Here is a 71,788-nt window from a genome sequence, read left to right as displayed (position 1 = left end):
CACAGAAATGGACAGGAGGAGAAAATAATGTACATCTAAAAACGTAACGGAGGAGGCTAGCAGCTGGCTGCACTTGCGCAGGACCCGGGTTCAGTTTCCAGAGTGCACAGTGGCGTACAACTGTCTGTAGCTCTAACTGAGGATCTCCAACTGTCTTCTAGCCTTCATGTGTGCCAGGAACTCACATGCAGGCAGGCAGATGCTCATCATGTAAAATAAAAATAAATAAATATAAAAACAAAGCCACTCAGAATAGGATTATCCGGATGGTAGTACACACTTGGGAAAAGTTATTCTGAGATACCTCTGGCAAGCAGCTGCATCAAACATGATGTGTATTTTACTTCCTTTATCTGGGCATTTGTTCCCTTCCAATAACTACTTTATGGTGACTATGTGAACGTTAGACATATAAAGTACCCCAACACTACTGTTTCCCCTAAAATTAAAAGAACACCATTTTTTTTTCTTTCTCTTCTTTCTCTTTCTCTCCTGCTCAGCTTTCTAACTGACCTAAAAACCTCTGGACTGAAGCCTGTCAGATGGTGCTGTGTGTTTTATCCCATCAGCATTTTTGAGTTGCATGTTAAGCCAAATCAAACAGCCTCTCGCCTGCTCAGAGCATGCATAGACAAGCCTTTTGGAGGAGCGTGGGTTAGCGCCACGAAGGGGCTTACATTTTGGCTTCATGCACGCACGACTGTCAGTCAGCCCCAGGAAGCTCAGGACTAGGGGAAGAAAACCAGCCCTATACGTGTGCATGCTAGAAACGAAGAGAAGCTGAGCAAAACCCAGGCTATCCCAAGGAAGCCACACATGAGACATCTTAGCCTAACAGTACCAAGAACCCATAGGCCTTTTCAAGACCTACAGCTGGCTTTCTGTATATGAAGATGTGCCTGAGGATTCGACTGACTGAATACATTAAAAAGGATAATTCTGCAATGGACATGTACAGACTTATTGTCATTATTCCCTAAATAATGCAACTAAACAATTACTCTACTACCTATTGTAAGAATTCTTTAGGTGATTTTATGTACTCAGGAAACTGTACGTTGGCTAAGAATAAACACTGTTTATTTACTTTTGTGTGTATACCTATTCCTGTGGGTATGGGTGCACGTGTATGTAGCTTTGCATACATGTGGAAGCCAGTGGTCAACCTTGGGTGTAATTCCTCTTAATTTTTGAGATAGGATCTCTCACAAGGACCCGAGGCTTGCTGGTTATGTTAGGGTAGCTGGCCACTGGGCCCCAGGGTTCCTTCTCTTTCTGTCTCTCCAAAGCTGGGACTACAATTGTGAATAACCTCACCTGGATTTTTGTGTGGGTTCTGGGTATCAGATTCAGGTCCTTGTGCACGCTTAAGTGTGTGCAGCAAGCGCTCTAGTGACACAGCCATTTCTCCAGGTCCACTGCTGCTGTTTGAATTCAAGTAAGAGGTTGGAGCACTAGTGCATTTGAGCATCTGTGGAGGGTTCTGGAATAAATCCCCTGCATATGCCATAGGTGCCTGATATCGACTCTATGCAGGTCCCCAAGATTATAGGAATAACTTAGCTCTAGTGAGATGCTCAGCTTAGTCCCATGGGTTGTTTTTCTTGGGGTTCATTTTTTTGTGATCACAGATTTCTAGGGTGGTAGGAAGTGTTGCTCCTTCCCTCTTCTTCATAGTTACTGAAGAAGGCTAATCACTTTTCTGCCCCTCAGAGTGGTCTTTTTGTCCTCACCCCTGCATGATCAGGCTCGCGTTGGTCCTTGACTGGGTTTTGGCTGGGGTCATGGGTTCAACTCCTGGTCCCTGTGTTGCTTTCCTAACTCTTTATTCTTTCTGGAATCATAAGCATCTTTCTGAAATGAGACTCCAAGCGTGTCACTGACTGTTAGAGGCTTGCCACCTCTTTGTGGTCTTCAGGGCAATATTTCAACCTTAGCATCACGCAGTCTTTGGCCATCTTCAGGGCAATATTTCAACCTTAGCATCACGCAGTCTTTGGCCAATTGTGGTCACTTATTCAAGCTGTACTTCCCTTGCCACTACATGTCTCCTGGTTCTTCTGAACTCATCTCTCTCTCTCTCTCTCTCTCTCTCTCTCTCTCTCCAACATCACTCTCTGTAGTCCTGGCTGTCCTTGAACTCACTTTGCAGACCAGGCCGGCCTCGAACTCACAGAGGTCTCCCTGGTCCCTGCCTCCTGAGTGCTGGGATTAAAGGTGTGTGCCACCACAGCTACCATGCTTCATTTTCTTTTAAGTGTGTCTCCTAAGAACACATCCTGTTGCCTATCCAATAGCCGTTCCACATGGTTCTGTGATAAGCTGAGGCTTACCCTCGGCATAGCAGCATTCATGCTAATTCTCCCCTGGAGCTGTCAGCTCCAAGTGCAGCACACATACTGTACACTCTGGATCTTTTCAGACCTCGCTGAGGCGTGTGCGCATCACCGTCGTACTGAGGCTCGTATGCTTGACCTCCAGATGGACTGGTCTTCTTTGGATAAACATTGGCATTTTATTTCCCCCAGTATTTGTTATGAAGGCCCACATATGATGCACCCCCAGCACAGGGGTCATTACAGACAGCATCTGTTCTCCATGCACCGCGCCCCCCCCCCCAGTAACGCCTGGTGCAAACTAGGCACCAGAATGGCTGTAAGAGGAAGCAAATGTAACTGGTTCATCGTTTCCTTTCTAAATCTCTGCCTTCAGCAAAAAAGCCTTCCCTAGCTGCCTGCCCTCCCAGGGTGATGAGCACTGTACAAACTTTGCTCCAGGACATTTCAGAAGACTTAATAAACCCACAGATGTGGTTGTGGTCATGGCCTGGAAGATGTCAGGTAACAACACAACCTACAATGATCTGGATGCAATGCAATCTTCATCAAAGCCTTACTTTTGACGAAAGTAAAGAACCTGGAGATTCACAGGCAACTTCAAGGAAGTAAAATAGTCAGGATAGTTCTGTTAAAGATGAGCAATCTCCAAGGGCTCACATGTTCTGATGGCAACTTTAAAACCACGACATAGGGGCTGGAGAGATGGCTCAGAGCTTAAGAGCACTGACTGCTCTTCCAGAGACCCTGAGCTCAATTCCCAGCAACCACATGGTAGCTCACAACCATCTATAATGTGACCTGATGCCCTCTTCTGGCCTGCAGGTGTACATGTAGGCAGAGCAATGTATACATAATAAATAAATAAATAAAGCAAGCTATAGATGCAAAACAGACTTACAGGCTAATGAAACAGACATTTCCTAAATAGACACCAAAACCGCAGTTGATGAAAGAAAAAGAACAGAAAACTTCAACCTCAAAATCAAAAGTCTCAGAGACCATAAGCTTTGATGCTTTACCTATCAAAGATATCTGGACCTGGAGGCATGACTCACCAGTGTTCACACTGGCAACATGGTGACAACAGGCAGAAACAACCCAAACAGCAGCAGCAGATGAACAGACAGGTAGAGTGTGGCAGACACATACACAGGAACCTTATTCAACCATGAGAAGAAAATCCTGGCACATGTTCCAACGCCGGTGACCGTAGAACCCACTATAAAAAGTGAAACGAGCCGGGAGCCGGTCACAAGAGAATATGTGTTATGATTTTTCTTCTGCAAAGTATGTGGCCTAATACCTAATAGTGACAGAAATACGTAGTTAGGGGTTTCTGTTGGAGTGGTGCGACAATTTTAGAAACAATGGAGGTAGTTTTAATAGTGTGAGTTTAGTCAACGCCAAGTGAAAGCACATGAAAGGGTAGTTAAAAGGCAAATTTTGTCTTGTATTCATTTTTTTTTTACTACAACTGAAAAATAGTGAAAACAAACATCTTTGACATATAAGTAAAATATTAAAATATTTGGAAAAGAAATGGTAATGAATGCTGTCTAGTCTTGGAATGGGATCACTCTGAGGATAAATCTAATAAGGGACTCATAAACAAAAGGTTATTAAATTGTCTAAGTAGAAATGAAAACATTTTTAATCTACCAAAGGACAAGTAAGCAAAATGAAAACGGTAAGAGAAAGACATTGAAAAAAAACTATAACATTTGAAAAAGTTTAGTCCTTGTATGTAGTGTTGAATAATTTCATTAGAAAAAAATCACACCACACTCTCCAGAATTCATAGGCAATGTGAAAATAGGCTAATTTACCATAGTGTAACCACCAGCATTCAATAAATAGCTTATTCTATTCAACTTCACTGGTAAACAAAATAGAATTTAAAAATGAAGTCACACTGCCTACCAATTACCATGAAATTATCCAGGACTGGCGAGAGATTCTCCACCAGATTTTTAAAGCCGTTTGAGCAGAATGTTCTGGATCTTTACAGGCTAGTTTCCAGGAATTAGCCCACACATTTCCCCTAACAGCAGAAAATGTTTTATGAACAATTATATTCATTTCAATATTATTTAAAATTATAGGCAGTTGGCAAAAGATTGAACAATAGAATAATAATTTGAAAAATTGTATTTCATCAAGTCAGGCTAAAAAGCTAAACATGACACTAGATACTGTGAAAAATCACAGTGAACTATCAAGTATGCACAAAAATATACCAAGGTGGTCATTGTCACTGGATCTGGGTTGTGTGTATGTGTGTGTGTGTGTGTGTGTGTGTGTGTGTGCGCGCGCGCGCGTGCTCACAATTCACTTGCCAAGTTGTCCTTAATGAACTGTGATTTTTGTGATAATGAATTTGACCAACATAACATACTAAGAAAATGACTTGGAATAAGATAAGTTCTGTTTACCTTGGTTCCTGGTGTAGGGTCAAATCAACATTATTTTCTTTCTAATTAAATTGAAAGGTGAAAGGTAAAGTAACACAATATAAAAATGTCTATTTAAGGGGTTTGATGTCTCATTTTTCTGTAATTACATGTAACCCCACTGTTTGAGCCTCACATCTAAGCACAGCAGCTGTCCCTGGGTAGGCACAGGGGGCCGAGAGATGTCGACATTTCCCTCCGTGCTCATACTAAACAAGGCTGCTAAGGTCCTTCCTATACAATGGCATTGTACTTATATATAATTTGCATACATTCTCCTGTATGTGTTAAGCCATCTCTAGATTGCCTATCTATGTACTATCTCATGCATTTTGGTTCTGTGTCATTTTTGGAGCAAAGACAGGAAAAACGTCTACAACTCCTCAGACACAATTTTGCTTTAAGATGCTCTCTACTCCTACCTGTAGTCACCACCAAGACTTAGAGGACACAGCTGAAGGGGAGACAGAAAGCATGTGAGAGTTGGAGTACGGGGAGGCGGCCTGTGCAGTGCTGTCCTGCCGACCCAGAATGGCTACAAAACTCATGAACTTACAGCAGGTGCGTTACCTGCACAAGGTCAAGCCAGCTAAATCCCCAAAATAGGTGAAGAAGGTTATCTCCAGGTGTCACCCCTACTGATTGCCTCAGTGGCTGGGGAGAGAAAAATACAATTTTCTTCTGTGGCACTGGCAGGTTTATTATGTTCTAATGGATGCCCCACCTGCCCCACCTGCCTCCCCCTCCCCCCCCCCCCCCCCCCGCCACACCTCCCCACCCCCTGCCAAGGCAGCATTAACAAGACTTAGTTTACTATCAAAACAAAATAAAAAAAAACCATGAAGGTAGGAGGAGGTGTGTTGGAAGAGATATAGGTAGAGTTTGAGGGGAGAGATGGGGGTATATACGATTGTGTAATTGTCAAAAGTAAACATTAACAGAAATCTTCATCCTCAAGTTGGCTGATTTTGCAGGTGTGGAACCTGTGCAGAGAGCTGAGTGTAGATAGTCCCTAAACCCTTACTACGTGCCTTGTTCTGTTCACAGAAGAGGCCAGGAAAATTTAGTTATAGCTATGTGATAGGCTGCTGTTGGAGCTGGGGAGACAGCCCAGGAGGTAAGAGTATTTACTTGGCTTGACAGATATGAAGACCTCAATTAAAATCCTAAAACCTGCATCAAAATCCAGGCCGGACCTCATGTGCCTGTGACCTCAGCTTTGGAAGGCAGAGACAGGTGGCTCCAGAGACCTCTCTGGCCCACCAACACAGCTGAAATGACAAACTTTGAGTTCAGTGAGAGACCCTACCTCAAGTCAGTAATGTGGAGAGAAATGAGGAAGACACCTGGTCTTGCGCTGTGCTCCATAGGTGTGAGCACTCACACTTTCACGTACATCCCTTGAACCACCCACCCGGCTACTGTTCTACGGTTTATTGGGTGACTACAAATAGTTGCATGGAATATTACTAGAGTCATGACCCAACAGCTCCAAGCCCCCAGGTTTTCAGCTCAGTCCGCAAGCGAATACAGAAATGCCATGGTTCAAAGACTTCATGAGACACAAAGATCCCAGGATAGGAACCATTTATCCAGAAAATGTTTTGAAAGCTTAAAACTTCCTGATGAATCCTTATGAAAAAAAGATTTTCGTCCTGATTTAACTAGCCTGGTTGCTGCTCAGCTTGGAGCTTAGTGCTTCCAGCTGCCACCCCTGATTGTATTAGGCCCCGTTCCACTGACCCACTCTTGGAAGGTTCCCTGGAAGGCACACTGTAGAGCAGCGGTTCTCAACCCATGGGTCACGGCTCCTTTGGAAGCCTAACCACCCTTTCCCAGGAGTTACCTCAGAACATTGGAAGACATATATTTCCATTATGACTCATGACAATAGTGAAATTGCAGTTATGAAGTAGCAAGAAATATAATTTTATGGCTAGGGGTCACCAGACCATGATGTATTAAGATGCGTCACAGCATGTGGAAGGGTGAGAGTCACTGCTCTGGAGACAAGGCTTGCTTGTGGTGGCTTACTCATGACACACTGTAACCAACAGAGAAGTGTTATGGTGATGAGGGGACCCACAAGAGGCGAACACAGTGAGCACACCAACTGTCCCTACAGCAGCCTACCCATCAACCCTCTGATGTCGCAAGAAGGGCGCAAACAGGAATGGCCTGGTCTCGGTTTGCTCTGTCAACCTACCACGGTTCCCCCATGATGTATCTCCTCCGCCTTGAGCTTCCTTCAAGAGGACTGTCTGGGATGCTCAGGCATGGGGCCACCATTGCAGCTGCAGCTGACCTTAGGCACTTACTTTGCAGTAAGTTCCAGAATTCCACTGCTTAGCCTTCACTGTCATGGCTTTATTACTTCTTCCAACTCAACCGGTTACACTGGAAAGGGGGTAATGCCATGTCCACCCTAAAAGGGGGAAATGTTAAGAATGTGAGTCTCAGATGAAGAAGTTAAAAAGAACCTCAGCAAGGGTAGTATCCCCTTTGTACAATGCAGCACCATGCAGCCTCCACAGATGTTGGCCTTATTTCTAAATTACATGCTTGCCGCCAACCTTCTTTGCTGTATTTATACTAGTCTGATCTTTCTTCATATATTCAGATCTAGGATTTTACTCCTTAGCCATACTTTTTTTTTATAAGAGAAGCTAAGATTTATTTATTTAATTATTACTATGTATACAGTGCTCTGCCTGCATATATATATTTGCAGGCCAGAGGAAGGCATCAGATCACATTACAGATAGTTGTGAGCCACCATGTGGTTGCTGGGAATTGAACTCAGGACCTCTGGAAGAGCAGTCCATGCTCTTAACCACTGAGCCATCTCTCTAGCCCCTTAGCCATACTTGTGACCTTGATTAACTTCCATATCTTTTTCTTTTCTTTTCGTTTCTTTTTTAAAATAAACCTATTTTATGCTATTCCTGTAGATGACACCTAGAGGATGCACCTATCTACAGAGTTCAGCTTCTAAACTGTTTACAAGACCATCAAGCTTGCTAGAGATACTCACTTCTCTAAAGCTCCTTTAAGACATCATCTCTCGGGCTGGAGAGATGGCTCAGTGGTTAAGAGCGCGGCTTGCTCTTCCAGAGGTCCTGAGTTCAAACCCCAGCAACCACACGGTAGTGCAAACCATCTATAATGCAATCTGATGCCCTCTGCTAAAGATAAAGCACTCATATGCAATAAATAAATTTAAAAAGACACCGTCTCTTGTACAGCATGGCCTAATAGGCACCCCCATAAATTACTCGCTATTGTCAGTGCTCTTGGTTACTACCCAGAATTTGATGTCACATCCCTATTGCTGAAAACACCAAATGCTTGAATTATAGAGCGTAGAGGAATCAAGCTGGTCCTTCCCTGAAAGCTTTTTCCCTACTGGCTAGCTTTCATAGGGCAGGAAGGTGCTATGCACACTACCAGAGGCAAAAAGCAATCACCAGTATTACTGAGTTGTGAATCCTGAATCCCACAATTACTGGCCTGGCAAGACATTCCCACTGGTGCAACAGCGGCATGAATGTCACAGAAGTAACCAATCACTGTTTGATTGGATTTAAGGCCCGCTTGACAAGTTGAAGACCATGCATGACACTTTTATAGGGAGCAAGAACCTTTGCTTCTAGATAGGCCATAAGCTCCAGAAAGAATCCATTGTGATTACTTCACTAAATGGTATTGAATAGTATTAAACTTATTTCTAATAACTTATTGTTATACTTATAGATTAGGTGCATCTCTCATCCCTTACAGAAAAGCTTCTTCTTCTTCTTCTTCTTCTTCTTCTTCTTCTTCTTCTTCTTCTTCTTCTTCTTCTTCTTCTTCTTCTTCTTCTAACAGTAGATGTTGATTAAAATAGAGATCCAAAACTGGTCAAAGTGCAGAGATTAAAAGACTGTAGAATGCTCAGCCCTAAATGGGATGTCTGTGCCATCGCAAGGTTCAGGGTTCACTGTAGTAGAGGAGCTGGAAAGATTATAAGAGTCAGAGGTGGCATATAGCTTCGAAGGAACAGTGTTCTCTGGGTGCACGAGAACTATTGAACATATGGATTCATGGCAGTTGTGGCTGCATACATTAAGACCTGTACAACCCCACACCAGACCAAATTCCAGCATGGAGCGGTAGAGGTGGGTACAATGTCCCACCTCTAAGTGAGGAGCTGTTGGCAGTTGAGAGCTGTGGAGAGAGAGTGTGTCAGTTTTCCTTAAAAGTGTGACTCCTTAACCATACTCTGAGTGGAAGGCCATGCAGCCAAGAGTATATGGGCAGCACCAATTGTCCCTGATGGTCATTCAAAGGAAAAAAAAAAAAAAAGAGGACACAGAGTTGAGTGAGTGAGTGAGGAAGACAGATAGACTTGGGAGGAGTTGAATATGAACAAATACATTGTGAGAAATCCTCATCTAATTAAAAATGCAAGATAAAAAGATACTGCCTGTTTTAGGAGCCTTGCCTGAAGCAGCGTCAGGCTCCGCAGATCCTTGAGTCTCTCCTGGCCACAAGGAAACCCCAACATAGGCAAGAATGGGAGAGTGCATGCGTTTTCCAGGAAAAAAATGGAACCAAGTCTCCACACAGGGTGCATCGTTTGTGTGTGGGAGAAGTAGAAGGAAAGTCTGGCAGTGATTCTGGAAATGGCCAGTCCTGGGGAAGTGAAGCACACAGACAAGCTTCATTCTGCCAGACCAGCAGCTGTAAGCTTAGGGAGATGCAGGTTCTAGGTCTATTCAGAGCAGTAGGATCAGAGAAGCCCAAATCTTGGACCTCAGGGCTCCTTACTCCCTCCAAAGGTTGGTACCTTGAGCATCCTCCGGAGGCCCCATGGGTCTGCATTGTCCATCATCCTTTTTGAGGGCTCTTAACCCACTGGCCGTAGGAGGGCTCTGCTTCAGGATCCAGGCTGTGTATTAACGAGCTCCCCTGGCTCCGGCACCTGTAAAAGGACAGGGAGGAAGCAAAGATGGCATCAAGAGGATGTAAAACTAGATTCACACCCAAGGGCACAGAGCTTCCACTAACTTCACAGGGGCAGGCCTTTCCACAGTGGAGTAGCCCTTGGATGTTGAGCATGGTTGGTCAGAGGGCTTCCCATTTCAACAACACTCACTCAGGAGACTTGGGGCCCAGCAGGGTAGATTCAGATATGGGCTGGACAGCTCTCTGGCCCAGACACTGGCCATACTGCCAAGAGAGGCCCCTGATAACATCTTGTACCCAATATGTTTGGAAGGACGGGTTGGGTGGCATCTTACGCTGTCACCCACACTTTCCCTTTCTTTCCTCTTTTCCAGGTCCTCCTCTAAGATCTCTCTAATTTCGAGAAGTCATCGCCTCACTCCTTGTTTTATTATCTTCCTCCTGCTTCTAGACGTGCCTTGAGTTTGTATCAGCCTTGTTTTCCCCCAATCTGGTTTCTCTTGCTACACTCCTCAGAAATTATTCCTCGGGTTGCTGAAAGTGTATGTTCCTAGTTTGTCTCCCACAACCGTCTCAGGCTTCAGCTTTGCCTGCGGATTCTACCTACCCCTTGCTCTTCAGAGCTTTCTGGGTTCTGGTGGAGCTGTAGCACCAACAACAGGCCATTGCTTTCCTCCTTTCCCTCCTCAAGGAAAGCAAGCTTTGTTGAGAAAGCCTCAATATACTTTGGTTTATGAGAGAAGTGTCTGTTAGCCACCATCAGGGGCTACGTGAGATGCAGATCCAGCGACTGACCTCCACCAGCAAGGCCCCACATCCCAAAGACCTCCCGGATCTTCAAAGAGTGCCATCAGCTGGGGACCAGGTATTCAAATGGATGATCCTGGGGAATGGAGTGGCATTTCACATTCCAACAACTTCTCTTACCACATTAAGAACACTCTTCCCCTCCCCCCATCTCTTGAATAACATTATAAAGTGTACTGCAAGTCAGGGTAGGTGGAACCTCAAGACACCATTTAGGGGAAGCCCACACCACACTGAAAGAAGATAAAACTCTGTGGCTTTTATATCTATGGTTTTTAAAGTTAAGATTTCACATATAAGGGAAGGTGAATCTATCTTATTTCACTTAACATGATGATATCCAGTTTCTCCTATTTTCCTGCAAATAAAATAATTGTATTCTTTCTTTATTGCTGAATTATACTTTATTTTGTGTGCCTTCTCCCCCTGCCACCCCGTGTGTTTGTGTGTGTGTGTGTGTGTGTGTGTGTGTGTGTGTGTGTGTTTTTCCTGAGTCATCTTTTCAGCTCCTTTCTTTTTGTTTAGCCTCTGCACTGTTTCATATGACCTGGGCTAATTGGCATTCAGGCGGAGTGGTTTTAAAAGCATAGCCATAGCCAACAATTCCCACCCTTATCTTAGGAAGAGATAGTGTCTACATTTTCGCCTTAAGGATTGGGTGGGATTCACTTGTAACCTGTAAGGATGTGATGTCATGGACATGCTGCCTTGAAGTCAGTTGCAAACTTACGTTGTTGTGTGCAACGTGACCAGGACGGGATCCAGCATATGTATTAGAAACAGAGTCATGGGAAGGGGGGCAGGTTAATGATGTGTAGAAGTAATGCTGATGTTAATAGTCTACTAATTACTTATCATGTGCTTAAGTCCTGACTTGATCCTTATGGAGGTGAATGCCATTATACAGGTGAGAAAATGGAGATTCAGAGAGGGGGAGCATTTTAGCCAAGGTTGCATAGCAAGCAAGTGACTGGGTACAATTAAGCAAGGAATTTGGCTTTAATATCCAAACTTTAGTTACTAAAGTAATCCTGGGGCTCCCCTGTGCCACCTGCTACAACTTCATGTCACAAAACGCTTCATTTGTTTGCCACAGACTCCCTGCCATTCCTCCCTCTATTTAGCTGCATTTCTTGTAATCTGATCTGCTTGAACTGGAGGATGCTCAGGAGACCATAATCCAGATAACTTCTTTGCAACAAAGCAACAAGACCCCTCATGTGGCCTGTATTTCTCCAGGTGTAAAATGAATTGAAAGATAATTTAAAGACAGAGTGAAGACTTCTTAGGGGAAAAGGATACATCCAGATTAGGACTGTGGTTACACGGCTATGCATTTGTCAAAACCCATAGAACTGAATTTCACTGCACATAAATTTAAAGATTTTTAAAATTAAAATGAGAAGGTGCAAGAATTTGTTTCAGTAATTCAACAGGAGAAAAGAAATCTTTAGTGTCTACCTAAGTGTCAGGCAGGAAAGCCATTCAAACAACTTCCTTAGGAATACACACACACACATACACACACACACACACACACTGACATGTATGCTGCAATTTGTTTTTTCTGCCCTATAAATGCACTAAGAAGCCAAGGCTTACTCAGCATGTGTGCTTTACTAACTCTGGCCTCACCCTTCTTTGGCGCTAAACATTCCCAGAGGAAGCAAAAACGCAAAGGCCTGGATCTGCTGCTTCGTGGGGCGTCAGAAGTCCCAGTGTGAAGGGTGCTACCACACCATTTCAAATGACTGCCTTTAAGTCACCCTTAGATAGGTCTCCAAGAAGGGAGGATTGTCAACTGGGCAACACATCTCAAGGCTTTGGGAACTCCATGAGAAATAGCCACTGTGGCCTGTGATCACCATGGCTGCTAATCTGACCTTTGTCAGCGAAAGTTTAGTATGGCCCTCACAGGACAGGCAACACAAGATCCACTCTCATGCCAGGAACATGGGTCTCTTAGTCACTTTGAGCAAAAAGAGAAATAGAAAGAAGCAACTTCTGGGCCTGAAGAGATGGATCAGTGGTTAAGAACTCTTACAGAGGACTAGAGTTCTGTTCCCAGAAGCCACATGGAGGCTTTCAACCAGTCACTTCTGTTCCTCTGGTGTACCAGGCATGTCTGTAGCACACAAACATACATGCAGGCAAATCACTCATATATGTAAACATCTTTAAAAAGAGAAAGAAGCAACTTCCAATTATAAATGCATATGCACTGTGAAAAACATGAATGTAAGCAAGACTTAGCTATTTTGATAAAAATGATATCAAGCACATCTTAATGGCATGAATACCACTGAATGTTCTGTCATCTTGTTTTCTACATTTTCTTTTTTAATTAATTAATTAATTAATTCACTTTACATCCCAGTTGTAGCCCCCTTCCTTCCTCCCATTCCCAACCTCCCTCCCCCTTCCTCCATCCCCCCTCCCCCTATTCCTCAGAAAAGGGGAGCCCCCCCCATACCCACCCACCCCAGCACATCGAGTCGCATCAGGACTGAGTGCGTTCGCTTCCCCTGTGGCCTGGTGAGGCAGCTCCACCAGGGCGTAGTGATCAGAAAGCTGGAGCAGAGTCCATGTCAGAGAAAATTCCTGCTCCCCTTACGAAAGGACCCACATGAAGCCCGAGCTATCTGTTGGCTACATCTGTGTAGGGGGCCTAAGTCCAGTCCATGCATGGCCCTCAGTTGGTGCTCCAGACTCCACAAGCCCCTCTGGGCCCTGGTCGGTTGGCTCTGTTGGTCTTGTGGAGCTGCTGTCACCTCCTGATCCTCTTCTCCTTCACCCCACTTTCCCACAAGACTCCCTATGCTTCACCCAATGTTTGGCTGTGAGTCTGGTTTGAATCACTGTTGGGTGGAGCCTCTCAGAGGACAACTCCGCTACGCTCCTGTGTGCAAGCACAGCAGAGAATCATTAACGGTGTCAGAGGTTTGCTGTCTTCCATGGGGTGGGTATTGGTTGGACATTCCCTGAATTTCTGCTCTATCTGCTCTGTCTTTATCCCTGCATGTCCTGTAGACTACAGATTGGGAAACGATATTTTCACCAATTCTACTTCTGACCAAGGGCTAATATCCAAAATATATAAAGAACTCAAAAAAAATTAAACACCAACAAACAAAAATATCCCAATTAAAAAATGGGGCACAGAGCTAAGCAGAGAATCCTCCACAGAGAGAAACACTTAAAGGACTGCTCAACGTTATTAGTCATCAGGGAAATGCAAATCAAAATGACTTTGCAATTCGATTTCCCACATTTTTCAGTGGCAGCTTTAAAGAGAAAAGTTTAATTTAGAAGCAGGAAAAGGCATGTGTGTCCACAACCTGTGTTTTGTACCCATCCTTTGAGCACATTTATTTTATTAGTGTCAATTCACTTCTCATCACTGTTACTCTTCATCGGTCCATCCTATTTACAGCAGATTCCAAAGGCTGTAGTCTATCCCTGCTTCGAGGAACCAGGCACCAATTAGTTCTTAGAGTTCAGGAGGCTGATAAGAACCAGTAGATCGGTGTCTGTGGAGCATCCACTTTCTGATGGATAGGTATTGACTTCTTGGTAGGAGGGATAACTGCTTCTCTGGGGCTTTCCTCTGCCAGGCCTCCAGTCAAATTTCTGAGGGCAGAACCCTGAGACATAACCACCTCCTAAGTGCTCTGATTTTCGGCACGATCATATTGAAGATCATATTTCAATGCAGAAACGTTGCGAGGTGGGGGATACAAACATTCAGACCAGAGCACCAGGGAAGCGGCAGAAACCCTAAACACTTCAAAACGCACATCACTAATCAGAACTCAGTACTTGATGATCTTTCGCTTAAGAGATAGCAATGAAATGGATACAACTTCAGTGAATCATCTAAAGGGGTTTGACAAATACATCTATGTAATACAAATTGCTATCAGAGTACAGGACCTCACTGTCAACAAATAGGTTCTTGTGGCCTCTTATTGATCAAATGTCTCACATTCCCAAGTAAGTGCTCCTCTGGTGTTTCCCCCACATACTAACTAGTATTCTGACAAAATTTTAAATTTGATTGTATATTAGTTGGTCTGTCGGACGGGCATGCCATGGCCTACATAGCTTCCTGGAGTTAGGTATGTATACTGCTTCTGTATTTTCTGAGGTATGCTATGTGGCCATCGCCGAGGGTGGCCTCATAGGTCTCACACGTTTGAACATGGTGGTGACAGGGGTGTATGAGTTTTCGAATGAGAGTCACTAGGGAAATGTGATGCCTATTTTCAGAGCCTTTGGGCATGCTGTCTAGTTTCTCTTTCAAAGGTTGGTCACATTTCCCTCCAGTGAGCAGCCTTTGACCATCCTCACCCTGATGGGGCAGAAAGTACAGGGGTTATGTGGTTCCCTGAGACACGGATGCCTAGAAGATGGGGTGATTCCCATGGGTTACAAGTATTTCCAAGATGCAGCATTCAACGTGGAAAAGACAAACGATTCCATCTACTCTGAGGACCTGTGTGAATAACGTCCCCTTGGGACATTTTAATGGCATAACCGAAGAACAAGTTGGCTTACGGTACAGGCATATGGGAAAGAGAAAAAAGCGAGGTATATGTATTGAAAAATGAAAGAAATGCTGACCCCTCCCATGGGAGTTTTAGCTCAGTAGAACTAAGCAGACATGTGTTCATACCGCCACCATGAGAAAGACGTTCAAGTCTTTAAATACATCCCATTTGTTTATTTTCTAGACTTTGAGCTCGGCTCTCAGAAAATCCGGTGTTCTGTCAACAGACTAGGCTTGTGATGATTTTTAAACCCAGTTAGCCATGAATTCCTCGCTGTCAGCACCTTTTGTAGATGTGTGTGTGAAGGTGCCAGGCTGTTAATGGCTTGCTCAGGGACAGCATGGAAGTGGGTGTCAGGAGTGAGACTGACACACTGACTGTACTCCTACCTCTACTGCGCTGCCTCTATCACTCAGGTTAAAATTAGACCTGTGACTGTCGATGGCCCACCAATGCCCTCCCTGCAGAGCTGCCTGCCATGCAGTTACCTTCTGCAGGAGGCCATCTTTGGGAACATCCATCTACTTTTCAGGGAAGCCAAGGTGCAGCATACAAATTTCTGCCCTCAGGTGCCTTGGGATTGGTTCAGAGGCCCTCATTCCCAAGGCTCCAGGGATGACCATCCGTTGTCATCTATCCTAACAGTGAGACACCTCGGAAGTAAAGAGAAAAAAGCCTCTTCAGAGGCTTAGGCAACTCCAGCGGCTCTAGACACCAGGTCTCTCTCCTTCCTTGGAAGCCACATAGATGCACATGCAGAAGGTTTGTTGAGAAATCCGTCTCAAGCTAGCCAGGCTGAGTTCCAGCCTTCACCGTCTTGCCTTCCTTCTGAGGCCGGGAGCTTGCTGGGGCTCCCTGGATGCAGATGTCTCGGCATCCCAGGCAGCAGCTGGCGGAATCTGCTCTCTGGTTAGTCCTCACGCCACTCAGCCCTGCCCAGGCCAGACAGGAGGCAACCCCCTTTCGCCGGTGCAGTGTCTGCCAGGCTGAGGTGGTGTGAAATCCAGCCTCCCCCAACCCACAAGGCAGTGACAGCCTCTTGGCCCGGTCCACTGGCAGAGGCTGCCTCGGGGTTCCAACCCATTCCTCCCTTCTCAAATGTGCAGCTGCCTCACGCAGCGTGATCTCTTGGCGCTTGGCTGAGCGGCTGCATTTGGAAGTGATTTGGGACTCAAAAAAGCTGCGCATCGAGGAAACTCTCGAGCGTTGTTCTCGTCTGTTTCTGGCCACCCACCTTCTGAGCAGAGACGTAGGACTGGGCCAAATCGTGATGAAATGAAACTGTCTGAAATCAAGAAAAATGGTAGCCAACATGATTGGAGTGGTGGTGAAATCTCCCCCTCGTCCTTCTCAGTTTAGTGGGCTGTCAACTCAGAGGCCTGGGAGGTGCCCTCCGGACCCTTCTGGCCTTCTCAGACCTGCCAGGCCTCCATCTTTGTATGGTGTCAGTTTAGAGGGCCTGACACAGCTGTGGCATCTGGAGGTATCAGCTAGGCTTCTCCAGCTGGACTTCAGCGTAATTCGCTCTCGAGCTAGAGACCAAGCTGGGGATTTCTCTCTTTTGAGCTTAAGTATCTTTCAGAAAATGTAGGAAAAAACTTTTTATGCTAATGAGGTCCCTTGCCATTCCGCCCCCCCCGGTGCCCCCCCCTTTGCCCTGCTAGTAAGCCACTGGCTCCTTTCTGTTCTCCAACCCAACCAGATGTTGAACTTTCCCTACATGTGTTTCAGCCTTACATCGCCAACTATGTCAGGTGGTGGTGGTAGAAGTGGCTTTTTCTGGTGATGCAGGAGTCTCATTTTTCACACCGTCTTTATTTATTTATTTAATCTCTGGGACTTTTAGTTGTGACTATTGTTCACTACAAAGAGCAAGTTTTTAGTCATTCATCCTTCCTCTCTGAAGCATGTCCTGTCCTTCCCCTACCCTCTGTCCCTCAGTCCTCCCCTGCCCCTCAGTCCTCCCCTGTCCCTCAGTCCTCCCCTGTCCCTCAGCCCTCCCCTGTCCCTCAGTCCTCCCTGTCCCTCAGTCCTCCCCTGTCCCTCAGTCCTCCCCTGTCCCTCAGTCCTCCCCTGTCCCTCAGCCCTCCCCTGTCCCTCAATCCTCCCCTGTCCCTCAGTCCTCCCCTGTCCCTCAGCCCTCCCCTGTCCCTCAGTCCTCCCTGTCCCTCAGTCCTCCCCTGTCCCTCAGTCCTCCCCTGTCCCTCAGTCCTCCCCTGTCCCTCAGTCCTCCCCTGTCCCTCAGTCCTCCCCTGTCCCTCAGTCCTCCCCTGTCCCTCAGTCCTCCCCTGTCCCTCAGTCCTCCCCTGCCCCTCAGTCCTCCCCTGTCCCTCAGTCCTCCCCTGTCCCTCAGTCCTCCCCTGTCCCTCAGCCCTCCCCTGCCCCTCAGTCCTCCCCTGTCCCTCAGTCCTCCCCTGTCCCTCAGTCCTCCCCTGTCCCTCAGTCCTCCCCTGTCCCTCAGTCCTCCCCTGTCCCTCAGTCCTCCCCTGTCCCTCAGTCCTCCCCTGTCCCTCAGTCCTCCCCTGTCCCTCAGCCCTCCCCTGTCCCGCAGTCCTCCCCTGTCCCTCAGTCCTCCCCTGTCCCTCAGTCCTCCCCTGTCCCTCAGTCCTCCCTGTCCCTCAGTCCTCCCCTGTCCCTCAGTCCTCCCCTGTCCCTCAGTCCTCTCCTGTCCCTCAGTCCTCCCCTGTCCCTCAGTCCTCCCCTGTCCCTCAGTCCTCCCCTGCCCCTCAGTCCTCCCTGTCCCTCAGTCCTCCCCTGCCCCTCAGTCCTCCCCTGTCCCTCAGCCCTCCCCTGCCCCTCAGTCCTCCCCTGTCCCTCAGCCCTCCCCTGCCCCTCAGTCCTCCCCTGTCCCTCAGTCCTCCCCTGTCCCTCAGTCCTCCCCTGTCCCTCAGTCCTCCCCTGTCCCTCAGTCCTCCCTGTCCCTCAGTCCTCCCCTGTCCCTCAGTCCTCCCCTGCCCCTCAGCCCTCCCCTGTCCCTCAGTCCTCCCCTGTCCCTCAGTCCTCCCCTGTCCCTCAGTCCTCCCTGTCCCTCAGTCCTCCCCTGTCCCTCAGCCCTCCCCTGTTATGGGCTGGGCAACAGTGCAGCAGGAAGAATTTCTGGAAGGAGGCCAATTTCGGCTTCAGATCATTTCTCTTCAACACACACTGGCCTCTGAAACCAGACTCTGTTTGTCATTTGGTTGCTCTCCCAGCACTGTGTCATTCCGATGGTAATGCTGATGGATTTCAAGCTTGCCTCGCAGAGTAACGCACAAGGTTTTCATAAGCACATTAATCTTAAAAGAAAAACTGTCAGATGCAAACAATACCCATATGACTGATGCTGTAAAGACCCAAACTAACTCTTAACATCAATTCCCCAAGAATATTATCTTACAGAGGCCTTCTGTTGCCTTTAACCCCCTTCTAACACACCCACCTGCACTGCAGGGTTTCATAGCACCTAAAAAGCTTGCTTTCCACACCAGAAAGCCATGGATTGATGGCTTGTCTGCACATTTGCCAACTTTAAATAATAGGCTTGGTCACATGGCCATGTAAATAAAACCATGATTATAAGAAATATATAATTTCATTAGTTTTTTTTTTTCAAAATGTAATATAAGCGGCCCTTATGAAAACCAAATTGAAAAGTCATTATACTCTGAGGCGAGAGACTCTGGTCTCTGCAAAACACTAAAATCTCATTAGCAGATGAGGGCGTGCTGCCCAGAGGCCTTCCTTGTGGAAGCGTCCCTCGCTCACAAGCGGATTTGTGCAAGGCATTTCTCAGTTTTATCCCGAAGTTAGCTAACTGTGTGGTATGAATTAAATATCTGATATTGCTGTCGACGACGTCATTTGGACGCATTCCAGGCCACAATCAGGAACAAGCTAGTAGCTTGTTTTAATTTAATGGTGTTGAAGTGTTCCACTGTAATTAAGCATCTGAAAATTAAACAGAAACAGTCATTAGTCTCAGAGATACAAAGCCACCGGGCCAAAGGATAGAAACAACTTCAAGTAAAGCCCTCAGAAAAACATTACAGGCTTGCTCTTCAGCAGCAGCTTGGGAATCTCTGGGGTTTAGGAACATGAGAATTTATTAAGACAGATAATTTAGGGGCCTAAGAGTATGAATATGCTTGCCATAGTCATATTTACTTAGCAAATTTCTGTACAAGATTAAGTCCAGAAGCTGCCATCCCAACCCCACTCCTAACCAAATCCTTGGGAGTCATTATCTGCAGTGGAGCTATGCCAAGCCATGCAATGGGCCAAATAATAATAATAATAATAATAATAATAATAATAATAATAATAATAACAACAACAACAACAACAACAACAACAACAACAACAACTATCAGTCTTCACTATTGTGACGTGAACCAGGATTGTGGTCTTTTCTTTTCTTTTTCTTTTTTCTCTTTTGGTTTGAAACAACGTTTCTCTCTGTAGCCTTGGCTGTCTTGGCCTCACTTTATAGACCATGCTGGTCTCGAACTCACAGCGATCCTCCTGCCTCTGCCTCCCTAGCGCTGGGATTAAAGGCATGTGCAGCCACAGCCCGGCGATTGAGGACAAGAGGGCTGGGGAATGGACAAGCGCAGGCCTTCCCTTTAACCACAATGCCCGTCTGTTGTAAAGGGGAGTGGTCTTCTGGCTGTCTGGCCAGGCAAGAGGACTGTTAGCTCGTCTCACTATGCGCTAAAGCTAAGGAAAATGTTGTGTATCGCGTTGGTCAGCTGTAGAGTGAAAGAGCGCTCTGCAGACAGTCGTGCAGTGCAGTCCCACGGGTGGAGCACTGCAGTCAGCAGCCAGGGCACATCTTGCTGTTCGAACCCCTCGAAGTTGAGCCCGGGGAGACCTTGAAGGAAGCTGGGCTTTCTTTGGAACATACGGCAGGTCAATGGCAGCTCTCCTAAGAACCAAGATCTCAACGTGCTTCCCAAAATGCTAAACTGATTAAGGATTTGTATTTATTACTAAGTTGCTTGTCACATTTAAAAATTTTTTTCATGATTTTTCTCTCTCTCTCTGTGTAATGCATGTGTGTATACAAATGTGTACACCTATTTGTTGAGAGTCCACAAGTGTCACAACACATGTATGGAGGTCAGATACCAGCCTCAGGTGTTGGCCCTCACCTTGTATGAGGCAGGGTCTCTCTTCTGTTGTTGCTCCTGTCTGGGGTGTCAGGTATGGAGGTCAAAAAGGCTTACGTTAGCCAATCTATGGTGGAAGGACTCACCTCTCCTTCTTCTGAAAATGGCCACTGCTCCCCCTGGCTCAAGAAGACCATGTGTTGCTATGGGTTGAGGAAAAGGATGAAGGAAAGCCAGGGCAAAGGATGCAGGAGGGTACCGTCATGGCATTGCTGAAGCTAGGCTCTACACCATTGGTATTTTTGAAATTTTTATTTGTGGAGTTGAGAGTTGGCTCAGCAGTTAAGAGCACCCGTTGCTCTTACAGATGACTGAGGTTCAATCCCTAGTGTTCATATGACGGCTCACAACCATCTGTAACTCCAGCCCCAGGGGATCTGGGGCACCAGGCACTGCGGTGGTGCATACACACTCATGCAGGCAAAACACTCTGTACATAAAATAAGAACAAATGAAAATGTGAAGACTCTGACATTGTCACTGTTGTGCTCAGCAGCATCTATCAGCTCCTTCACATGGTAAGCTTCCTTTAAAAGTATAAATATCTGGGACTGGAGAGATGGTTCAGAGGTTAAGAGCACTGTCTGCTCTTCCAAAGGTCCTGAGATCTACTCCCAGCAACCACATGGTGACTCACAACCTCCTGTAATGTGATCTGGTGCCCTCTTCTGGCCTGCAGGTGTACATGCAGGCAAAACATTGTATACATAATAAATACATAAATCTTTTAAAAAATGATAAATATTTTATTTTCATCACCACATAGATAAGGTTTTACATAAACAAAGCTAATAAACATAAAAGCCATGAAAGGATAACACAGTGGATACTTCAGCCATGATTTCCAATATAACTGTCATAACTGAACATTAAAGATGGGCTGACCATCATTTGGTGGTGGCCAGCCTCCATTGTCAATTTGCTGGGCTTCCAACTCATCCAGGAGACACATCTCTGGATGCATCTGTGACAGTGTTTTTCCAGAGAGGGTTAACTGTATGGGCAGCACCAAGAAAAAGGGAAAGGAGAGAGAGAGAGAGACAGAGAGAGACAGAGAGACAGAGAGACAGAGAGACAGAGAGAGAGAGACAGAGAGAGAGAGAGACAGAGAGACAGAGAGAGAGAGAGAGAGAGAGAGAGAGAGAGAGAGAGAGAGAGCCTAAAAGGCGGAGGAGCACCATCGGTCCCTCTCTGCTTCCTGACCATGAGGACACGGGACCAGCCACCTCATGTTTTTGCTGTCATGTCTTCCTCCTTACGACAGGCTGTATCCCATCAAACCACAAAGCTAAATAACTCAGCTGTAGGCTCAATTTTCTTAACGAATATGTTTTATTACTGAGAGCACTTCACTTATAACCCAACTAACCCAAACAATAGGAAAAGAAGACTAAAGAATACAATAATGAAACTGTAAAGATATCAGTTCTGAGGAACGATTCTCCTGGCATAAACAGCAGGATTTTTTTTTTCTGCTGGAACCTGGAGTAACCAGAACCTGGAACCTCAGCAGGAGCCGGAGCCCCGAAGCCTTCCCTTGTGCATTTCTCTCTAGGAGAGTCTCAAAGTGGAGCAATGAACAACCAAAACTATCCCAAGTCTCCAAAGGCCTCACCTCCTGTTTTTGGCTCATATTTATACCTCCTCTCAGAATCTGTTCAAGGATGTTTTTCAGCTGCTTAACAACCAATCTCCCCCACACGGTGGTTCGACTTCTAAGGGGATAAACATCACCTGCTCTCTCACAAGTCTTTTTCTCATCCTCAACTTGTGATCTAAATAAAAAAACATGTTTCTCTCTCCTACACTCACCTTTCCCTAGGCTGTGTTTATTGGGTATTTTGCCACAGCAATGAGAAAAATAACTAAAACAATTATGTTACACATGTCTGCATCTGAAGAGAAAACATTCGTTAGAGTAGAGAGATAATTTGGAGAAGGGAATTTTAATTCCCTGCCCCCCCCCTCAGGGCAGAGAACATTGATGAACATGTATTTTTAGTGTCCCTCAGCCACTGGGATTTAGTGAGATGTCAAGGCTAGAAAGTTGTGTGTCATGTCACATATGCAGACGCCACCTCACACTGGAGCTGTGCACTGTAGTGAACAGGGATTGTGCAGATGATGTCACCTCACACTGGAGCTGTGCACTGTAGTGAACAGGGATTGTGCAGATGATGTCACCTCACACTGGAGCTGTGCACTGTAGTGAACAGGGATTGGGGATCTACAAATTGCATGTGAGCAGGAAGTCAGCATTTTAGTAAGAAAAATAGGACAATTGACTCTAACCTGTTCTTGGAGAGTCAGCTGTGTTGGAAATGGAACAATAAAAGTCTTAGAAGCCGTAGTAAGTTCCTTACATAGTAGTTTTTCCCACATAATATATTTGATCATGTTCCCCTCGCCAACTTCCCCCAAGGTCTTTCCCATCCCTCTACTCACCTAGCTTCACACTCTTTCTCTTTCTCTCCTAAAAACAAAACAAAACAAAACAAAAAAACCAAAACCAAACCAAAACAAAACCAACCAACAACGAAAGGAAAAACCCCAAAAAACAAAAAATAAAAACAAAAAACCAAAAAACTAACGAAACAAAAAATACCCGAACAAAGCAAAATAAAATAAAAAACCCACAAAAATAAAAGCCAACCCGACAAAATGTGGAGTTTGCTTTGTGTTGGCCAATTGCTCCCGGGCATGGGAGCCTGCTGTGAGTGTGGTTTGTATGCCAGTGATAGTCTGCTGAGGAAAACGGAATTTTCCCTTTTCCCAGCAGGTATCAGTTGCAGTAGCTCCTTGGTTGGGGGTGGGACTGTGCCCTCTTCCCCTTCTTAGTGCTGGGGTTTCGTCTGGAAGATGCTGTGTCTGTGTGTGAGTCATCCACCATTTCAGGCTCTTACAGCCTTCCTGCCCCCTTTTCTGTACAGATCGCTGAGCCTTGAAGGGAGGGATTTGCTGAAGACATCCCACTTACGGCGGAGTGCTCTAGAGTCCCTCACTCTGCACGTTGGCCAACTGTGGGTCTCTGTGTTAGTTCCCGTCTATCAGAAGAAGAAGCTTCCCTGATGTGGGTTGAATAACACAGTGATCTGAGCCCCAACCTAGCATGACCGCTGGAGGACTGTGGTAGAGCGAGGTTCTGCAGGTGTGCAGGGTATCAAAAGGGAAGAACGGGAGTCCTAGGAGAAAAGGCTGGAAGGGGAGGGAAGAGCTAGGAGGCCCTGGGTCTGCCCTACCCGGCATTTTATTTTCCTGTTCCCTGCACAAGAGGGCTTGGGTGTTGCAACACTGTAGCTCTTGCTGTCTCCAGGCTTTTTCTTGGGGAAGGAAAATAGCTACTAAGATAGGAAGAAGTGCTTGACAGTATTTGAAATAAAAACTGAGAATGCCTGTGCCCTAACTAGACTACCGTAATCTTACCATATTCAGGTGTTGACCCTACTTACTGAGTGACAGACAACTACCATAATCTTACCATATTGAGGTGTTGACCCTACTTACCCTGTGGCAACCCTCAAAACAAAGTCCTCTAGAAACCAAGCTGTGCTCCCATGACCGACCGAGTTCACGTTTATCCCATCCTGGAACTTCTGCACTCAAGGTGCAAAGGAGCATGCTGACCTGGAGCAGCTTCAGATGCCACAGACCTGGGTTAAACACACTCACACACACACTCACACTCACACATACACTCACATCCACATCCACAGTCACACACACACAGTCACACACATACACAGTCACATATACTCACACACATAGTCACACACACTCACACAAACACACTCACACACACACACACACTCCCACTCACACACACATACACAGTCACACACACACTTGCGCGCGCACACACACACACACACACACACACGAACCTCATGAAGGGAAACAAGGGTAGGTGAAACCAGAGATGCCTGTCATGACATTTCACCAGATAAAGCCTAGGCTGGAGACAAATGCTTTGCATGTGTGTGAAGTACTTAGTTCAACATCACACACACAGTAGGATTTGGTCACTGTTGACACTGCCACTATTGATAGCTCGAACCACTTAGTTCTGCTCCCTGCTTAAAGCACCTTGGTAATCTAGTGGAGGTCAGCACTCCCGTGGGTAGAATGACCCAGGTGTCCGGAACTGAAGATGGGGGCTTCCTCTCCAGTGACACTGACCCCAGGCCATCTGTAGAACACTGTGGCCGTGGGTCACTGAGTAGAGATGGAGGAATACTGAGTGTTTTACCTGGAAAACATCACAGCCAGGAGGCGTTTCCCTCAAATCTGTGAGTGGTCACTGTCTGCAGGTAAGAAACCACACGGGCAGCTGGATTTATGCGATGGCGGCAGGTCGACACGGGGCCGCAGGGTTTATGCCATGGAGGCAGGTTGGTCGGGAGACTTTGGTTCCGGTTAAACTCAGAGCCGCGGTTGTACACATCGTTCTCTCCCCTGGAAACCCTTAGTGAGAGAGAGATCCACCCCTCACATCGCCTACTTGGGGATTAGATGCGAGCAGTGAAAAGCTGCGAAAATGCCTGATTGTGGGTGGGGCTGGAGAGATGGCTCAGCGGCTAAGAGTCCTGAGTTCAGTTCCCAGCAACCACATGGTGACTCACAACCACCTATAATGAGATCTGGTGCCCTCTTCTGGTGTACAGGTGTACATGCAAGCAGAAAACTGTGTATGTAATAAATAAATCTTTAAAAAAGAAAGAACAAAAGAAAGAAAATGGGTGCACGGGAGGAGTGTGCATCATGAAGGGAAGACAGTTTGCACGGGAGGAGTGTGCATCATGAAAGGGAGACAGTTTACTCAGACACAAACTCTAGAAAATGAATCAATAGTCTATTCTAACTGGTATGTTTTTGTTTCTTCCCTTTATGACAGGTGCTCATGCAGTATACTGGGCTCAAACTCACTATGTGTCAGAGGGCGACCTTGAACTTCTGATCTCTTGCTTTTAATAAAGAATGCTAGCATTGCAGGTCTATGCCACTGTACTCAGTTGATGTGGTGGTGGGGATTGAGCCCATGTGTGCCAGGCAAGCACTCTACCAACCAACCTATGTCCCAGCCTGACACTGAAATGCTTAGGAGCTTAGAAAGTGTACATGGAAAAAAAAACACATTAAGCAAAGTGAAAAAAAATTGAGAAAGTTTAAAACATGAGCTTGCGTACTTACTAGATTTTTTTTCTATCACCTTTAAGTTTCATTGCACTGTGTTCAAATGGGTTTTAGGGAGTGGTTTCAAACTTTTTTGTACTTGTAAAGATTTGTTCTTTATCCCAGGATGTGGTCTATTTTAGGAAAGCTTCCATGGGCTGTTGAGTAAAATGTGTATTCCTTCATGTTTGGGAGAATACTCTGCAAATACCTCTTAAGTTCATTTGATGTATTATGTCAATTAATGTTTTTCTATTTTTGTCCAGGTGACCTCTGTATTGGAGGAAGTGGGGTGTTGAAATCACCCACTATTAATGGATGGAAGTATGGTTTTTATGAAATTGGGTTCACCAGAGTTTCGTACAGACACATTTAGGATAGTCTTCTTGATTGGTTGGAATGAACTGTAGCTCTTTACCTCTTCTGATTAGTGTAAGTTTGAAGTTAACTTTGTTAGGTCAGTCTCCATTCTCCCAGCCCCCACCTTCACCCCTTGCACCTGCCCCTCGGACCTGCAGCATTTTAAGGGCTGTGCGTGCAGTGGAAATATAGAACCATGAGTCTCTGGGGGAGAAAAAACAATTGGTACATAAGGTTGGCAACCAGCAGGCGCATCAAAGATCACTAAAGGAGAGAACTGTGGGAAATCAGGAGATACTGGGAACAATTACACTTCTTAGTGCTGGGGCTCAAAGAAGGCTTGAAAGAAAAAGGCAGGAAACTGCAAGATTCAATGATGGGTGCTAGTGAGACGGATCAGTGAGGAGACACTGTTGACGAGCAAGCCTGACGACCTGAGCTTAACACCTAGAACCCACGGCAGGAGGAGGGGCTAGACTCCTGATGCGGCACAGGGATGTTGCCACACAAAATCATAAGCACACACTAATAAAACAAAATAGCATTTGTAGGGGAAAAAACAGGCAGAGATGCTGAAGGAGAAAGAAGAAAAGAAGGAAAAGCTGGAGGAAAGACTGAGCTGGAGGACCACAGGTTGAAGGTCTGTAGATAGCAGCATCAAAGCCTTATGGCAGGTCTGAAAACAGCACTCCACGTGTGTCAGGGCTGATGCCCTAGTCACACAGGCAGCAGTCCGGGCTCCGCCTTTCCCTCTCTGAATCGCTACATCTCAATGCTGAGATGACATTGGAAGGCATGTTGGAGAAGCTCATACCCCTGAAAGCTGAAGGTGAGCAAGGGTGTTTTCCTTACAGCCCTTGTATATTGGTACCCATGCAGTTCTAGACAGGGCGTCTTTCTGTCCCGATGTTCTCTGTGGCCCTTGGTGGTGTCCTCACCCACCCATCCTGGTTCTTAACTTAAAAGAGATGTTTTCTTAAAAAAAAAAAAAAAAAAAAAAAAAGAGGTCCAGCCATTCTCCAGGGATAAGCACAATGGAGGCCAGCAAGCTGCATCTTGCAGAAATTCTGCCTTAGTGAGTAATTGAGATTGTTTTACAACTGGCCAAACAAAAACTCCTTCTCTTCCGCTGTTCTCAGCTCCAGCATGTCTGGCTCCCTCTTAATTTCTCACAGCCTAATTATTTAATGTTGAAAGCTATACAATGGTATAGCACGACATGTTTAAGTGGCCGGTTGTGAGAAGGATACAAGAACACTAACTTTTGCGGAGCATGTGCTGTGCAGCTGGCATTATGCTAAACACCTTGTCGTCCTCGGTCCTGGGTCAGCTTAGCCCTCGGAAGTTTCTGTGAAGGGAACGCTAAGACACGAAGCACAGGTGCTCAGTGTGGATGGCCTGCTTGGGATTTGAGATGAGGGGCGTGGGGTTGAAGTCATCTTCAATCGGACCAGTTTCGGGGCTGATATCAACTTCCAGCTCTGGCTCGAGGCATCCACGTCTCTCAGCCTCTCTGTCCACTCACTGTTCGTTCCCCGTCCTGCCTTTCTGGCCTCCCTTTACAAGGTCCTCAACATATTTTTTTTCCTGCTTCCTCTGACATCACTTCTTGTTCCCATCTGAAGCCACACCTTTCCTGTGATTTCACCTTGCCTCAGCACTTTCACTCACTTCGTAAGAGGCACTTAGTGCCCCTCCTTTGCTCTCTGGACTGCCACTTGTCAGCATCCACCCACTCTTGAAGGCCCATCTGGGATACAAGCTCCCACCTGCAAAGGCCTGTGGTCCTACCTGAGGGTCACGTTGTTGTCTCTGATGAGCCCTGCTTATGGAGCTGAAAGTACACTTCAAAGGTTCATGGCACAGCATCCCTCTTGACGCCCACATCTTGTATTTACTCTGACGGGCTCTGCTTACAGAGCTGACAGTGCAGTTCAAAGTTTTCCACCATAGCGCCTCTCTTGACACCTCGGGCATACACTTCTTTTGACACTCCAGAACAGGAGCTAAGCCCAGACTTCTGGTAACTGGGGTGGTACTGACACACTTGATTTTTGTCCTTGCAAAAGAAAAGAAAGAAAGAAAGAAAGAAAGAAATTGTATTATACGTCCTAAAGAATCTATTCATGTTTTGATATCAAAATGACATTATTTTCTAAAATCATTAGGTGAAACTGGGAGTCCAGAGAGATGAGTGTTCCCATGGCTAGCAGGTCCCTCCACCACTTGCTTAAACACCAGGAAAATGTGCAAGACCAGCTTCAGAAGCAAGCAACTAGAACACAAAATCCTCAGGAGTGAAACCTGCTTCTCCAATCCTTGTCTCAAAGGCCGTGTGCTGACTAGAGGAAGAATTTTCTTCTGTTTGCTCAAATGAAGTCCATGTCAACACAACCACTGAAAGGGTCTGAAAATCATTTTCCCCTCAGTAGATATATTTCCCTTGTAATCAAAACTACTTGATTCATTTGCTCAATGAAACCATTTTGTAGGGTTGGTGCAAGCCCACCAACACAGTTCGTGTTCCGTGCTCTAATCTGTGGGGTGCCTCGGAGGTCCTGCGTATTTCCATTTCAGAAATTTGCCCACGTTGGAAACAAAGCCAGACCACATTTTAAAATCCCTGCATTTGTCCCGGGGCCCTCCTACCTCCACACTTGGTGCCTTTCTCTGGTTTCTCAGATTCTAAGAGCTTAAATGCTAATCTGAAACCAGCCGCTGCAGTTTTCCCCGTCCAGGCCCCCCAGGCCCCTCCTTGCCCTTGGAGTACCTCAAGCCAGATCATTTTTCTTGAGGAACCCCCCCCCACCTGCTTCTAACACATCCCTCAGTAGGACAAAGAGGATGACTAGCTGCCAGGAGCCACTCTGGCTTCCCAGCTTGTGGTTCTGTAGCAATGATCTATGTGATCACCATCATACCTCCTCCAGCAAGGAAACGGGGGAAAGACATGCTCTGAGAAGCAGACCGTGTTCACGACCTACAGGCTCAGCCCAGCTTCTTACGGTCAATATCCAAGAAAGGTGAGGGGCTGGACTGAGCAGGAGGACGGGTGGGAAGAAGATAGAGTTGCTGCAAAGTCAGTCGGTGCTTTGGTGCTGGATGGACCTTCCACGCTGTGTTCTAGTCCCTGTCTCACAGATTTTGTACCCAGTAGTAAGCGTCAGTAGATGTGGGGGAAAGTATTTCCTTGGGCACTCTGGCTCTTTGGCTTAGAGCAACTGGAAAAAAGTCTCCAGTGTGAACTGTCAACATCAACAACTAGTCTCATCCTGTAGCAATGAGCATTGAGTCCTGTGCGGTGAGATTTGGACAGTGCCTGACAGTGCCCATTGCAGTCCAGAAGCACCTGGCACCCTAGTCAGCGGTGGCCATGTGATCACTAGGTCACTAGGGTAGTCTGTCCAGCTAATGAGGTATAAGTGCTTACTGTTATGCTTATCCTAAGGTGATAGCCATTTGGTTACAGAAAATGCCACTTAACTAAAAGTTTGCATGAAAGCCCCTCCTTTTTTTTTTAAATGGGGAAAGGTTAAAAATGTAGGACAATCTAAGAGAAATGTGGGTTGTGGGGGAAGCGGTAATACGTGAGGGAGGGCGAATCAAACATCACTCTTTTTTAGGAACACCTTGTAGAAGGCAGGAGGCTGACAGAAGTGAGAGCTCTGGGGGCTGAACCCCAAGGGAATTCCTGGTGGCAGAACATGTTCCAAGGGCAAAGAAGGAAGTGAAGGACTCCATTTAGGGCACGAAAGCAAGAGGATAAATACAGAAGTGAATGAGACTTTCTCTAATAAAGGTGGACCTTGATAGGACCCTGGGCAAAGCCGGAGTGCATGGTGGCTCCTGATTAGTTTAGGGCCCAGCATGCATAGCAGACAATAAAATACAGAAAGAAAGCATTCAACCCACCCATGTTACTGGAAAATTCTGGACTAATGCAGGCCTTCCTTCCTCCGCAGTTTTCTTAAACAGCAGACGGGAGAGTGACGCTTCTGTCACTCATCTATTTAAAGCAGATTCTGTCTTCCCAAGATGTCATTTCAACGTGTGGAACCAGCCCCATGAAGGACACAGCCAGCAAAGGAAAGTTCAGGAAAGTACTCTGAATCCCTCTTCTCCACAAGATGCATTGTGAACCAGCTCGGTTTATAAGCATTTCCACTAGCGAGTCATCTCCCAAGCACCCAACAGATGGAGATAAAAGCCTATGGTTGTCAGTATTCTGTTTGGACTTAGTGATACTAAGCTTTAAAAAGCAAACGTGTTTGAGTTCCACAGTGGTGCATGAATGCCCACACACCGCTCCCCAGCCCCACCCTTGCACCCCAACACACTTTTGTGTAGTTATTAGTCGCCTTTGGCCACAATTTCCCCCCAACTTTTCCATCAGCTTAAATTGGAAGAGATCCTCTGAGGGCACAATGGAACCAATACAGTCTAGGCTCCAATCCTATGACCCATGGACCTTAAGCCCAGAGTTGTACTGTAACATCATCAAATCCCATCTAAGGCTGTTCATCCGAGTTTAAGCTTTGCTGCATGCCAGCTCCAGCCAACTCCACAGCCCTTCTTGCAGAATTACCTGTGCCCCGGTTTAAAGAGAAACTAAGAGGAAAGTGCCAGAATCATTCTGCTCAAACCGGTCAGCTGACACTGCAAACAGGAACACATGTCCCACACATGCACCCAGCAGTCCGCATCACACGGCCTGGGTTACGCTCTGTGTAACGGAATTGCAGAAGAGAGATTAAACCCGAGAGTTTGGTTCAACTAGAGCTGCTATTACGTAAAATGGAATGGACAGCACCCTCTGATGCTCCCCCACGAGAAGGGGGTGAGGGGGAACCCCTTTCCTGTTGGCCTGTCAAGAGGTAATAATACAAACTCTGAGTACGTCCCAGGCTGGCGGATATTAACTCGCTCACTTTGCCAGTGTCTACATGCCTGGGAGTCCTGTCAAGACTCATTTTCTCAGTGTATCTGTTCATGCAACCCGCCACCTTGTAGCTCAGCTAGCATCTGCCATGTTATTTCAATCACCCTCCAACCCTCAGCTTGTTATTGAGAAACCTCAGACAGTTTTAAGGAAATTTTATTTTTGCTATCATCAGTATTATTAGCAATTTTCATATGCCTTTAAATTATTTTTCATATGATCTTATAGCAATTAGTGTAATTTTATCAAAGAATATGAACATCAAGAACATTTACAGAATACTTGAAATAAGTGATAGAGTTTATTATAAACTATATAATGATAGTTTACAAAATATATAATTCAAGAGATATCCTCACCAGATGTCTGTGTAGTGTTTAAGACACATAGGCACACAGACACACACAAGAGCTGTGTGTGTAGCTCAGTGGTAGAGTGCTTGCCTAGCATGCTCAAGGCTGTGGGTTCCAAACTAAGACACTAAATAATACTCCCAAATTCTAGTTGAATTATATTAGTCCTTTTAGTTTTACTAATGATTACATTTCACAGCTAGAAAGGATTTTAAAAAAATCATTGCACGAAGCCCTGTACTTTCAAAGTTGAAGGTTTTACAGTGACAGTGACTCCAAGATTTTATTGAAATATGTTTGCAAAATTAAAGGAAAGTCAGTGGTGGGTACTGGTGCCTGTTTGTGACCCCAGCCCTCAGAAAGCTGAGCCAGGAAGACTGAGAGTTCAAGACCAGAGTGGGCTCTATAGCTTGCCTCAACAAACAAACAAACAAACAAACCAAAAATCAAATAACTTAAAACAGGGTGGGGGGTGGGGGGTGGGGAGGCTGAAATAATGCTTGTCATTTGGAATACACACAAGCTCCTAAAACAAACAAACAAACAAACAAACAAGTAAAAAGCAGGTTGGGTCTTAATATTGTCCAGCTAACCTAATAAAAACAAAACGTTATTTAATTTTATTGCTGAGACTTTAGAGACTTGCAAGGTGTTGGGGTGGGGGTGGGGCTTTTCTCATCTCCTCCCCTCTGGCCAAGCTATCCACAGGCAGTTCTACCATTATCCTAAACTGCATCTGCTTTCAGGAAAGCATGCAGCCTGCCACTGCCACCACGGAAAAGCTTTCTTCTCCTGAGGTACGCGGCACAGAAGTAACAACCTCGACCACAAGCAAAAGATCCGATACTTCTCCAATGACCGCTGAATCGGGGGGTGGGGGGGTGGGGGGGTGACTGTCCCGAGACTTCAAATGCCTATTATTTAATAAGCCACGTTAAGAGTGTTAGCTCTTATTCCTAGCTTTCTGATCGCACCCCACACACACTGTGGGGCGTTTAGGATTCATTTCCACAGCCTTTCAGGCAAAACTTTGTCAGATCTCCTGAGCTAACCTGGGTGCACTGTATACACTTTACTGGGAGCCTGGGATCACCTGTGTGAGGGCAGGAAGATAGCAACCTTTTAAAGTCCTCAACATCTAGCACTGACCGAGGAAGGACTGCTGCCCTGCCCTGATGTTCTCCAGAGGGTCAGAGTGCTACAGAAGCAAACTCCGCGGGGAGGCTTTTTCACACAAAGATTCAAATGAGTACTTAAGTGTCTGGGGGTGGGGGTGAGGGTGGGGTCGTTAGCCTAGGGAAGGCCAGTTGGCTGCTTGCCTCTTACCTCCCAGAACCTTGCTACCAAGTAAGAAGCACCAAGCCATACCCCTTCCCTCAGACTTCCTCCAAAAGCAGAGGCTCCAATTTAAACACACCTGAAGACTATTTGGATGATTCTTTAAAAGTCTGATTTCCAGGCTGCAGCCCCGTAACTATTTCAAGTTCAACCACAGTCCCTGGGTGTCATGCACAGTCCAGAGAGCCCAGGTGATTTCAAGAGTTTTTGTAAAACCCTTGCAAAGGCAGGGCAGGCTGCAGCAGTCACTGTTTGATGACATGAAAACCTACATTTTGGTTAGAGCCAGCTGTGCGGTTGTGCTATTTCAGAGCTGCAGAAGAGCACTCGGCCCACAATGGTGATGCGGGTCTTTTCCTGTGTACAATCTGCAGACCCTGTCTAATATTTTCCATACTGGGCAATGAGATCACAAACTCCAAAACACTAAATCAAAACCGGAGGCATTACGGGTCTTCAATAAAACTCCATAGCCCATACACCAGGGGGAGGGAGGGGAAAATTAAAACCATCACTGAACAGCAGACATACTTTATACATACATAAAAATACGTGTATGTAAGTGTGTGTGTATATGTAGCATCACTGGGATGTTGCACTGACTCTAGAGGAAAGGTAACCAATAGCAATCAGTTCAAAGGAATGGGGCAGACAAGGAGTAAAAAATTACAAGTCAGAAATCCCATCAGTGCCTTAGAGAGACCGCACCTTAAAAGACACTTAATTTCTGTTCAAGGAAAACACTTCCTTGTGGGAAGAGCACAAAGACACGCATGTGGAAAGTTAGATGGACGTGAACTAGAGACCATGTTGGTGAGACTATGCAATTACAGAGGCTTTAAGAATTCCTAGCTAGCCCTGGTGGGTGGCCAGCACGCCTTTAATCCCAGCACTCAGGAGTCAGAGGCAGGTGGATCGCTGTGAGGCCAGCCTGGTCTACCAAGTGAGTCCAGGATAGCCAAGGCTACACAGAGAAACCCTGTCTTGAAAAACAAAACAAAACAAAACAAAACAAAAGAATTCCTAGCTAACGCTAAAGAAACTGATCCACAACCTCAGAGCAAAGGCTTTATTTCCATATACCAATGTCTTCCTGTGATATGTGCCTATAGAAATAAAACAGTGGACGTCTAATCACGAATCAATATGCTAACTATGGAAGAAATAGGTTACTGAAGAGTCCCAGTGATCCTGCCCTCCCTCCCCACTCTTCCTTTGTAGGAAGGGGATCTGGGCAGTGTCCTCCCAAAGGCTTAGTGTCCTGGGGTAAAACAATGACTACAATTACTCTGCAAACCTAACTACCGAATCTCCAGGGTGTGGATGATCCTTTCTGTGATGAAAAGTAGAGAAGACTGATGTCTATTGAGAAATCAGGGAAATCCAAAAATTAAGACAAAAGGCCCCTGTAAGTAAGCTCTAGCCACCACGTCCATGGTGGCATGTTCCAAGTCCGGGCAGGAGCAGAAATCTCTAAGCACTGCCCTGGGGTTCACCAGGAACACATTTCAAGCTGTTTCCTATTAGGTTGGGCTGGTGCACATGCAGCTCTCATGTCAGTCTTTGCAGCTGAGAAAGTCTGATGAGCAGGGCCATCCTTTAGGCAGCAGGAGACCCTCGTCCACCCCTGGTCTTTAAGAAGTCCGTTCTAATGCTGGTACATCACCACTGGCTCAGCTCCCTTTGAAAAGGCCACTCTGTCCATCATACTCTCTTCCCGTGGCTGCTCTTAGGTTTCCCACTTTCCCAAGCACTCAGGAGTACCCACACGCAGCGGAAGTTCCCCCAATGTTTCCAACATTAATGTTGTTGTTTAGATTTTTAACACTGACATATAAGCATTTTTGAGAGATCATTGCAAAGGTGGAATTTTGACCATGCCTTAAACCTCCTGGGTTTTGATGTACGTGGTGTGTGTGTGTGTGTGTGTGTGTGTGTGTGTGTGTGTGTGTGTTGTAATGAGATGATGAAATAAATCTAATTGCACAACATGTGTAACTTTACACAAAGATAAGTTGAGGCTTATAAGACAAGGCCACTGCCAAGGAAGTTAGGGAGACAAAAAGTAGGACTCAGGATTTTGGCCAGGTGAGGATTTACATAAATAAACCAAGGATAAGGAAACAGGCTACTCTAAAAACTCAGAGAAACCATGCCTCCCCAGCAAGACAAAATAAAGCAACACCAATAAAACAAACAAAAATCCACCCCCAAACAAAACAAAAACAATCTAACAAACAAACAAGCAAACAAACAAACAAACAAACAAAAACCCAAAACAGTACTGGCATTCATAGTTTGTATTTATCATCTAAATGCAGTCTTTCTTTAATGCTTCCACTCTGAAACTCTGAAAGCTAAAGTTACAAGTAATCAGGTCCTACATTTCAAATCAGAAGTATCTTAGATCTTCGCTCAATCCTGCCCTCATTTGTTTCTAATGGACTTGCACAGCAAATCTATTTTCCGCTGTTTCCCCTCTAGTCTCTGAATCCAAGGGAGAATCCAAGATTGTTTTTATTCTGCAAAAATACCTATCTGTTCTTTTTTTATTACTTTCATTTGAAGAAACGGGGAAAGATAGCTTGCTTTGCTTCGTTTCTCTCATCCTGCATTTCCAAGGACAGGGCTGTGAGCTGCCAAAGTTGGTTGGAACAGTTTCTAACCTATTCGGGGATGCTGACCTAGACTTTTCTAGGCGAGCAGAGGTAAAGTGCGCCCTGGGTTAGACACTACCAAGCCAGGTGAAAATAAATCTGGAGAATCAGTCAGTGGGAACCAGGCGAAGGAGTTTGCCGCTCTTGGGGCTAGCATGATCTTCAGCTCCTTTCTCTTGGGGCTCCCTAAGGTAGGGAAGGGGCGCAGGCCTTGGGCAGGCTTGACTACTGAGGTCAATTAATCTGTGAGTCTTCCATTCTCCCTGACCTCCGCTTCCATCCCGGTCACTCTCCACGTAGTTTCGTTGCACTCTGCACACTGCCGCTCCCTGAGAGCTAGTTCCCGGCTCAGGCGTTCCCTGAGGGTTTGCAATCCTTTTTCCTCCCTCCCCAGAGGCTTTCTTGCACCTGCCCACGTCTCATACTTAAAAACCAGCAAGCAAACACCCAAGCCAACCAACCAAGCAACAACACACACACACACACCAAAAAAAAAAAAAAAAAAAAAAAAAAACAAAACCAAAAAACCCCATTTTCTCATTTTTAAGTGTTGTGTAGTGATAAAATTGTCCTCTGTAAAATTGTCCCTCTAGAGTAAGTTAGGCTGTTCTTACAAGACCTTACACGAAGTATTACTCTGCAGTTTGTGTTGCTTTTTTTGAAAAGCGAATTTTAAAAGAAAAGGGATTCTGTTTGTTTGGCTTTAATTTCAAACGCTGCAATGCATCGCCCAGTGTTCATGAAACAGCGAAAGTGCAAGGCCTGAGCCAAGAGCAGCAGGCACAATGAAACCCTCGCCCCTGGCCGGCGGGCGGCGGGCGGCGGGCAGCGGGCGGCGGGAGGCTGAAAAAAGCCAAGGTTCGATCTTGGCTAGCTCTGGGCTTCTCTTGCGCACCCTCGGGTCCAGAATCAGCTGCTTATTTACTTTTCTCCTGGAGTCCTTGAAATGTGTGTGTCCTGGGGGAACGACCAGCGCGTTTGTTGCATGCTTCGTTTACACCCCCCCCCCGAATAACTTCCCCACACAATCCCATCAAAAAATCAAGATGATGTCGAGGGGAGAGGTGAAGTGAGAAGACTGATTCACTCAGCCTGAACACTCGGGTCCTGCATTCACGGCTCTGGCGACAAATGGGCTACCCGGCTCCAGCCTCCAGTCCCCAGAAAGACTCACTTCTCTCTATGGCATCCTCTTTAACTTGGAACTCCTATCAAACCGCTTGCCCCACCTGCTTTCCCTGCTTACGGGGTATCTGGGCCAGGTCGTAGGGCCGCTGACGGACGCTCACCTTGACCCTCTGCCCCTGTGAGTGGCCGGCACCGGGTAGACTGAGCTTTCACTACGCTGCTGCGTTCTCCAGCCCCGAGCCTCCGCGCTCCTGGAAACCACTGCTCATTTCTTTGCTGAGCGCATGAAATACTGTTGTTTTACCAAGCCCAACGCGGGATCTATGAACTTTCTTACCTTTGCGCTCGCCCCATGGATCATTAGCTGCCCCGGAGCCCTGGAGATGACCAAGCCGCAAGCCGGAAGATTGAAGAGACACTTCGCTTTCTGCAGTCCAACCTTTGAGTCACCTCGTCCAGCTCGCAGCGTGGGAAGCTGCGCTGCCAAGCCGGGACCCGACCCGACAGGGGGCGACAAACTGTAAGGTTTTCCCGAAGTCTAAAGGGACAGGCCACTGTGTGGTCTAGACCGGCGCACAGCTGGCTGTTGAGGGGGAAGCCCTAATGAGGGGGAAGGCTGGCAGGTTCAGCTACAGCCAGAGAGCCTGCCACAACCTCAAGCGCAAACCCCTGAGTCTCTCCCCCCACTTTCTCCCTCCTCCTCCTCCCCCTCCTTCACCACCACCACCACCACCACTATCACGGGGCAACCTTCTCCTAGGGAGTTTGGTGTTGTCTGGACTTCTCTTCTTGCTGGCTGCGAAAGCGCGCGGGGCGTGCTGAGCAACCTTAGGAAAGAGTAGCTGCATCAAAACAGCTCTTACGGTGGCAAGGCTAGCTTTAGCGGCTCTTAGACCGCCCCCCTTCCTGCAGCCTTTAGCTATTTTGATGATGGTCTGAAATGCACTGGGTTAAGGGATGGAAGCTCCTTTTTCCCCCCACCTAGGAGAGCCCAATGTGAAGAAATAGACATTCCTCAGCATCCCTTGCCTCACTAGAAATCCTAGAAATGAGCATCTAGATTAGAGACTATCAAATCCCAAAACACCTGTAAAGAATTGAAAGCGAGGTGTTTTTACTTCCCAAAGCCTCGAAGAACTGCTTGTTGCGCCCCGCCCCCCCTTCGTCCTCCCAAAGCGGGAAAACTCCAGCACCCAGCATGCCCACCTTAATCTGCGCCATTTCCTAGATCTTTACTGGAAGGCTGCTCTGTTCTGGAAGGCCTGGTATTCCAAGTGGGTTTACTGTTCTCACTGGGGATTGGGGCACCTGCTAGGCCTCTTCTGCATGCCAGCAACCTTTCTGAAACTCTTAGAGCCTTAGGCTGCACTGTGTTCTGTGGGCTGCCAAACAGAGACATGGCTTGAATTCTTTCAAATTTGCTTTTTCAGCCCTCCACGCCCCCCCCCCCCCAATGGCTCAAACCCCAGCCTACGGGGTATTGTACAGTTTCCCTGGAGAGCCCAGACTTATGGCCCAGGTCCTTCTAACACACCTTTGTGTAGGTTGATTGAGGTCCATCCGAGTTCTCCCTACCCCCTAGAAAAAGAAGGAGAAGAGGGGTCAGGGCTTTCAAAGAGGCTCCTGAAGCTATGATTGACAGGTCAGTCTGCAGGAAGCTTGGGCAGCATCAACAGCACTTTGACAGTGAGCAGTTTCCAGGCTGCTCTGAAGAGCATGGAGGGATGTGTGTTGGTGAAGAGGTTTCTTCATCTCTGGGGTTTATTTAGACTCCTTGGAAGTTTCAGGAATTGTAGCCGGTTCTTGGTTTCCACCAGGCCTTTTTTGTTCCCCCTGCTATTTTGTGACCAGCCCAAAGCTCTTGATGTGCACTGGTCTCACCTGGAAACTCTCAGGTGCCCCCTGGCACCAGGTCAGGTGCAAAACTATCCTCCAGTCTCCTCATTGGTCCCTTCCAGTTCTCAAGGCCAGCGGGGAGGCCGGGAATGTGGTAGGCTTGGAGTAGAAGAATTGCTCAAGGGTTGTGCAAACTGCTGCTTAGGTGGAGAAAAAAGCCACTGGGTGGTTTAGCACAACCCCCTGGAAGGTTGCTGGTGCTGAGCAAAGACCAGGCTGCAGAGATGAGGATGAGGGTGGGGGGTGGGGGATGCAGGACCTCATAGCCTCTCTGAAAGGGACTGTCTGGACTTAGAACAGGAGCTCAGCAGCCATTAGTTGTTTGTTTGTTTGTTTGTTTGTTTGTTTCAGATTGACAGGTTGTTGCAGGTGGGAAGCAGCAAGCTTCACTGTCTTCCCTGCCTGCTGCCTGTGTCATTTTTTGGAGAGGAAGGAGTTCTGGCTGGTGGGCTTTGTCCTTTGAGGCAGAATCTGGAATGTGTCCCTCTTGGGTCACTGAAATCACCTCATGTTGCTCCAAAAAGCGCTCTTGCTATTAGAACTTCTTGAGAACAGGACGGACAGAGATGAGAAATGTGATGTGATGAGGAAGAGCCAGCTCCGTGTGCCACGGTGGACCATTCTTCCCTGGTGACCCACGCAAGCTGGACCTCCTCATCTCATCTCATCATCTCGGTGGCTCCTTGAGTGTTGGACCCTCCTGACTTGTCTCTTCTCTTCATGGCAGCAGGCAGTGGAGTCAGCCACATGCTAAGATATCTTGCTAGGATCAACTTCTGCCCTCCAAAGGTTATTTAGTAATGGCGGTAGAGGTGATTGTAAAACTAATGTATGATCGATTTGAAATGACTTCGGTACCATTCCTAAAGTAGGATTGGGAGGACACAAAGGGCAACAAAGTTTGGTCCTGGGATCTGGCTCAGCTAGGTTTAGGATGGTTTGTGTTCCCTGTGTGTATGTGTGTAGGTGGGGGGGGGGGTAGGTGGGGGGAGGGGGGAGGGTTCCGGAGGGGGTGGAGAAAGGCGGAGGGGAAAGCCAGCAGCTAGGAGGAGGGGTAGAGTTTCTGGGCGGGGAGGGGGACGCCGGGGCGCGGTGACGGGAACCAATGAGCTGCCAATTCGTGAGTCTCCAGCGTGACTGTAGAGATTGACGTGGGGGGACACGTCAAATTGATTCTCGCACCCCACAGCTTCCCGGTCAGACGAATTTCTCCCAATCGGATGAAGTTCACCTTGGGCCTGGGGTCGCGGGCCTGGAGAGTGTCCTGGGAGCGGGCGGCGGCGGCGGCTGCAGCGGTGGGCCCTGGGGCTGGCGGCGCGCTGGGCAGCTGCTCACTGCGCGTCTCCAGCCGCCGCGGCCCTCGGCTCGCACGCGCCCTCCCTCTATGCCTCTCCGGCGGTGGCGGCGCCCGAGCTCTCCCGGACTGCGCCGGGCCCAGTCCCCGCCGCTCCGGCGCCAGGCAGCTGGCTGGCCCGCGCGCGATGGGTAAGGGGCGAACCTCAGGCCGGGGGCGGGAGGGTGCGGAGCGGGGTTGAGACTCTCTTCCTCCCTATATACTCGCTGATCCACTTGGCCTGGGCAACATAGTTCCATGCTCTGCTCTCAGGAATCGCGTTCACTACTGTTCTCAGTCACTGAGGGGCAGTCCCTTAAGTTCAGGGAGGAGGGCGCGACCAAAGTGCCGTAAGAGCACCGAGGGCTGAGGCGCGCAATGCCTGCCTCTAGCTCTGACTTTTGCTAGCACGTCCGCCGTCCGCCGTTCTGTTCTCAGGATCTGAGCTGTCAGGCGCGGGGGTAGACCTGCGGGTTACCTTAGTGTCGAGCTAGGGTGCAGTGCAGTCCCTCAGGATATCAGGATACACTCGGCTAAACCTCTGGTGTTTCCTTCCTCGCCTGCTCACTCCTATCCGGCGCGTCCGTAGAGCAGACGTACGGTGAAGTGAACCAGCTTGGTGGTGTGTTCGTCAATGGCCGTCCTCTGCCCAACGCTATTCGCCTACGCATCGTGGAGCTAGCACAGCTGGGTATCCGACCCTGTGACATCAGTAGGCAACTGCGGGTCTCCCACGGCTGCGTGAGCAAGATCCTGGCGCGCTACAACGAGACCGGCTCCATCCTGCCCGGGGCCATTGGGGGCAGCAAACCCCGAGTCACCACTCCCAATGTAGTGAAACACATCCGGGACTACAAGCAGGGCGACCCTGGCATCTTTGCCTGGGAGATCCGTGACCGGCTACTGGCTGACGGCGTCTGTGACAAGTACAACGTGCCCTCTGTGAGCTCCATCAGTCGCATCCTGAGAAACAAGATCGGCAGTCTGGCGCAGCCAGGGCCCTATGAAGCAAGTAAGCAGCCGCCTCCGCAGCCTGCGCTGCCTTACAATCATATCTACCAGTACCCCTACCCCAGCCCAGTGTCGCCCACGGGCACCAAGATGGGCAGCCATCCCGGGGTCCCCGGCTCAGCGGGTCACGTCAGTATCCCTCGTTCATGGCCCTCCGCACACTCAGTCAGCAACATCTTGGGCATCCGGACGTTTATGGAGCAAACAGGTCAGTCGTGATGTCTTCTGTAATTCTCCACAGAAGGGCAGAGTTGGGGGTGGGAAGATGAGCGAGGGGGTTGCATGCCCTTTTCCTCCTAGGACTGATTTTTGGCTCAGAAAATAGTTCAGGGCTGGTCACGCAGGCTGGGGGTCCAGAACCTTCTGTGGGAGTCTTCGGACATCTTGAACTTTTTATGACAAATATGGAAAATATTTCTCAAATAGAAGAGCAGACCCAGACCACAAAATCGGAGGCCTGAAATTGCACTTTTTCATTCTTGCAAAAAGAATGCAAATGCCTATCGCCAAATCTAAGCCAAACAAACCGCTCAGGCCATTCGGTGCGACCCTTCTTTCAGGTTCCGTCAAGAGCTTATGCAGGCCCAGAAGTTCTCTCCCTCCTCCCTCCCTCCCTCCCCCCTTCTCTCTCTCTGTTAGAATAGAGGTAATGGAGCCCCATTTTCTTCAGGGATAGTCACCAGTACTTACGCTTTGATTGTCATTAAAATCCAACCAACACTGGTAATTTCGGTTGCATGGAGAGGGCGGGAGGTTTCGGGCAAATTTGGTGCTCTGCCTAGGGCGATATATGTGAGTGTTTTCTAGAAGCACCATTCCCTTTCCCTAGCAGCTAGTGTTTCCTTCCTCACCCCAGCAGACGTGTGTGTGTGTGTGTGTGTGTGTGTGTGAGTGACAGTAAAGCAGCAGGCCGACACAGGGAGACAGTAAGCAGCATAGGAAGTGGACTGCTCGGTTCCGATCTCTGAGGCCCTGTAACCTATTCATTTGAGTGGCTCTACACCAGAATAGCAAAACTCTGCGTGGAGCAGCGGAGAGCAGGGGGTCGGGAGGTGACCTCCAGGTCTGTGCCTACGTTTGAAAGTTTCCCTCGGCAGGGCGCACACACCTGATCTGGGAGCCACTGTGTGCTTGAGACATCCTGATAAAGTCTCGGGATTGTTGCCTCTTTGAGGAGACCGAGAATTGTCCCTAGAGGCTGTCAGGGCCAAAATGTTCTTGTAGCCCTCTAGATGCTAATAAAGACACCCAGAGGCTTACACAATTTTTTTGTAAAGTTGCCTTGAACTTGAAAGCTTCTGGCTGTCACTTCTGAGCAGTGGACAACCCGGCCTCCACCGCTTGAGTCTCTCCGATGCTTATGTCGTTTCGTAGGAAGCGGGGCCAGGGTTGCAGGAAATAAAGCGCAGGCTCCTTTCCTCCCTGCCCCGAAGTGCGGGACCCTGCCACCACTCTCACCTCCAAAGAAAGAGGCCTTGGGAGTTCGTGGCAGCCCCGAGTGTGTGTGTGTGTGTGTGGGGGGATATCTGGTAGCGCCCAGGCATTCTAGTTGGGTCATTGGCTCGTGTGCAAACGTGGAGTGCACAGACTTCCGCTCCATCTGCGTTCCTGCAGGGGCCCTGGCCGGTGGCGAAGGCGCTGCCTACTCCCCCAAGATGGAAGACTGGGCCGGTGTGAACCGCGCGGCCTTCCCCACCTCTCCAGCAGTGAATGGACTCGAGAAACCTGCCTTAGAGGCAGACATTAAATACACTCAGGTAAGCAGAATGCTGGGCAAGTAGGTGACCTTTGGTGGCGGAGGGGCGGTCGGTGCGGAGGAAAAGTTGGAGTGAGGGAGATAGAGAAAACAGCAGCCTCATCTCCTAGGTAGGTTTTGCAAAATCAAGGCAGAGAGCATCTTCCAGAGGCCTACCGCTCTCCTCAAATTCCAAGGTCTTAGTTTGCTGCCGCCTGGCCGGCTTGCCTTTCGATTGGAGGAAAAAAAAAGCCAGAAGCCCCCTTATCTCTAAACCCCAAAGGTGTTTAGACTCCCTCACTTTTTATTAGCACACTGAAATATTTGGATTTTTTTTTTTTTTTTAAAGAAACCAGGCTGCTTAGGAGTCCTAGAATAGTGACTCGGACAGCAGAGTCCGTGTCAGCTTGGCCTGTGCTAGAGAAGCCTGCGGGTTTTCTGACTCTGTCTCTTTCGGCAGTCGGCTTCCAGCCTCTCCGCAGTGGGCGGCTTCCTCCCCGCCTGTGCCTACCCGGCTTCCAACCAGCACAGTGTGTACAGTGCTCCAGCAGCGGGCTACCTGTCTCCCGGCCCGCCCTGGCCACCCGCCCAGGCACCCCCGCTGGCGCCTCACGGAGCTGGTGTGGCGGTTCACGGCGGGGAGCTTGCAGCAGCGATGACCTTCAAACACCCCAGCCGAGAAGGTGAGGGGCACCATCTGGGAGGTGCGAAGATACTGGAGGGGTTAGAAAGTGGGGGAGAGGAGCTTGGGCGACAGAAGGCGGGTGGAGGGGCGAAGGAGGGAGGGAATGAGTGAGGGGGTGGGAAAGAGTTGGGGGAGAAGCGGAGAGGAGAGGAGGGGGGAGGGGAGGGAAAGGGAAGAGAGACTGGGACAGATTCATCTCCAGCAGGTGTCCCTAAGAAAGGACACAGTGAGGCTGAAGGACTTCCTAAAACCCAATTGAGAGAGAAAGAAGAGGTCAGGCTGGTAATCTAGACTTTAGGTCTGATCAGAGTTCTTGCGTCTTTGGTGTCTCTGGCTTCAGGCTTCTCCATGCCAGGAACGGTCTAAAACGCCCACATTTGTGTAGACCGCAAAAATGCTGTATAGACTGCAAAACGGTCCAGGCCCACATTTGTGTACCCTACAGGTGGGGTTGGACCAGCCCATGGCACTCCTGACTTCTATGGGTCCTTGCCCCCCACCCCCACTCCGCTGTTTCTTCCTGATGCCCTTTAACCCTTAGCCCTGGATTCTTTTTCTTCAGCATTTGGTGGGGAAAGCATTTAGGTTCTTTCTTTCCCAGGGCACAGAGACTCATCGCTCCCCTCTAAACTTCACCCCCCTCTGTCTCCCCACCCCTCTAAATCTGCTTCCTAAAAAGCTAGCCAGGGTATTTCACCTATGGGGTCAGCATGGATTAAATCGCACTGTTCATGAAGTTCTTGTTTTTCCCTTAACTTGGGAAACAATTCACCTAATCTTGACTCTGCCAGTTTTGGACCTGTTTATATGTAGGTTTTGATCACCATAAAACTTAAACTTCACTGCCCCTCCCATCAGGGAGTTAGTGCTCAGCTTCTCTGTCTCACAGCTACCCATGTTAGAGAGGTTTGTGGCCATGGCCAGGCAGATGAGACTGGTTCCCAGGCAAAAAGAGATATTTAGAAGCAGTTTTAGTGATGCAGTGTGACAGAATATGGGCAAAGGGAGCACTAGGGTACCACCCACATAAGTGAACTTTTAAATTTTTAAAAAAGTTTTTTTTTTTAAAAAGAACACTCACACCCCTGGATATTAAAATAACATTCATTTGTCAAAATATTCAGAAATCCACGCACAGAAGACTGACCAAGTCAGAAAATTTATTTTAATTTAGTTTAAATAACAGGATAATACTGCTTGCTCATTTGGAGAAAAATCCATGAAAGAATTATGAAAACTGAGACTGAAAAGAGCTCCCAATAGCCCTACATACACGGACAGGTGAAGATCTCAGTCAGTCCCTCCACCTCACACCGAAACTCAGGACTGTTGACGAGGACCTTTGAAAGAGATTCGCCACACTGTGTAAGGAGCAGGCTTATTTGAATTCAAAAATATAGACAAGAATTTAAGTGATTTCTCCTGGAGAAGAAATCCTGGTCCCAAGGAAAAGGAAGACAGAGGAACATAAAGAGTTCATTGATTCCAGTGGGAGTAGTCCATGTTTCAGAAGAGCCACTTGGGCCAGTGGGTGCTTCCAGCCCCACATTAGAAACAGGTGCTGCAGTGTGCCTAAGATCCCAAGGTGACCTCACATGCACTCTGGAGAGGGATCTGTATTTGGCTTTGTATCTGATCAACTTTCTATTTAGAAATCTCACTGGCAGTCATCATAGTTGCTTCCTACAGGAAAATGTCGCTTTTCAAAACCTACAACCAAGAGGCGGGGCATGGTGGTGCACCCCTGTAATCCCAGCACTTGGGAGGCAGAGGCAGGTGGATGGATCTCTGTGAGTTCGAGGCCAGCCTGGTCTACAAAGCGAGTCTGGGACAGCCAAGACTACACAGAGAGACCCTGTCTCCAAAACAAACAAACAAACAAACAAACAAGAACAAAAACCCCAAAACCTACAACCAAATTAGCTGTGCTCGTTTCTAAATCAGCAAGTTAATGTCCTGACCCGCACAATTCTTTAAAAAGAACTGGTTGAAGAAATTATTCCCAGCCACCTTGATGAATGGCTTCTCAGACCAGCAGGCAAGCATTTGTGTTTAAGGATGGTAAGAAGAACTGTTCAGTTAGCACCTGTTTGGAGGCATGAGAATTATGTACTCCCTCAGGGTATGAATTTACACTCTCCTGGGCTGAAAAGCAGACTTCAAAGATTGAGCCCTAACCCAGCATCATTTATTCAGCAATTTCTTAAACGATTAATGTCTTCAAAGAAAGCTACTCCATGAGTGAGTTTACTGTCATTACTTTTTGCCTAATTTATAAGAGTAGAATTAATATTTAATTAACTTTTGATATAAATTTGTCTTTGTGGGGACAGTATGAATTCATGTGAATATGAATATAAGTATACTCAGTAAAAATAAAATTATTTTGATGACCTAGTGTATATACAGAATACAACACACACTGGAGCGTTCCTCCAATTGGCTGTGAATGGGCATCTTACTGGTTCTTCAGCCTGGAGCCTCATTGAATTTCAGCAGGCAGTGACTCCAGGCTCCCTCCCGGGGAGGTGAGAAAGCAGGATCCAGTTGGTGCTTCCCGTTTCCAGAAAGGGAACTTTAATTCTTGGCAACTGAGAGAAGAATAAGAAAGTTTTATTCTCTTCACAAGGAGGGGCGAGATTTTAAGAACACCCATATCCACCCAAGGGTCTTTGTGTCAGGACTTTCCTCCCCAAGGTGACAGACCCAATTGACCTCTTCCCAAGGCAATGGGCATTCACAGTGTGAAAACAGCAAACCTTTAAGGTTCGAAAATTGCTCCCAAGGGTGGAGAGATTAGAAGAAGCAAGCAAGCAAGCAAGCAAGCAAACAAGCAAGCAAACAAACAGACCTTCCTGGCTTCCAGTAAGAAAACTGTCATAAAGAAAACTTGCTGTTTATATCTATTAAACAGAATTTGTAATTTTATTCTGGTTGTTGCTGATACAGAGTTGGTGCTTGGAGGATACAAAAAAAGAGTCCTGTCATGGGCAACTAACGCGATAGCCTATTCCTTCCGATTCTCTGTTGCACCGTGCTGTGCCCTTGCAATTCCAGTATTTTTAAGATGTCCACCCTAATCCTGTTCCCAGAGATTAGACTAACTATGTCAAATGACCCCTGGGTAGAGGTTCCCAGAATGGTGCCCACCCACATTCCTAGGGTGCAACAGAAGACAAAGAAGGGGGGTGCTGAGACAGAGATGAAACAGGAGAATCCTGGCTCCCCCAAAGTGGAGTGGAATCCGTCTCCTGGCTCCTGGATGTTTATTTTTCTCCACTGGTCTCTGAGTTAACTCACTCTTGCCTGAGAAACCTTCACCTCGGATGTTCCTCGGATGTTTTTAAAGACGGGCCTTCACTTTTTAAGAGTGCGGGCAGGGTGGAAAAAGGTCCGGGCATTTGGTTGTGTAGTCAAAACCATGCTTAGTAAAGAGAGGTGTGGAGGCACTTGGGTACTTTGTCCTGGGTCGCTTCAATCTCTCTCTCTCTCTCTCTCTCTCTCTCTCTCTCTCTCTCTCTCTCTCTCTCCCTCTCTCTCTCTCTCTCTCTCTCTCTCTCTCTCTCTCTCTCGTGTGTGTGTGTGTGTGTGTGTGTGTGTGTGTGTGTGTGCATGTACGTGCATGCTTTGAGATAGAACAGGCACAGCATGTTATGCCTGGGGCAAGGAGGACAGCTGTCAAGTCAGAATACCCTCTCACTGGCCTGGCATTGAGACTTTAGAAGAGGTCTTGTTGCGGGAGGAGGGAAGGAAAATCGAACCCATCTCTCCCCCCCTCCTCCCCCGTTAGAGATAACTGTTTTTGCCTCCTGGTGCAGGAAAGGCTGCACAACGGGGCGGGTTCTTGGGGCAAAGGAAACCTGGGGTTGCACAATCTGGTGTCACTTTCTGGCTTCCAGTAGCAAGACTTGGACCCCTTCCCCAAACCCCAAATAATAGAGCAATTCGGAGAATACCACCTGATCTGGCAAGCTAGCACTGCCACCTAATCCCGAGGCGCACAGACTCCAGCATGTGCTGGGCCAGTGTTCCACTGCTTACCTAAAGCGTTACCTTGGCTCGCGTCTGAGGTCCCCAAGAATGTTTGCTGGCGCGTTTCCCCGCACCCTGCCCACCTCCAGCCACCCTGAGCTGCCCCAAGAACCAGCTGCTCATTGTGCTGGGGAAGAGGGGTTGACGCAGGATGCTCTAGAGTGTTTTGGTGGGTGGGCGTCAGCACCAGGTTAATACAGAAGTCTCTTTAGGACTTGAAGACTCCAGGCCACCCTTACTTAGCACACGGGGCAGAGGGTAAGTTTTGCCCTTGTGGTCATCATCAGGAGTAAATGCCGGGCAAAGTGGCCTGGTGAGAAGATCTGCTTACTTAGCCCGCTTTGAGAGAATGCCTCCCTGAAAGGGACTTGGAAGGGTGAGCTACGCGACGTGCTGGCATCCTGGTCGGTGACACGATGCTCCTGTGCTTCTTCCTCAGGGGCCGACAGGAAGCCGCCCAGCCCGGGCGGCAAGGCCACGGACGCACTCGGTAGCTTACACGGACTGCCCATCCCGGCCTCGACCTCCTAGGGGCTGTCCTTTCGCAGAGCCACCAGCTAGCGCAGAGGAGCCCGGGGCTGCGTGAGGCTCAGCTCATGGGGCTACCTTGCCAGCAGCACCCTGGACACACGGAGCCGGGCGGGCGCTGCCTTGGCCTTGTCAGTCCCGCGCTTCTTCATTGATTCCCCGCGGTCTTTTAGGTCTTTCTGAACCTTGGCTTTAGATGGTTGCCGTTCTCCTAACCATCCTAGCTCGGAAAGAGACTCTCACAGCCACAACCTACACTTAACTTTTTTTGTCTTTCCCCCATCTATATCCATCCTCTCTCTTCCCCTTTCTCTTCTCCTCACTCCTCTCTTCTCTCTATTTCCCCCTTTCTCTTTCTACACTCGCCCCTTCCTCCTTTTCACTTTTCTCACCATCGAAGATCCCATCTTTACCGCTTCCCTGATGCGATATCTCCAGTGCATTCTCCAAGGACCCAACCCTCCCCCCCCCAGCACCCTCAGTCCCAGTTAATTTTGAAGAAGAAACTGATTTAGGGTGGCGAGGATCATTCTGGCTTCTGGTTTACAAGGATTAGGGGTCAGTAAAAAAACCAGCAACTCAGGAGGCGTCTTTTGTAGCTAGGTGCGGGGGCTATTAACTGATTTCCAGTTCAGGAGCACTGGTGGCGGGACTCCGAGTATAATGTTTTTGTAGTCACAAACATATCACTGGTGAGACTCTGACATCACCTGTTAAAAGTGGCTGCCTTTGAATAAAGGAAAGTTTGAAACTCGCTTGGTGAGGGAGAGAATCTGTGTGCTCTGCAGTGTTTTGTGCTTAGCTTGAACCAACTCCATCTCCCCTCCCAGGATGCACACTACCAGAGGTTTTTTTCTTGACTGCTCACTGCTCAGCTGGGGCCAACCCTGAAAAAGAAAGTGACCTGCATAGGAGATTTGTCGGTGGCTCCCTTTCCCCATAAGGACCCGCTTGACAAGAGTTCAGGAAATGCCAGCTCAGCTTCGGAGACCAGAGGGGGAGAGCCAGTTGCAGAAGGCATCCTAAAACAAAGTGAATTTTTAAAGGGCAAAAAACGACAATGCAAGGCTCCCCAGCATTTACAAAGCTAAAGAAAATTATCTCAAGTTACCAAATAATCAAGTACTTTTTAAGGACAAAGGAGTTTCTGGTTCATTGTTTTGGTTTTTCCTCTCAGTGCTTGGCTTCCTGAAATTTAGAAAAGAGACCTTTGAGTTGGTTTATTGCTCATAAGTGGCACTGGCTGCTGCAGCTGTCTGCTTTGCTCTCATCCTTGGAGCCAGTGGAAAATAATTTTCACTGCTTTTTTTTTAAAAATAGTACCTGTTGAAGGCATCGGTCATAAAACAGTACTCACTTTCCTTACACAGAGACTTCTCATGTTTTAAAGTTCCATTTTATAGATAGGAGTGTAGAGGGCTAGGGATTAACTTTTTCTGGATCACACAGCAAATTATGAAGGCAGAGTTTGTGCTTTGCGAAATGAGTGAAAATATCTCATTTCATTTCATCCAAGAGTCAGGATTGGGACTTGAAGGCTGAGACAGCCTGGTTGGTTTCCCTAAGTCAGCAGATGCTGCTGTGGCTCTTAACGAGAGTGAGAGGGAAGTGTGAAAAAGTCTCAGGGACTTAGTGACTTCAGCTGGCCTTGAAATGCTTAGGTAAGCACAGCCTGCTCAATCTCTGCAGGGAGTTTCAGGGATCCTTTCTTGATTCCTGCAGAAGGAGTGGCTCATTTAGACTGGTTAAGGCATGGCAGCCCTTTCTGTACATAGTAGATGTATTTATGCCACAGTCTCCATTTCCTCTAGTCTCCTTGCATTCCTGACTGTGTGTAGGCTGCTCAGGGATAGAAGCTAGGAGACTCATGAGATCCTGCATGAGATGCTAGAAGGAAACTATTTTTTTTTTTTTGAGATAGGGTTTCTCTGTGCAGCCTTGGCTGTGCTAGACTCGATTTGTAGACTAGGCTGGCCTTGAACTCACAATGATCTACCTGCTTCTGCCTCCCCTGAGTGCTGGGATTAAAGGCCTGTGCAACCGGCAAAGGGAAGCACTTCTCAGATCTTTACCCAAGTTGTTTTTGATAACCTGTGATGAAAGGTGAGTCTTTGGACATTCTGGGCTCTTTGGGGGTGGTATACCAGAGAGGCATATAATAGTTACAATACCAATAGGCTTTTCATATTAGACATCTGTTCTGAGGCTGGGGCTCTAAGGAGTCCCAGGGAACTGGACTTAAATTCCTTCTCCACTGAGGGTGACAGAGTCCCATCTGTGAGATGCACCCTTCCACTATGGTAAAGCCTGTAGGAGCTACCAGTAGGAAGACTGGCTTTACCTTTGCTTGCCTTTTCTGGAGATGAATTTGTTTAGTTGTTAAAATGGGTAGGAGAATTATTTCTAAGCTTGATGGGACATCCAAAATTTAAATCACATTTAAAAGGTGACATTTTGTTCTCTATGCATCTAGAGCTATAGATGATACAATTTTATCCTGTCAGGAAGAGTAGACTAATTTGAGAATCACTACTCAAGAGACTGTCTGGGCTACCTTCCCCCCCCCCCCCCGCCCCGCTTTCTATTTTTTACCTTAAGAATAACTTGAAAAATAGAATTAAACATCAAGAAGAACACTATACAAAGAAAGGCATAAAATCATGCAGATGGTCTTCTGGTGGTTTTGAAAGAAAGAGGGTAACACAGTGGAGTCATCAACATGAAAACTCATCTCTTCTTCTTAGTCTCTTTTCTGTTCTTTCAGGTGAATGTTCTTGCCACCGTCCACACGGCCTTTCTTTCAGCCCGAGGACTTGTTTCTGCTTTCTCCACTGCTCAGGGAGGAGCTGTGCTGCACCTACAGCCAGGAGATGCACGCAGCTGCTCCCTGAACACCAGCTGCTCCAGCCCTACCGCCGTTCACTTTATCCTCTCGAATGGATGCGTCTCAACAAGGGTTTATTAAACACACCGCGTTTGTAAAGGGGGCAGCTTCATGCTTTCAGTGACCGAGGGCAGGATTTTGTTTTGTTGTTTGTTGGAGGAAGTCCTTAGAATGGGTTACGAAAACTTCCCTGGGACAAGGGCTGCCTTGCAGCAAGGATGGGGGTGGTACCGCAAACTCTGGGGGCGAAGAGAGCCAGGGACAGGAGGAGGGGAGCTTTGTTCTCTAGGAAGGTAACCTGACTCCTTCAGACCAGCTGAGGAGTTGGTGGGTTTGATTTTCTGAAACTTGGGAGGGACTCAGGTCTCTCTGAGCGGGGAGGGAAACGGATGGGAGAGGCACTGAAGAAATATCGACTCAAACCAAGGTGGAGGAAACTCCCAGCATGCCCAGAGGCATTCCTCTCACCTCTTCGCAGTCAGCTGGAAGCCGCGAGGAGATAGGCAGCTAGTGGCGAACCCTATTCTCCGACAACTGCGTTTCCAGGCCCGCTTTTTCTCGAGTCATGTAAAAAGATGGAGATTTACTAAATTCAACCGTGGTCTAGGTGTAGTTCACTGTCAATTTCCTGGCACCGGCTTCTCTAGATAGAGTTACACGGGACCAGAGTTTCTTTTCAAAAGAAATGCTACCTGCTCCATGTTATGCAGATGATACGAATTTAGAATCTTGCCAGGATGCATTGGAGGAGCTCAGCTGAAAGGCTCGTGCACCCAGGCAGGCCATATAATGAGAAACATTTGAGTTTTTCCCTCTCTTCTTGGGAGAGAATTATGCATAGCGTGTTATTTGACCTTCACCTTATTAACATCACCGTCCTTACCTAGCCTCAGTCACTGAGGAAATGCCCTGTGGCTGAAATACCTCTGGTGAAATCTTTGGATCTCAACTTGATATAGACATTTTTCTCCCTGTAGGTTTTTTTGTTTTTGTTTTTGTTTTTTTTTGTTTTTGTTTTTGTTTTTTTTATATCATTTCCCCAAGAGCAGAAGCACACTGTCTTTATTTTTATTTTTATTTTAAGGAACCACATGCTTAGCTTCAATCCAACATGGGAATTTTAGACACTTGGGACAATTACAGTCAATTCAGCATAGTCACTTCTTTGGATCATAGGCTAGTTGAAAGCCCTGGTTTTAGTCCGAATAGCGTTTCTTGAGGAGGCAAAGCCTGGGATTCTCATTGGAATACACATCTGTTTCTGGGCCGGCCAAATCCAAAAGTGGAATCCCAATTACAGTTTTCATGGGTGATAGAATTTCTACTGTATTACAGTTTAACCACCTGGGTTGCCTCCCCACTCCCTCTTTCTTCTTATGGATGAAATAAGCCGATCAAATGTTCATCCAGCTATTAAATTACATTTCCATCCTGTAACACTTTATTTCCTTTTTCTCCAGTGAGATACGCTGACTTGATGGATAACTTCCAGTGTCTTTCTTACAGTTCTAGCTCTCAAGAGCTCTTCAAGAGCTGGTGGACCAGTTTTTAGTTTTATATTTTTGAATAATAAAGAATAACACAAAACTTCTTCAGGTAACCTAGTTGGCTTTGATTTAATGGCAAACTTCTGGGGTTAAAATGAAAAAGGTATTGAATGAATGGAAGGAAACTGGATTTTCTTTCTTTTTTTTTTTTCAAAGTTGAATTGGGAGGAGAAGTGCGTCTGGAATATATTAAAACGCTCTTGGGGCAGACAAGTTGGGATGCGATTAACGCTATCTAGGAAAGGAAAGATATCATTTTGGCCACAAGGGGGCGGGCACATTGTTCCAGGAAGATAAAGAGGAAGATAACACCAGTAAGGAGAAAACATCCATCATTCTGTGAAAGCCGTACTCTTTCCGGTTGTGAACATCCATGTGTGAGCAGCACTCTGTTTGTTGTTGTGGCAGTTATTTCTATTGGTAACCAGATGTATGGCATGTACTCCCAAATGTCCCAGGTTCATCCATATGGGAAGCACCGAATCAGTTAGTCAGATGTCGGTAGCCACCCCAAGACAGACCGCACTTCTGACCCTTATTGCAATCCAGCTGTGTGTTCATTTAGTGCTTTGAGTGGATAATCAATATCAGTTTTAATAGGAACCCACACTAAACATATTTTTAGGAAGTGAAATCAATTTTATCTGTACTTGTGAAAAATTTGAGTTTTGGGGGATGGATTCAGCCAACTTGTCCATTGCTAGCAAGCCTTTGGAAGTTTTCAGTCATTTACATTTGTACCCGTGGCTTCTCTATGAAGGATGACACATTATGGACACTGCAAAGAGCAAAGGGAGACGGCACCCTGTGCCTTTCGGTACCGCTAGGGCCAAGTCCCAAGAGGATTTTCTAAATGGAGTACAGGGGATTCCTTGCCTGGACTGGATAGAAGAGACCTCTCTCACCACTTCTAACAAGACCTTCTCCGTAGGAGACCCAACGTTCCCACAGCAAAGTGTGCTCTGGGGGTGGGGCTAAGTAAAGGAAAAGGGAGTGGATGGCGGCCAGAGACTGGCTCAGGGGAACAGATGCTGCTTCAAATACTGTCTTCCCACTTACCAGTTGTGTCACTTTGGGTGACATTACACAAAGCTACGATCATCACTTCTCTCATCTGTTCAATGGAAAATGCACCTCCTTGTCTGGGCTATTGTAATGATTATATTTCATCATAGGCGTTAGTAGAATCCTGGGCCTGGTGGCACAGGCCTATAAGCTTGGATTCTTGATTCAAAGCCAACCTGTGAGATTTACTAAGAGACTACACCAAAATAAAACCAGTCAAACCAGACCAAACCGAACCGAACTGAACCAAACCAAACCAACTCAAACCAAACCTGGAGATAAAGCTCGGTGGTGGAGCAGTTGGCTACAATGAACAAAGCCGCAAGTTCAGTCCCTAGAAGAGCAGAGGTTTGCTGTCAGCTCCTGATAGTTTTGCAATTGTATCCCCCACTATTTTCTTCTTCTTCCTTCTTTCAGACAAGATCTTGCTGTATAGACTTGGCTGATCACAAAACTGCAACGCAGGCCTCAAACCTGAGACCCTGCTGCTCAGTCTCCTGAGTGCTGGGAACACAGGTGTACCATCATGCCAAGCTCTGCTTTCTTCATTGGGCACACCAACATTTGTCAGAGAATTAATGCATGCCACTGTCTGGCAGGCTATACTTTCTCTACATGAGGTCTGTGAAAGACCCAGCATCTATCAAGATGGTTATCACTGGCTTCTGAATTGGCTGGAACAACTGACATCATTAGAAAGGGCAGAGACTCTCAGCTACTGATCAAATCTGGTAGCTGTAGATGGTCACCAAGACCTCAATACTATTTGGTGATCTTTTTTTTTGTAAAAAGATTTATTTATTTATTATTATTGTATACAGTGTTCTGCCTGCATGTATGCCACATTATAGATGGTTGTAAGCCACCATGTGGTCACTGGGAATTGAACTCAGGACCTCTGGAAGAGCAGTCAGTGCCCTTAACCTCTGAGCCATCTCTCCAGCCCCTATTTGGTGATCTTATGGCTAGTCCAGAGAGGATTAATGACAGCAGGTAGCCATAAATACTGCATTGAAATAGACTTTCTGTGTCAAATCCATTGTGGTTAATTTTATGAGGTCATGCATTGTGTCACATCAACAGACCTGGAAGTCTATCCAGAGACCTTGTGATGTCTGGGGAAATAGGTTTCCTGGGAGCTGGAAAGCGACTTGGATCTGCTGCTGTCTTTAGCAGGCTGACTATGAGTGGTCCTGTTGGCTTTTGGATCCTCCCACCCCCATTCTGGTGTGCTTTTTTTCTTTTCCTTTCTTTCCTTTCCTTCCTTCTTCCCTTTCTCCATTTTGGAGGAGAGATAAACATGTTTTTTGTTCCGATCACAAGTGGGGCGGGGGATGAGAAAAAGACTTGGGAGAGAGCAGGTGATGTTTATCCCCTTAGAAGTCGAACCACCATGTGGGGGAGATTGGTTGTTAAGCAGCTGAAAAACATCCTTGAACAAATACTGAGAGGAGGTATAAATGTGAGCCAAAAACAGGAGGCGAGGCCTTTGGAGATCTGGGGTGGTTTTGGCTGTTCATTGCTCCACTCCGAGAAGCTCCTAGAGAGAACCACTCAAGGGAAGGCTTGGGGCTCCGGCTCCTGCTGAGGTTCCGGGTTCTGGTTGCTCCAGGTTCCAGCAGAAAAAAAATCCTGCTGATTACGCCAGGAGAATCGTTCCTTGGAACTGGTATCCTTACGATTTCATTATTGTATTCTTTAATCTTCTTTTCCTATTGTTTAGGTTAGTCGGGTTATAACTCTTGGTTAATAAGTTTGTAATAAAATATATTTGCTAAGAAAATTGAGCCTATACTCTTTCTCCCTTTCTTTCTTTCTCTCTTTCTTTCTTTTTCTTTCTTTCTTTCTTTCTTTCTTTCTTTCATTTAACTTATTTAATTTTATTTTATGTGCACTGGTGTGGGGGTGTCAGATCCCTTGGAATTGGAATTACAGACAGTTGTGAGCTGCCACGTGGGTGCTGGGAATTGAACCCAGGTCCTTTGGAAGAGCAGGCAGTGCTCCTAACCACTGAGTCATCTCTCCAGCTTCCCCCTGTTGGCTTGTGACTTATGTCTCACTCTTTTCAGTGGGTAAATGAGTTTTGTTAACATCAGGTATTATGTTTGGCACCCTCCCCCATCCCAGCTTTTTTCCCTCAGGCTGGGTGCTACCTAACAAGAACACTAAACAAACACCCAAACCTTCAACTCAGTACCTTCAGGAAGACTTACATTTAAAAAAATCTTCTCTTGCAGGATGATTGGGTACAATTTTTAGAGGCGTGAGGAAAAGAAGGGCCCTGTGTCCCCCTGTGGTGCTCACAAATACTCAAAGTCTTAAACATATGCACACACTCTCCAAATCCATGACCAAGCACAACATAAAAGATAGCTATAGAATTTAGTGTTACAAAAAAAGCCTTCACAGGCAATTCTTAGGTCTTCTTAACTGCAGTTCTTTGCGCCAAAGGGTGTTCACGAATCTGTTCCGCATGTTTGCAGCCTTATCAATCACGTGTGGAGGGTGCACGTTCATGGAATACGGCAGCTTGGTTCTGATTACGTGGAGTTTGTTTTCACAAACCGGATGCTTCCAAAAGTAAATAGAGACATTAAAAGATTTATAAAGAGACTGTCACATATTCTGAAGTGCAAAGTGTAAATGAATTTTTATAGGCATATGGATTCCATTTCTGTGATAATATGCATGAATTTAAAAATTAAAAGGAAATGTGCTGGCTACAATGTGTTTTTAGTTCTCATTTAGTTGTTGGAAATAATCAAAGGTGCCTAACATACTCAACACAGTGGACGCTCTGCCCATCTGTGATGCCATTGGAATCATCATATAATGATTAATATTGCCTGATAGTTGGGTTTCCCTAAAAGAAGCTACAAAATGACACTTGCAGTTTGAGTTTCTATTTTTAAGTGAAACCCACGGTGTCTGGCCAGACTCATCCCTTTCTGTGTAAACCTTCAGGTTGCTCCATGCAGCACGCTGCTTGTCTCTTCCTCTGGGTTAATAGCCGCACGGTTAAGGGAAACTGTGGAGACCTCAGCATGATATTTACATGAAGGCAGAAGAAGATTAGTAGAGAAAACCGGAGCTAGGTTCTCCTATCCCCGTGGGATGGATTCTTCCAAGAGTGTACAGTGTCAGTGTCACCTGAGTCATCTTCAGAACCTGTCAAAGCTTTCAGAGTTCGGTCAAGAAGGCAGCCAACATTTTGTTTTTATTGTCATGATAACACAGCTTCAGGGAGTTGTTCATGTCACTCTGGCTCAGCCTCAGAAGAAACTCTGGCTACAGGAGCCTCATTTTTGTTTAGTTCAGCCAAAGCAAGTTAGTAAAGTGGGTTTATAGTTTTAAACATTTGCTTTTGGGCAGGTTGTGATATTATTGGTGACAGTAACGCAGTAAAACCAAGCCATCTACAGATAGGTTTCTTTTCAAAATGTAATATACATGAAAGTAAGAATGGTCTATGCACATCCAGTTGGTTTCATCAGCGTAGGGCCTTAAGATTCATGATTTCTTTAAAAACATTTAAAACATTTAAATTTCTTTTTAAAATTTCTTTAAAAACATTTAAAAACAAAATTCCCATATCTTCATGCATCTGAAGTAAGTATTAGAGCTTATAAAAGAAGTGGCAGGTATCTAATACCCATTAGATATGGAATTAATGTTTAATTAATCACTAAGTAGTTCTGGAGTATTATTAAATTAGATATTGGGTGAAAAGCATAAATAAATGTCTTCTGCCCACTTGCCTGGACCCTGGATCATGGAAGGTATGAAAAAGAATGTTGGAAATGATATTTTATTTTAGCATACAGATTTAGAAGGAAAACTGGGAAATTAAGCCAGTTACTCATATAGATCCATATATATAGCCAGACATATACACACATATTTTCCTGGTTTTGGCTTCAATGATGCAGATAGTTCAGTCCTTGTTTTTAGACATTGCTGTAGGTCTATAGGTATCCACAAAGCATTTAGATGGTATATAATCTTATTAATAGATTGTTTTAGTGTGATTTTTAAAAAAAGAAATAATTTTTAAATGAACTACTTTGATGACCAGCAGAAATCTGGACTGAATTTAACCAGACAACATTCTGCAACCCATAACTAAAGATATACAGATTTTCCATGTAGACTCATAATAATCTATTAGATAAAAGTGCCAACGGGGAAGCTGTTTTGTTATTTATGTGCAAAACTCTGGAGATTTTATTTCACTTTGAGATTAGAACAAGGCATGACTGCACACACTGTACTGCCAGCTTTGGAAAGGCTGAGACAGGAGGGTCAACGGCTCCAGGTCAGCCTGGGCTACACAGTGAATTCCTGACTATTCTGAGCTATAAAGAAAGAACCTTTCTCAACACACACACACACACACACACACACACCGGGGGGGGGGGGGAGAGAGAGAGAGAGAGAGAGAGAGAGAGAGAGAGAGAGAGAGAGAGAATGCAAGGACATGTGTGATAGCTGTTTAGAGAGACAAAGAAGATTTTAGTATTGTGTCCAGAACCACAGGTTCCATCTATCTGAAGCTGGCTGCTCCCTCCTGGGCATCACTAGTTATGAAGGAACCTAAGAGATGAGGAATTTAAGATAACGAAACACTGTAAATGGTAACATTGTGCAATAAATAACGGTTCAGTTGCACAGCTGTTTGCAAACTCCTTGAGGTCTTAGCCCTCTCGGTGCTGGGATTCCGAGGGTTTCCTGACACACTCAGCTCCTTTTGCCTTACAGTAGATAGGTAGAGACACAGTAGATAACAGAGTCACCAGACAGCGCAAAGGTGGTCCAGACAGGTTGTGACTTTACCTTACTTTCCCGAAGCTTACATTCTCTATAGTTACCATGTAGTTTGAAAACCTGGAAGCTGATGCTGGCAGAAGCCGTGTGCCATAGTGTTAGATGTATGGGCTTGTTTAACTGCCCCCAGATGTCATTGACCTTTGCAAAGAATAAGCTTTTTCTTTGGTTTCTTTCTCTCTTTTCCCCATGTGTTAAACCTCACTGACCCCTCTCCTCCCTTTCTTGCTAATTTCTCCCTGCTCACATTTTGTTCTGGGTTCTTGAGGTGGGATTAAACCACAGCTTAGAAAGCCCCTCACTTCTTCACTGTTCCATCTGTTGCTTTAACTTTCTTCTCAGTATTGTTATGTGCCACACATTTCGATAGCATATACTTTTATTTCTTACTCAAGTCAGCATACTTTTTTAAGTACACTTAAGATTTAATGCTTGTTTGTTTCCCCCCCTGAGACAGGGTTTCTCTGTGCAGCCTTGGCAGTTCTGGACTCATTTTGTAGACCAGACTGGCCTCGAACTCACAGAGATCTATCTGCCTTTACCTCTCTGAGTGCTGGGACTGCAGGTGTGCATCACAGAGCCTGGCTTTGTTTTGTTTTTAAAGTACTGGGTTTAATTTCTAAAGCCTTGGAAATATTCCCATTAGCTTTCTGTTACTGATTACAGCACAAGGCAGAGACTACAATATATGCTTTCTTTGGAGTTTGCTAAGGTTTGTTTTATGGCCTAGGGCCTTGGTATATGTTCCACTGCTATTAAAAAAAAATCCATTCCTGCTGTCACTTGGGTTGTTCAGCATTGATCCCACCCAGTTGGTGAGTTGGTATGTTGTCATCATTTGCCTAGCTATTAATTGTTGAAAGGAAAGCATTGACATCCTGGCTGTATTGTGGATTTGTCTCTTCTCCTTCTAGTCCTAGGCTTTTCCTTATAAGTTTTATTTTATTTTTAATTTTGTGTTTGTGAGTGTGTGTGCATGCGTGCGTGCATGTGTGTGTGTGTGTGTGTGTGTGTGTGTGTGTGTGTGCATGAGCATGTGTGCACATGACTGTGGGAGCACTTGGAGGGCAGAGATCAAATTCCCTAGAGCTGGAGTTAGTGGTCACCCCATGAGGGTTCTGGGAACTGAGCTCAGGCTCTCTCCAAGAGAAGAGAGTACTCCTAACCACTGAGAAATCTCTCAAGCTCTCAGTCCTATAAGTTTAGACTCGCATGTCTAGCTCCACGATTTGTAGTAGATATACAAAGAAGTTGATTCCTTCTTGGTGTAATAACCCGTTGATTGTTGTATAATGCAATAACACTGTATCTCTGGCAGTTTATTTTCTCTGCAAGCTATCAGATATTATTATGGCCATTCCTTTCTTTCGATTAATATTTGAATTATGTAACTTATCTGTGTTTTCGTTTTTAAACTACTGTCATATCTGCAGTGTGTTTTTCGTTCTTTTTATTATTTTTTAACTTATATACTCACCTTACATCCCTACTGTAGCCCCCCTCTCCTCTCATTTGCTCCCTCCCACCTCTTTCCTTTATTCCCCCTCCCCTTGTCCTCAGAAAAGGGGAGCCCACCCCACTAGCCCACCCCGGCACATCAAGTCACTTCGGGACTGAGCTCCTCCTCGTCGTCCACTGAGGCCAGGCAAGGCAGCCCTGTTAAGGCAAAGTGATTGAAAGCAGGCAACAGAGTCCATGTCATAGACAGCACTCGTCAACATAGTAAGGGACCCATATGAAGATCAAACTGCCCATCGGTTACATATGCATAGAGAGGTTAAGTCCAGTCCATGCCTGCTCTTTGGTTGGTGGTTCCATCTCTGTAAGCCCCCATGGGTCTGTGTTAGTTGACTCTGTTGGTCTCCTTGCAGCATTCTTGTCCCCTTCAGGTCCTTCTACTCTGCCCTCTCACTCTTCCGCAGGACACCGAGCTCTTGCTTGGCTGTGAGTCTCAGCACCTGACTTGATCAGCAGCTGGGTGGGGCCTCTCATGGAGCTCTTAGAAGTTAGGCTTCTGTCGGTAAACATAATAGAGCATTGTTAATGGTATCAAGGCTTGGCTTTCTCCCAGGGGGGAGGGTCTCAGGTTGCGCCAGGCCATAGTTGGACAGTCCCTCAGTCTCTATCTTTATCTCTGCACATCTTGTAGGCGGGGTACATTTTGGTTTGAAGGCTTTGTAGGTGGATTGGTGTCTCTCCTCCCACAGGTATAGATAGGTCCTGCCTGGCTAGAAGGTGGTGTCCTCAACCCACTGTTAGGAGGCTCAGCTAGAGACACCCCATTTCCTCCCTGTAGCCTGCCCTGTCAAGGCTTCTTGCCTGTCTCAGTGATGCCCCCTCCCACCCACTCGGGTTTCTTTTTCTATTTTATTTATTTATTTATTTATTTATTTATTCAGATTACAACTCAATTGTTCTCCCATCACTCGTATCTTTCCATTCCTCCTGAGTTCATGTCAGAGTCAGTCCCCGCTCTCTACATAACTGTGGAGGATGTCCTGTCCATGGGCTAGATCAGAGTAGAGGTTTGGTGTTTAGTATTGTATTGTCCTTGGTTAGTGCAATAGTTTAAGCAGACACCCCTGGGCCCTGATCCACCGTTAGGATGTTCTTCTTGTAAGTTTCTAGGACCCTCTGGATGCTTCTATTTCTCCATCTCCTATATTTCTCTTACCTAGAGCCCCAGTAGGATGCCCTCACATCTATCCCAATCTCCTGGTAAGTGAAGACATTCATTCTGAACTTCATATGGAAAAACAAAAAACCCAGAATAGCTAAAACAATCTTGTACAATAAAAGGTGCTCCGGAGGAGTCTCCATACCTGATCTCAAACTGTACTATAAAGCAATAGTAATTAAAACAGCATGGTACTGGCACAGCAACAGGCTGGTTGATCAGTGGAATTGAATCGAAGACCCAGATATGAATCCACACACATATGGTCACTTGATTTTCGACAAAGAAGCCAAATCCATTTGATGGAAAAAGGATAGCATCTTCAACAAATGGTGCTGGTCTAACTGGATGTCTATGTGTAAAAAAATGCAACTGGACCCATATTTGTCACCTTGTACAAAACTCAAATCCAAGTGGATTAAAGACCTCAACATAAAACCAGAGACACTAAGTCACTTAGAAGAAAAAGTGGGGAAGAGCCTGGAACATATTGGCACAGGAGACAACTTCCTGAACAGAACACCAACAGCTCAGACATTAACGTCAACAATTAATAAATGGGACCTCATGAGGCTGAGAGGCTTCTGTAAGGCAGGAGACACTGTCAAGAGAACAAAACGACAGCCTACAGACTGGAAAAAGATCTTCACCAACCCTACATCTGACAAAGGTCTAATATCCAAAATATATAAATTTTTTTAAAAAACACAAATTAAAACTAAATGGAAAGACAATTTTATCCCAAAAAGAATGAATGACTATCATTTTTAAAATCCCAGTGAAGATGTGGGAGGCAAGGAAAGTTTATCCACAGCTAGCAGGAATATGAACTAGTGTGGTCACTATGGAAAGCAGAATGTTCACTTTGGTGAATATTTTCAATACTTAGATGTGTATATGTCCATGTCTTTGCTTAGGACTTGCAGTTATTTTATCGAAGCTGCTGTAAGCTGGTGTTTGCTTGTTCGCTACTGGAAAATATAACATCCCTTATTTAAAATGTGTAGAATTCATCAGAACTTGCCGTAGCCTCTAGGCTTGCCTTATTTGAGTTTCTCTTTTAGAGATGGAATTTTCCATGCTTCTGGGGCTGAGCCCAGCTAATCCATTTGTTCCAACCTCCTGAGTAGACACTTTTATATTTACACCCACTTTTCTAACTTTTCACATGAACTAAAACAGAATATATACACCATAATTGACAATATATGTTACAAAGCAACAGGTATGCATTGGCATGCTTGTAGCCACACTGTTTTTCCCTGTCTGTTCTATTTAACAGCCTATGGCAGCCCTAGTTGTGGCTTTCTTTGTATGTTGCTCTTCTCAGCATCCACAATCTTTTATAGTTCTGAGTATTATGTCTCTAAGTATTGTAAATATTGCACCTGCTGCAGTTTCTGGCTCCTCTGTGGATCTCAACTGTGTTATATGTTACATGTTTCTGCCATGTCCTGTGTGTCTGTATTTTCACCCCTATGCCTTGGTTTGGATAATTTCCACTGATGTTACTTTTAGCTGATTAAGTCTCTGCTTTAGAGCCTATCTGTTCAGCGTGGACCTTCAGTATCAAGTATGTTTTTGGAACAGAAACTGCCTATAATTTCTTTAGTTTTAATTATGTGCGGAAATCCTCCTCTACGTCTTAGACATGTTTTTCACACGTATTTTAATTATTTCCAAACTCTGCTGCCTGCATTTCCTGTTTTTCAGTCTTGTGTGTTGTCATTTAGTCATATCTTCTAGAATGCTTGGTACTTAAAAAAAAACTATGTATCAGACTTCATATATGATAAATATCAGAGTGATTGGAGGCTCTGGACAGATTTATTTTCTAGACAGGGTTTTCCTGTGTTTTAGGCAAGACATTTCTTCTTCTTCTTCTTCTTCTTCTTCTTCTTCTTCTTCTTCTTCTTCTTCTTCTTCTTCTTCTTCTCCTCCTCCTCCTCCTCCTCCTCCTCCTCTTCCTCCTCCTCTTCCTCCTCCTCCTCCTCTTCTTCCTCCTCCTCCTCTTCTTCCTCCTCTTCCTCCTCCTCTTCCTCCTCCTCCTCCTCCTCCTCCTCCTCCCCCCTCCTCCTGAACATATTTCCAGTGGGACAGTGTTCGTCAGTCATTTCACTTGTTTATAAGCACAGTGTGAGACTTGAAGCCACACCCATGGCTGTACTTACAACAGGTTTGAAGAGGCACAGCATCAGGAGGACTGTTCAGGCAATAAAGACCCATACACTGCCTTTGGGAAAGCTACACAGTGATGTGCACTTACCTCAATAAGAAATTGGCTCAGCCTAGGAGAAAGCATTTTAATTCATAACACCATAAAGCACAAGCCAGAAAACTTTGGTGGAACAGCTTTTCTTTTGTAGAAAGAGACCCAACAGGAATCACCATTTTTTTTTGTAGTGCTGGGGATGGACCCAGAGTCTATGAATGTGAGACAAGTATTCTACTCAACTGAGCCACCATGCTTTAAATATGTTCCCTGGTCCTTTAATGTCCCTTTGAACTCTGATCTTAGCTATCCAGAGAATGCCACCTCTGAGAGTATAGGATCTTCATATTAGATATAGGTACAGGAAGCCTCACTGTGGCCTCAAATACCATCTATGCGCTCCCATCTGACTGCCAAATAAACTATAAAAGCTATTAGTTTGATATCCTTGAGTTGCATGCCATACACTGGGGAGAATCGTTTGAACCTAATCCCTCACTAGGAAGAACATCTCTCTTTTCTTGTTAGACATTTATTCTTCGCTCTTAGCATCTGGATGTGCGTTCACTGGCACTTTGACAAAAAGTGCGGCAAGCTGCTGAGATTTCTTAGTGTGCCGATGCGTTTGTTGAACTTGTAATGTAGGAAAAGTTGGATCATCGTGTTGCACCAATAAAAAACTTCTATTACTAAGCATATCACCTTAGTTGTCCAGATTCTTTTTTTTTTTTACTTTTTTTCTCCTGTATTAATTTATTCAGTTGTCCAGATTCTTAAAACACAAGTCTCAAGTCATTAATGTAAATGGATACAGCAGAACAACATTACCCCAAGAGTTGCAATAAGAGAAGGAAAGAAAAAAGAAAAAAAAGGAAACCACAGTGGGAACAGAGCTGAACAACCCAAGTGCACAGGCGTGGACAGAAGCACTGTACATCTAGCTGACTAGTGTTCCAACAGCTCCGGAGATCCTAGAAGAAACGTGCTGCCCCAAACATAAATAAAATAGATATTTCCCCGCATTCTTCATATCCTTTTGCTGATCTTGGTCACAAAATGCACTGGGCTTCAGTTTACTGTTCAAGTAAATTATATTACAGGAGACCTCAAAACGGTAGCTTTTGGGAACTCGGGAGAGAATCAGCTGGTATCTCACAACCTTGTTTTTCCATCCTTTTTGGTACCTGATCTTTCTGGGAGTGGGGTGTCTGGATTTGTGGAAGAGGACCTGGAAGAATATGGACCAGGTTGTATCCTTGTCAATTATTCTGAGCAGTGAGTTCACTCTCCCACTCTTCACTCTCTCCCGAGGCAGACACATCTGCAGTTCTGGTCATGGGAGCCACTCTGAAAGTTGTCTGAAAGCTGGGCTGTGCTCTACAGTCATTTGCAGTGGTTTTGGGAGCCCTGCATTAGGAACCTGAGAGTCTGTGATTCTGTCTAAGTATGTGATCTGTCACCAGTTCTCCTGAGCTCAGCGTTGAGTCTTTAGCATCTGGCAGTGAGCTCTGGGTAGCACCCTCAATCCTATTTGCTTAATGAAGGGGTGTGTGTGTGTGTGTGTGTGTGTGTGTGTGTGTGTGTGTGTGTGTGAATAGGTTGTCTAGCAAATATAAATATACCAAGTGGAAAAAGATATGTGTAGAAAAGGAGAGGGAATGGCTACTTGAAAGAAGAGAAAGGGCTGTGGGCGGAAGAGCTTTTCCTCCACATGGGCCGGTACCAACTTGACATCGTGTTGGGTCATCAGCATTACCAGGTCTGCAACTTTGTCAAACAAGGAAATGTTTGCTTCTTAGTATTTGAACACATGCCTTCCTGAGTAGCTTGGGGGGAATCTGGTACCAGGGCTCTGAGCAAAGTGTCTAGCAGCAGGCTGTGGGTTGACGTCTAGTTACCTGATGAAACCCTAGACAATTTATCCCGTGACAGACAGCCTTTAGGAGGCCCCCTCCCCAATAATTACTCCTTCCAGGATTTAGGTCCCTCTGAAACTCCTTCTGACATTGAATAAGCCTGATCTGTGTCACCAACAAAATGCTGAAGAAGTAGCAGCATGTGATGTGATGTGTGTGTGTGTGCGTGTGTGAGCATGCGTGTGTGCGAGTATATGTGTGTGCACTGGGAGGCCAGAGGTTGACGTTAGGTGTCTTCTGTAGTCACCATCTCCTATGTTATGTTATGTTATGTTATGTTATGTTATGTTATGTTATGTTATATTATATTAATTTATTTAATTTACTTACTGAGCCTGGAACTCACCGGTTGCCTAGAGTCTCTGGTCAGTAAATTGCAGGGTTCTTCCTGTTTCTTGCACTCCTGAGAGCTTGGGCTAGAATCTTGTGCCACCGCACTTGGCTTTTTACACGGATGCTAGGGCTCCAGACAAGCATTTTCTGGGCTGATCTACCTTATCGGCCTCCAATAGCCTCTGGCTTTCCAGGTTGGATTGTAAAGGACATATGAGTCCTGTTTTGCTTGTGGTGTACCCATATGTTCTGGCGGAAGCCAGTTCCCATGTCATGAAGATACTCAGCCCGTGACAAGGAGCTGGCCCCTGCTGACGGCCGTGCTGAACCCAAGCTTTTATCTTTGCAAAATGTGAACATGTCCACCACATTTCAGGGGACGATGAAAATTAGATGATAGGATTCGTGCCAAGTGTTTAATGTATTCTATAGGTGGGTGACTTTTCTTAGCTCTATTATGTCTCATGATATGTGAATATTATAATTAATTGTATTATCTTCAGGTGAACTCATAAATTCTTTTTCTTTTCCTCCTTTATTAATTTATTCTTGTTACATCTCAATGGTTATCCCATCCCTTGTATCCTCCCATTCTTCCCTCCCTCCCAATTTCCCCTTATTCCCCTCCCCTATGACTGTTCCTGAGGGGGATTACCTCCCCCTCTATATGATCATAGGGTATCAAGTCTCATAAATTCTTACAAATTATACAATTTTAAAATCAATTCTTTGTAATAAAGTATTGCTGGGCACATGCTTGTCTAAGTGTTGGGTTATCTCTATAGAATGTGTTCACCAGAATGCATTAGAGACTGCCAACCTGAAGGTTATGAAATTTTACATAGGAGTTGGTCCCTTTTATTTTTATCATGCCAAATTTATCACAAATTTAAGAGCAGGCATACAAGGGGCCATGTTATTGTGTGTGTGGGGGGCACACTATTTCTAACAAAAGGGCTTGGGAAGAGAAAGATTTGGCTTTAAAAGCAAAATACCTAATATACCAGGCATTTTCCTCCTTGGTTAGCCTCTGAGCTAATGGAAAAGGAGGTGGCATGCCACTTCCTACCTTGTTTGAGACAGAGTACCTTGCTGTTCTTCTCTGTGTACACCAGGCTAGATGGCCTGTGAGGATTCCCCACCTCCACTCTCCAGTCTCACCCTAAGAGCGATGGGATTAAAGGCATGTGCTACTCCATCCGGCTTTAGGTGGGCTCTGGAGATTTGAACTCACACCCTCACGTTTGTGCGACAAGTACTTTTCTCTCTGAGTCATCTCTCTAGCACACCCTGCTACTATGTTTGATATGTGGTTAAAGGAACACTTTCTCTCTTAACTCAATTTTTCTTCTTCAAGTTTTACTTATTATCACCAATTTAATCTTCCTGATGGGAAAAAAAGTAACTGTGCAAAAAAATATATATCACATAAGTCTCGCTGTAGGTTAAACATTTCCACAGAGGGTTAGCTGAAAAGGGACGACCCAACCTGAACAGGCATGCTGCCATCCCACAAGCTGGAGTCATGTACCAGATAAAAAGGAAAAAGAGGAAAAGTGAGCTGAGAATAAGCGTTCTGCCTTCTAGTGGGGCCACACTGCAGCCAGCACCTTACGTCCCCGATGACCATGCTCCCCAAGTGTGAGCCAAAGTAGACCCCTCCTTAAGTTGCAGGATCTGAAGTCTGTCGCCTCTACAGGCACTGACACATGCACGCACATCCTCCCCCCACGAGCAAGTGAGTGAGTGAGCAAGCGAGCAAGGGAGAGCGAGAGCGAGAGAGAGAGACAGACAGACAGAGACACACACACACAGAGACAGAGAGACACAGAGAGACAGAGACAGAGAGAGAGAGAGAGAGAGAGAGAGAGAGGACCTAAATGAGGCTGAATTCAAAAGTAACAGGCCAAGGTGTTTGGTGAAGGGAACTTCTAGTCAGCATAACACCGAGGCTGTCTCATGGTCACTGCTTTCTGGTCTTATTCAGAGTAGCAACGAGAGAAAGCAGAAGGTTGTGAAAAATGGTGCATCTTGGTAAGAAAAGGAGCTCAGGCTCCCGTTAAAGTTATAGGCAGGTGCAGAGAAAGCAGCTGTAATGGCCAAAGAGATTAGGTCATTTGGAGAAGCCTCATACCCAGCACTGGGATAATAGGAGAGGTGTCCTGAGAGCAAGATATCACCATTTGTTGAAGGCTGCAGCTTCTAATAGTTCAAGTTCATCTGAAAGGAGGAGGTCTGTAGTGAGAGCCACCACAGGGCCCTTGTTCTAGAATGCCTCTCTAGGGACTTGTTTACTGGGGTTCACCTTGCAAAAGGCACAAGGGGTTCAGGCTAACTTGGCAGCAATGTCCACATGGTACTGATTTTGCAGGCATGAGAGACGCAAGACTGATGGGGCATGGAATCCAGCACCAGGATCCCAGAAGGCTAATACAGACAGGCATTGTCCCTGGATGGATGCGCTGAGAGGCTACTATACGAAGCCATGAATTAGAAACCTAAGTTGCAGTGGGGACGGCAGGATGTTTGGTATGCCAGGGCAGGGGCATGGCTATCTGGAAGAGCTGCAGGCACAGAATGGAATCAGCCCCACGGAAAGCCACAGGTGTTTTAGGCAGCAGAGCAGGTGTATAGCTACCCGCGGCTACTGAAGCCACTGTAAGCCCCAAGTGACAGGCGGGGCTGGAGGGTTTGGGTTTCTCTGGTGATCTTTTCTTGCCCTCTCCCCTGATTTCCTCCATTTGGAATGGGAGTGTTTACTCTGAGCCATTGGAAATATAAATAGTTATATACCAGAAATATGCAACTAGCTTTTGCAGTTAAAGGACTGCCTTGATTCTCAAGGGAGAATTTGGATTAAAGAGTTTGTGGACGCGCAGAGATGGCTGAAATGTGTCTTTTATTATGAGACAGCTGCGAAGTTTTAGGACCAGCTTTGGAAGGTTAAGATTTAGAAGTGTGCCAAGTTGGGAAGGAGTGGACTTGCGATGACCATCCTTACGGAATTCGAAGTCAGCTTTGAGACACACCACTGTGGGTGTCCATTGGAGTGTTTCCACAGAGGCTTAGCTGAGGACAGAAGATCTGCACCAAATGTGAACCCCACCATCCCACCCATTATAGTCTGGCTGAATAAAATGGGGAAAAAGGAAGAAACCAGCTAAGTGCCAGCATTAATTTCTCTCTGCTTCACGACTGTAAACCAATGTGACCAGACACCACAGGCAGTGGCCACCAGGCCTTCCTGCCATGGCTGACCATATCCTGCCTCAAGCCATGAGCCAAAACCAATCTTCTTTTCCTTGAATTTGTTTGCCAGGCATTTTGTCAGAGGCAAGAGAAAAGTAACTAACACACCCGTGTTTACTTATGGGTTTCCTGTTGGATCTTTTCTACAATTTCTATTCCTTACTCTAGAGTTGTTCCCACCAACAATCTGTAATTTTTAAGATAACTTAATGAAGGAGCAAGGAGGCTGATCTTTAAGACCAGCTGGATGGTGCTAGGGATATGACCCTCAGTGGTAGAACATTTGTCTGGGATGTGCAGAGCCCTGCATTTAATCCTTAGTGCTGTACCAAAGCCAAATCAACACAGTGTGGCTACTTTTTATAAATGTATAGATCAACACTATATTTTTCACACTTCTTCATCTATACCCTGTCTTCACCGAGAATTAACCACAATTCTGTCTTTTATCACCACTTGTCAGTTTCTCTGTTATTCAGTTTCATATAAATGGACAATAATAATATTAGTATTCTTTTATGTCCAGATTCTTTGCTAAACTTTATGTATAAGATGCTTTTTTTTTTTTTACTGTTTTTTTGTTTTTCAAGACAGGATTTTTCTGTGTAGCTCTGGCTGTCCTGGAACCCACTCTGTAGCCCAGAATGGCCTCAAACTCAGGAGATTCACCCATTTCTGCTTCCGATGTGCTGGGATTAAAGGAATATGCTGCTGTGCCTGGCTGAGATTCATTGTTTTATGGTGTCAATAGTTTGTTGTATTTAAAACACACAGCGGTGCAGTAGCATATTGTAAAACAAAACAAAACAAAAAACCAAACCAAACCAAACCAAACCAAAAATACCCAACCCACAATTTATCCGCCTTATTGTTGGCAATGAATATAGTCACAGTCTTTCCTAGCGTATCTATAAAAATTACTACGCTTAATTAGAACGGAATATTGTTCACTGTGTTAATACCTTCCTAGGATCTTCTGTTAATTTTCAAACCTTTCTCAGTTAAAGTAACAACATAATGGCTAAATTTGAACCACCCTTTGAAGTCACTGTCATAGAACTCACTTAGTGAAATAAAAAACTTTCTATTTATTTTATCGAGGACACTGAAGCTTTAAATACGTTTTTCTCAAACTTCCACAAGCAGTCAGGTAAGTGCTGTGACCAAAGATGGGGTTAAAAACTGGTTTGGATGTCTAGAACGTTTATTCATTAAAGTTCTTTCAGATGATATGAAATAATTAAAATGAGAAGGGTTATGTGAATTTTAAGACAACAAATAATTCATGATTGTTTCCCATGATCACTTGAGACAGACAGAAAAAAATTCAAAGGTTTGACAGCCTGCAGAACTGGTTCTCCAAAGGCAGGACAGACAGCCACTGCTCTGTTTTCTTTGGAAGCTATTTATCACTGTCAAACACACACAGTGGCTTCTCTTTTACCTCTGTTTAAACAAGGATATACTTTGCATCCTGACATTTCCCTGAAAACAGAGAGTTTCCTTTTTTTTAACCAGGGTATATTTCAAGCTTCATATCCACTGTTGCAAAGAAGAGCTAACGTTTTTGAGGGTGGCTTTTGTTGAACAATGCTGTTTCCTTATAAAGACCCATTTGTTGGCTTTTTTTAATGTGTACATGCAACAGCCTCTTCCTGTCTCAGCAAAACTAGACAGTTGTTTACTTTTTATTATGTTCTTATTAAGCCCAACTTTGGTCTTAAGTAGTCACATTAGGTTTTATGTATGTGATGTGGCTCACTGGCTCTTAAACTCTTACTATTCATGCATATCTTAGGACAGAAGTAGGTAGTGTAACTATGTGAGTCACACCTGAAATTAGGATGACTTTTTAAAAAGAATATTTGATCTTAAGCTTTGCATATAAATTGCTGTTTAGTGATTGACTGGCCTGTAGTCTTGTAACAGAATAAAATGAGTTACTTCCTACATGACGTAGGGAAATACATAATAATTAGAGAGAAAATGGCTGACATATAAGTATGTCCGTATGCCATGTTCAGCCTCTAAGTCCTTAAAATGATTAATGAAATTATGGAAGTTTCACAAGCTGAAGTAGCCTTCCTTTTTTCTTATGCAGGAAATACACTCAGAGTGTGGAAACAGTAGGAAATAACCACCTCTGCCTAGCAGAGAAAAATCCCATGTAAATGTAGAATAATTCTGTATTCAACTCTCCGAGCCCTACAGATGGGTGACTCTTGGGAGACACTCCACTTAGTGGTTGGAAAGCCAGGGTTCCTGAACGAAACCTAAGCAGCTGTGTGTTATGAGAGACATGAGTTGGTTGGCCCTCGGCCACAGTCATACATTTATAGGTCACCCACAGTTGCCTTTATGTGTAGTGCATGGGTGAGCGGTTGTGTCGGAGGCAAAACGGCTTACAAAGTCTTAGATATCTGCCGTCTGTTTCTTTACAGACAACAGTTGCTGACTCTTGAGCTATCTCCCAATATGGATTTGGTTAAGCAGGGGCAGACTTTTGACGGTACTGTGACATGCCTGAGCCACCCTACAAGGAGACTGCTGTCTAAATGGAAAGATAATCTGTGGATATTAGCACAATTTTAGGTCTGAAAGCTAATTAATACCATAGAATGTCTAAAAGACTTGAGGATCTCAATGGAGCCATAGAGAAGGCTCCACAGAGAAGGTGAACTGAAACTCTTGTTTGATGGATGATGGAATTTAAATATATATATATTTCCTGTTAAGTACCACATGGATGAGAAAGGCTGGGAAGACAGTGCATGTTCAAAGACATCCAGGATTGTTTGGAGGGGTAGGAAGGCCTGTTTTGCCATAAGGCTACTCAAGAAAAGCACGTGCTGTTGAAAACCAAAGTATTCCTCTAACGTTATTCAAGGAGCTGAGACCTTATGCCACAGTCATGTAAAGGTGAGACATCCTGGAAGGAGGCCTCCTGGAGGCTGGGCCTTCAGACAGACGGCTGTGGCTGTGGCTGCAACCACATGAGTAACCTGAGACAGAAGTACCAGTGATGCTGCTTTTGGGTACTTGAGCCCTAGAAATTCTGAATTAGTATTTATTGTATTAAACCAATACTCTTTGGAGGAAATTTGCTATGCAGCATTAGGCCAGGATAGTTACCTTCTCCACAGTGTTGCTTTGGGCAGAATGAACCTAGTACTTTTAAATTTATTCATTTATTTGTTGACTCACCCATTCAAGGATTACTGTCATTAGGGTATGCACTATAGCAGCCTGGTCTCCCGGTTTTGTGGAATGCTATTGTGTGTAAGATGAACTAAGAAGATGCTAGAAATGGGCAGATGGTCCTACGGTTAGGCATGAGGAACTCACAGTGACCCTTTGCTGCTTTTCTTACACAGTTCCTTATACGTCCAGATCTTTATACCTGTCCTTCCTTCAGGGAGGTCTCTGGCTACAGGAGCACACCCAGCTTGAGTGTGGGGTAGGCTCACACTGGGAATGGCGGAATAGCTAATGGGAATGGAAAGAGACAATGCTCCTGGAAGAAAAGGTTCAACAAACAACGGAAAGAGGTTGGGTAGTGAACTTCCCAGCATCTCATTTCAGCATAGCGCAAGTCTGAGGTGAGTTCCTCACAATCTCCAAGGAGGTCCCTTGGGAAGGAGGTTGGGTTGTCCACAGAGACATCTGGGAGCTGTGCT

General features: G+C 45.9%; 1 protein-coding gene across 1 annotated transcript; it reads left to right on the top strand.

Moving 5' to 3' along the window:
* The first annotated feature begins 39,269 nt into the window (after window positions 1-39,269).
* On the top strand, window positions 39,270-48,176 carry PAX1 (paired box 1). The gene is made up of 5 exons (XM_084775463.1): window positions 39,270-39,565; window positions 40,003-40,632; window positions 42,039-42,181; window positions 42,620-42,842; window positions 47,316-48,176. The coding sequence occupies exons 1-5, from the start codon at window positions 39,301-39,303 to the stop codon at window positions 47,405-47,407; spliced, it is 1,353 nt and encodes a 450-aa protein (XP_084631589.1). The 5' UTR covers window positions 39,270-39,300; the 3' UTR covers window positions 47,408-48,176.
* Window positions 48,177-71,788: the final 23,612 nt, after the last annotated feature.

This window comes from Acomys minous (genome assembly GCF_964271855.1).
Source record: "Acomys minous genome assembly, chromosome: 3".
NCBI lineage: Eukaryota > Metazoa > Chordata > Mammalia > Rodentia > Muridae > Acomys > Acomys minous.
Note: the sequence above shows the minus strand (reverse complement) of the source record. Positions and strands in the feature narration are given on the sequence as shown.

Coding starts and splice junctions, on each gene's coding strand:
- PAX1 (XM_084775463.1), top strand. CDS start 39,301: ATGAAGTTCACCTTGGGCCTGGGGTCGCGGGCCTGGAGAGTGTCCTGG. Junction 40,633..42,038: donor GACGTTTATGGAGCAAACAG/GTCAGTCGTGAT, acceptor GCGTTCCTGCAG/GGGCCCTGGCCGGTGGCGAA. Junction 42,843..47,315: donor CAAACACCCCAGCCGAGAAG/GTGAGGGGCACC, acceptor CTTCTTCCTCAG/GGGCCGACAGGAAGCCGCCC.